At 37.6% G+C, this 72089-nt stretch overlaps 1 protein-coding gene across 2 annotated transcripts; it reads right to left on the reverse strand.

Annotated features, from left to right (window-relative positions):
- Positions 1 to 17976: 17976 nt before the first annotated feature.
- Positions 17977 to 49168, reverse strand: Serpinb7 (serpin family B member 7). 2 transcript variants are annotated; one of them, XM_041649308.1, is made up of 7 exons: positions 49001 to 49168; positions 42847 to 42897; positions 42167 to 42283; positions 24612 to 24729; positions 21702 to 21844; positions 19994 to 20140; positions 17977 to 18375 (listed from the first exon to the last, which is right to left on the reverse strand). In XM_041649308.1, the coding sequence occupies exons 1-7, from the start codon at positions 49166 to 49168 to the stop codon at positions 17977 to 17979; spliced, it is 1143 nt and encodes a 380-aa protein (XP_041505242.1). The 2 variants fall into 2 exon arrangements, with proteins under 2 accessions (XP_041505242.1, XP_041505243.1); XM_041649309.1 differs by lacking the exon at positions 42847 to 42897.
- Between the last annotated feature and the right edge of the window lie 22921 nt (positions 49169 to 72089).

Below are 72089 nucleotides of genomic sequence, written 5' to 3' on the forward strand. Positions count from 1 at the left end.
AACATGACTCGATCAACTGAGCAAAATTTATAAAAGGTACAGGCTGATGTTAAGGAGAAATTCATTACTATGGAAGAGGGAACAACTGATTTGGATCGTAAGCTTCAGTCCCTTTCTGTAGGAACTGAAACATTAGTGGCTGATATTAAGGAGAAATTCATTACTATGGAAGAGGGAACAGCTGATTTGGATCATAAGCTTCAGTCCCTTTCTGTAGGAACTAAAACATTAACTGAAAAATCAAAACTGCTGAATGTGACAATCGGATTTTGTCTAAAGCTTATTTGGTGAAAAGATTGTCAATACAAGAAGGCATGGTGCACATTTTTGACAACACTCTGGCCGGACCTTCTCAAAACGCTCAGAGACTAGTTACAATTTTTTTAGGTCAAAAGTTAATTTGTAAATTTTACCATCATTTTCTTTCACAGGGGCCCCTAAGAAGAACGTCGCCCCCATGTCAACTAGAAGCAATTTTAGAGGACGACATTCCCTCTCCCAACAAAGTTTGCCCTCAGGGTTAGGGACATCTTTCAGTGGTTGGTTTAGGGTTGAGGGGATGGGGAAATATTTTATGGAATTAGGGGTATTTTTCAAAAAAAAAATAAATGGGGATTAACTGGTTTGATGGGATGATTGGTATTTGTAAATTACTGATTTTAGAAAATTGTATTGGTACTGTTTCCTGTATATTGATATATTGAATATTGAATGTTAGTATTCCTACCTCTATTTTTGAATAAGAGTATGCTTATAACTTTGTCTATATTGTATTGATACATCTACCATATCACAATGTACATTTCTACCTCTGATACTATTTATGTAATAACATTGTTTACATTTGATATGTAATGACATTGTTTACAGGTGAAGATCATTGTCTTCATATATTGCACAGTTGTTTATTCTCTTAGTCTTCAAGTTAGATAGGTATTGAGAATTATATGTTTGTCATATTTATTTTTAGGTTAATCAGGTCTTTTAGATACATAGAGATTATATTTAGTATAGAAAGCATAATCTTCAGCCTCTTCGAAGAGCTGTAGAAAATGGCCTTTAATCTAACCTAGAATTCTGTGCCAACGAGACACAATTACTCCTGACAATGCCACTCTACTCCCAAGAGAATGTTGAACACCAAAGACACTCCACTGGGAGATTGTCTTCTTGGCAGAACTGACCTTTGGGTTAAGAAAAGCCCATACCTCAACTACTGACAAAGATATAAAACAGGATTGTCTTATCTTGCCAAGACAGGGTAGGATAATTCTAACAAAGTTCCTTACATTTAATAATGGTATGTCAGTTTTGTTAGGCCTCAGCCAAAGTTGGTTGACTCAATCTTACAAACGAGATTTTGGGTGATTGCCCAGGTAGTCAGTTGTCTCTGTCATTTGTTACATATTTTGGATATCTCTCGTTTGTTAAGTAATATTTATTCCCTTCTCAGATCTTTGACGGAGTTGAAGATTATATAATTGTAGTTACTCTCTACATTATTTAGACTCCTTGAGATAGAATGTTTAACAAAACTTTTGTTCTCAGTATTGTTTGTTATATTTATTATTTGTTATTATAGTATATAGTTGTATTTGGTTTAGTTCTGTCTTATTTAGGCAAAAGGGGGAGATGTAGGAATAAGCCCAGCCCCTTAGCGGGCGTGTTCGCCTTGGGCGAATGTTTACTTATAAATCGGGCGAGCGGGAGACCATGCGCCCCTTCTGCTTTCCTGGTCTCCACAGGAACGGTGATTCTGTAAGTCTATTTCCCCATTACTATAGACAGAATCACCCCTTACTATAGCCGAGTATACTTTTCAAAAGATGTGGAAGGTAAACAGTGGATTTCCAATGAATTAAGAACAGATGCTTTCCTCTCAAGGAGAAGCAGAAAGAACACCAGCAAAGAGAGTGGAATTGGAAAGTAGTGTATGACAGAGGCACCCAATAAGAGGAGGGACTTGTGTGTGATCACAAAGGGTAAGGAGGCATCTAGTTTGAAGTAACAAGACAGAGAAATAGAGGAATAAAATAGTCAGTGTTAAGACAAAATTAAAACTCTACATTGTCCAAACAACACTGAACTCCAAGTACAGAGTCAAAGACGGAATCTCTTGAATTTTAGAAAAGAAAATCTTAGTCAGAGAAGGAAATTGTCAAATCCTGAAAGATCATGATCCCTGTGATCACTCAGAGACAAATCCATTTATGAAAGGGCTTCAGAATCATTCTAACAGATTTTATTTTAGCAATATATGTGTGCTTTGGAATTCCAAAGGCACCCCATAAAACGTCTCAGCTAATTAGACTTCCTGATTCTACTTGCTGGTAAATGCCAGGGCCGGTGTCTCATGACCAACAGCCTTGCCATCAGCAGGCTCAGCAGACCGTGTCAACACACGCTCTCCACAGTTATGTACCTGGCACACTTAGGGACGGGGACTTGTTAGTAACACTCAGCTCTCAGGACTGCTCTTTTTGCATGATCCATTTGACTTGGGACAGAATTGTTTGGTGCATGGCCTCTCTGTATCCCAACCAACTTAAAGATTTCATTGCCCCCACAGATAGCAGGAAGTAAATTTAAGAATATGATGCTCACATTTCCAAGAGATGGGGTGGATGGGTTTTGGTCGTTCAATGGGTTATGGATATTTTTCATAATTTATAGGTAGTTGGTTATTGGTTACACCCAGGAGAAAGGTTGAACAAAAGAGGTTAGATTCAGAGTTCTTGTTTTGAACAGAAAAGAAGGGGGATATAGATATGATAGGATAAAAGAGTAGATTATTGAATCTACTCTGAAAAGAAAAAAAGGGAATATAGATATGATAAAAGAGTAGAATATTGAATCTATTCTGAAATGAAAAAGGGAGGCTATAGGTATAATAAGATAAAAAGATAGATTATTGAATCTACTTTTAAAAAGCCACTACTAGTTTTAAATGTTTTTCCTTGGATTGGATTTTTGTATATTGTATACAAATTTTGTATATTGATACAAATTTGAGGTTAATTTTTTTAGAACATACTCTACATACATTTCCTACTCTTGTTCAAGCTATTGTACCTATACATCTCATTTAACAATATAATGAAAATTTACAAAAAAAAATAAATAAAATGTTTTAAGGACTTAAACTTTTCTCAACAGTGAGACACATCTGCTTCTGGCAGCACTAGTTACTTCAGAGAGGTTGATGGGCATTGAAGAAATTCGTTATGGAATTTGTCTTCAATGTAACAAGGCTAGCCATTTGGGTAAGAAACTGCTTTTGCCTGCACTTCTTGATGGTATGCTGTATGAGCTGGACATTCAGGACCCACAGAAAAGTGACTACTGAACTTTCCAAAAAAGAAATGGTCCTTCAGGGTTCCTACTTCAAAGAAGAAACTGACAGACACTCTGTGGGACTCAAAAAGTGACTAACAAACTGCCAATATAGGTCAAACAGTCTTTCAAATTTCCTATTTCACTGAAATGTCTTCCACATACTATGGGCCTACAGGCTGAATATGGGTGCCCCGACGTTATATAAAAACTTTGGGTGACTGTCCTGGCAGCAAGATGTTTCTGTCAATTCTAGAGTTTGGGAAGTTGTTTACAATTCACTTCCTGTTTACTTAGGTAATATTATATCTTTATGGCGTCTTTGATGGATATTTATAGTTTTCTTTGTTATAATAAAAGATAAAATAGATATAAAGATAGGAGAGATGATAGAGTATTTCTTTTTTAATTTGTCAACTGTAAATGGACTAAATATTGTAACTATAATTCTTGCTTGGTAACTGTTTTGTATATGTAATTTTACTATGTTGAATTTAAATCCTTCCTTCTTATTTAGTCAGGAAAGGGGAGATGATGTAGGATTCCCCTCTGTATGCTGTGAATATGTTTTATTGCCATTGATTAATAAGGAAGCTGTTTTGGCCTATGGAAGGGTAGAATACAGGTAGGTAGAAAAACTAAACTGAATGCAGGGAGAAAGAATGCAGAGAGTCAGGAGATGCAAATGTAGCTGCTGAAGGAGAAAGATGCCAGAACCTTACCAGTAAACCATAGCTTTGTGGTGAGACACAGATGAATAGAAATGGGTTAATTTAAGATGTAAGTGCTAGCTAGAAATATGCCTGAGCCATCAGCTAATGTAATTAGTATAATTTTCAGGTGATTATTTGGGTCTGAGCAGCCCAGAAACTAAAGTACAGTCTCCAGTTACATATTTCTAATTAATTTTTTGATAATTCTGTACATGAATGCTATATTTTCATCATTTTTAACCTCTTTCCTCCCAACTCCTCCCATGTCCTTGAACAACCTTTCAAATTCATTAATAATTATTACACATGCATATACACATACAAATACATACATGCACAGATGTATATGTATATCCTGCTGGTCATTTGTTGTGGTTCATAGGCTTCACAGCTGAGTAGGATTATTGTTTTCTTCTCTCCCTTTGCACCTTGAATAGTAAGAGAGCCATTGCTCATAACAGAGGTTTCCAAGTCAGTTCTGGGTCAATTTATCCAAGTCTCTATGCTATCAGTGTGTAATATTTTTACCAATATAGTCTTACCTTCAATTTATGGGAGACAACCAAAAGCAACAGCAATATGTGATATTATTGGAATGCCCCTGACCAACAAGTTGGGGAAATTTTTAATGCCTGGCACTGGAACTTTTGTTAGATGTCTATAGCTCTTGTATGTGGTGACATTTAATTTAATTCAAAGTGTTTGTGAGAACTCACATGTATATGTATATTATGTGTACATCTTAAAATAAACATGTACTATGTTCCCATAGATTTTTAAAGCATTTATCTCCTTTCCTCGCTCTGTATTAGATTTTCTCCATCATTTTATATACTTTTTCTAAGATTATTAAATGTAAAAGACAAAAGAAATCCTAGAGATCTTAGACCTTTATATCTTGACTGTACACTGATGTTTGGAGATGTTGAATTACATGCTTTGAGCCTGTGGCAGGTAGCCAGATTCCAATTCTTCCTCATATCAATTCAGTGATTGTGAACTCAGAATGGGGAAGGAATTCTATAAGAAAAATAATAAATAAACATTAATAACTGCTGACAAACAATAATAACTCAAATTTACTTTATAACAGTCTCAAAAATTAAAAGTAATTTAACAGTTCAAAATGTAAAGGGCACTTTCTTGACTGTCCTGTGTAAAAATATATGTTTCCTAATACTATCCCTAACCATTGTTATTTTTTGGTTTTCTTCAAGCAGAAAGCAATCATACTATTTCTATATTTGCTATATGCTGAAAAAAGCATACTTTATCATATACATGAGTGGATGTTTTGAATTTTCAGCCATGATCTTAGTGAATAATGAGCAGATATTTGAACATAAAGACTGAAGCAGGTGGAGGAAACAGGGAGCAAGACTGAGGGTGTCATCAATACATATTTTCTGTAAAAATGTAAATCATCTAGCACCCTAATGTACAGTTTCTTTCTCTTTTAAAAGGACCATTCTGCCTTCTTAGGCAGATTCTGGGACAGCAGGATCCTTGGAAACAAACATGAAGAAAAGGAATGAGGAAGAAGAGACCAGAGCAGAAGACAAACAAGTACACACAGTGCAGAGCTAGAGAGAAATACAAGAAACAGAGTAAAGGCAGCCATGGTAGGAACGTCTGAGTCTAAATTTAGCTATGTTGGCAGTGAAGATCCCCATCATAGGCCTATAGTCACAGGTGCTGCTCACTAGACTATCTCCCTAGACAACTGCTGATGACAGAAGTTACAAAATAATTCCACACTAGTTCAGAATTGTGTATAATAAAGGGTTATTGATTTAGGGGTAGACTCACAGATCATAGTCCCAGATCACAGTCCTTTGCATGAACAGGGAACAGAAATGAAATCCAGCTGCCAGAAGCAAGAGCCGGAAGTGAGAGAGCGAGTGCACGCTTGACAGCTGCATTTAATATAAGAGACAATGTCCAAGTAGACTGGGATCTTAAAGGCTATTGGCTGAAGGAGCTCCCACAGCACCTCCCCCTTTTGTTTAAATAAGAGAGTTCCAAACCTAATACAAAAATGTATATACTAGGAACAGATATCAAGTATAAGATTAGAATTACAATGAGCATAAGTAATATTAAGCAAGGAACATATACTAAATGTTTTGATAAGCATTCTATCCTAAGTAGTCTAAGTCTTGTATTGAAAATGGCTTGGTTAGATAATAATAGGAGGGTAACTATGACTATCTAATCTTAAACCCCATAGAAGGCCTGAGAAGAGAGATAATATTACTTGAGTAGGCTGGAAGTACAATCAAGCAGCTTCCAAAATGTGCGGTAGATGACAGAGATAACTGGCTGCCTGAGAAATCGCCCAAAGTCTCATTTGCAATGTTGAGGCAACCAACTTTGGCTAAGACCATTTTCAGAGGCAGGAAATTTTTCAGAACTATATTATACTGTCTTGGCAAAGTTTGGCAGTCTTTTTTTTTTTTTTGTATCCTGCTTGTCCAGTCCAGACATCGTGTACTTTGTCAGTGGTCAAGGCATGGGCAATTTCTTGCCCAAAGGCCAGTTGTGCCAAGGAGAAAAAAAGCTTCAAGTGGAGTGTCTTTGGTGCTCAACACTCTCTCAGGAATAGATTGGTGCTGTCAGGAACAATTGCATCTCATGTCAAGAGAATGCCAAGTTATTTAAATACCATGTTCAACAGATCTTTGAAGTGGTTGAAGATTACCTATATATGCAGAATACAATCACTTTGTATCTAAAGAACCTAATTAGTCTGATTAAAAGTATAACAAACATGAAGACTATTCACCTATATACTTAATACCTATATAATTTAAAGATTTAAACTTCATATTAGAATATGATGGAGGAGGGTCATCTTTCTATCTGTTGTTTCATTGGTTAAGTAATAAAGAAACTGCTTGGCCTCTGATAGGGTAGAATTTAGATAGGCAGAGTAAACAGAACAGAATGCTGGGAGAAAGAAGCTGAGTCAGGGAGTCGCCATGATTCTCCCACTCCAGACAGACACAGGTTAAGATCTTCTCTGGTAAGCCACCTTGTGGGCTACACACATTATTAGAAATGGGCTAGTCCAGGTGAGAGAGTTAGCTGAGAAAAGGCTAGATATAATGGGCCAAGCGGTGTTTAAAAGAATACAGTTTCCGTGTAATTATTTCGGGGCATAAAATAGCCGTGCGGGCGGCTGGATGCTGGGGACACAGCCCTCCGCTCCTATCACAACAAGAATATTAAACTATCTTTAAACAACTGTAAAGAAAAGGAGAAAATGACCTCAAAATGTAAACAGGGTATAAGTATTTTGATCAGAGGTAGAAATATATAATGTGATATGATAAATATATTCTATCAATATACAAAATGTCTTAAACAGAGATAGAAACATGCATCCATATAATCTGATAAAATAACATTGCATAGGTGTACAAATATTATAAACAGAAATAGCATGTTTAATGTAACAAATATAATTTGAAATTGTATCAGTGTACAAAAATTTATACAAATGTAAACTGTCCATAAATAATAGCTCACAAGTATTCACTCTATTACTCACTAGAATGCCAGTGAATAGCTACATTAAAACAATGGAACTCTCTTCAACTGAAAAGCTCAGGACTGTGGCATAGTCAGAATATATTATATGAGAGAAGAATCTGTTTTCAATAAAAATAAAAATAAAATCTCAGTGTTTCTTTATATGTTTGTGTAATTCTCAAGAGTGAAAACTGGTTACAAAGATAAAAGATCTAGAGCAGTGTCTTAGTGGGGGCTTCTGTTGCTTTGCTTGACCACCAAGGAGGAAAAATTATTCCAGCTTACATTTCCAGCCGACAATTCATCACTGGGGAAATCAAAGCAGGAACTTAAACACAGCAGAATCCTGTGGGCAGGAGCTGAGATCAAGGAGGAGTGCTGCTTACCAGCTTGCTCATAGTCTGTTTTCTTTTAGAACCTAGCGCCACCAGCCCAGGGATGCACCACGCAAAATAGCCCATAAGTCATTAATTATGAAAATGTACACAAGCTTTCCTGCAGCTGAACTTATGAAGCATTTTCTTTTTCTTTTTATTTTCTTCTAAATGCAGTATTTATTTTTATTTATTTATTTATTGAGCTCCACATTTTTCTCTGCTCCCCTCCCTGCCTCTCTCCTTCCCTTCAACCCTCCCCCAAGGTCCCCATGTTCCCAATTTACTCAGGAGACCTTGTCTTTTTCTACTTCCCATATAGATTAGATCTACATAAGCTGCTCTTAGTGTCCTCATTCTTGTCTAAGATCTCTGGTATTGTGATTTGTATGGTGATTTTCTTTGCTTTATGTTTAAAAACCACTCATGGGTGAGTACATGTAGTAATTGTCTTTCCATGTTTGGGTTACCTCACTCAAAATGGTATTTTCTAGTTCTATCCATTTTTCCTGCAAAATTCAAGATGTCATTTTTTTCTGCTGTGTAGTACTTCATTGTGTAATGTACCACATTTACCTTATTTATTCTTCAGTCAAGAGGCATTTAGATTGTTTTTCTGTGGGTCTTATGTATCCAGTTCATACATAACATCAAGCAGTCCAGGCACGAGCAGTTTCTTGCCCAAATGACTAACAAACTTCATAAGGAGCCTCTCCAATGCCCATCTTCTTCTTTAAGTAATTGGTGCTTCCAGGAGCAGATTTTTCTCATTGTCGTGAAAAGTCCTAAGTTCTTAGAACATTTTAAATGCCATATTCTGACAGTCTCTGAAAGATTTGAAGAATACCTGTCTAACTGAAATATATCTCTACATATCTAGAAAACCTAACTAATATGGCTACAAGCTTGACTATTACAGATAATTATCTATTAACCTATATTTTAATTATACATTACTTTTTTAAATGAACCACACAAACACAATACAGATATATATGCTCTTGTTTTATGCACAAATATTTTATATATAATATATAATACATATATATATTAAAATTGATATTAAATTTGTATCAATAGACCAAGAACCTTATCAATGTAAATCTCTATAGTATACCCCCCTTTAAATGTAAAATAACATTTATAAACACTATTTAGGAATTTGGGTATAGTTCTTTCTAAACTGCTTCCTTCTTTTTGTTGAGTGAAGTAACTTTTGGGGGTGTTTATGGTAACCTTTAGTAGGGCTTTTGGTCCATTGAGCCACATTAATCTAGAAGTTCTCATCTTCTGTGGAAACAAAAGTAGAACCTGTTTTCTAAAGAAACATATCCTTAGACCCAAATTTTGAAGTCAAGATACCTTAAAACACATATGTAGGTTTAGCTTAGCAGCCAAAACAATGAAATGTCTCTCTGTACTTAGCTCCTTCACAGTCAAAAAGTTCAAAGAAAACATAATAATATACATAATCCAGTCTCTCTGCATATGTTCTATCTTTATATAGCTTATTTTTCTTGTTATTCTTTTAATCTATGACTGTTTGTGCTGTCACTTTAAAAACTTCATTTTGCCGGGCGGTGGTGGCGCACGCCTTTAATCCCAGCACTCGGGAGGCAGAGGCAGGCGGATCTCTGTGAGTTCGAGACCAGCCTGGTCTACAAGAGCTAGTTCCAGGACAGACTCCAAAACCACAGAGAAACCCTGTCTCGAAAAACCAAAAAAAAAAAAAAAAAAAACCACTTCATTTTACTTGTTAAAACCATTTACTTCTTTTTATAGCTGTCTATATCCTTTTTCTTCTCTCTCCTAAGCTTAAGTACATTTATCCAACATTGTGACCATTTTAGAGGTCTTTTTCATCTAAATTTCTCTTTATTGCATATCGGTCCTTTGCTTTACAGAAGCTTTTCAGTTTCAGAAGGTCCCCTTTATTAGTTGTTTATCTCAGTGTCTGTGCTGTTGGAGTTATATGTAGGAGGAAGACCCAATTGTTCATCCCAGTTGCCCAGAACCAAAATAATCACACAGAAACTGTATTAATTAAAATATCACTGCTTAGTCCATTATCTCTACCTTCTTTTTGGCTAACTCTTATACCTTAATTTAACCCATTTCTACTAAACTGTGTATTGCCACATAGTTGTGGCTAACCAGCAATGTTCTCCATCTGTCTCTGGTAACTCCATGGTGTCTCTCTGCCCTTCTGCCTCCCCACATTCAGTTCCACCTTCCCTTCCTTACTAAGTTCTGCCCTATCAACAGGCCAAAGCAGTATCTTTATTCATTAATCAATGAAGGCAACACATAAGCAAAAGGGCTCCCATACAAGTTATATTTAGGAAGTGGTCTCCTGTGCCAATGCATTCAAGTGTACTTCCCACTTTCTCTTCTATGAGGTTCAGTGTGACTGGCTTTATGTTGAGGTCTTTGATCCATTTGGGCTTGAGTTTTATGCATCGTGATAGACATGGGTTTATTTTCATTCTTCCTGCCATCTAGTTCTCTCAGGTGAGTTTGCTTCTTTTTTTTCTAAAGTTTTCAAATGTTCTATTAACTCACTAGTGTGAGATTTTTTCAGCTTCTTTATGTAGGTATTTAGTTCTATGAACTTTCTTCTTAATACTGCTTTCAATGTGTCCCATAATCTTAGTATGTTGTTTGGTCATTTTTACTGAATCTTAGAAAGTCTCTAATTTCTCCCTTATTTCTTCTTTGACCCATTGATGATTCTGGTGAGCATTGTTTAATTTACATGTGTTTCTGGGATTTCTAAAATTGGTATTGATGTTGACTTCTAGTTTTAAACATTGGGTTATTCCAAATTTTTTTGTGAGGTTTGTTTTATTACCATGTATGTGGTCAACTTTTGAGTAGCTTCCATGTGGTGCTGAGAAGAAAATATATTCCTTTATGTTTGGATGGAATATTCTATAGATATCTGTTAAGTCCATTTGAGTCATAATATCTGTTAGTTCCCTTATTTTTCTGTTCAATTTTATTTGACTGACCTGTCCAGTGGTGAGAGGGGAGTGTTGAAGTCTCTCACTATTAATGTGTGGGGTTTAATGTATGGTTTAAGCTTTGGAAGTGTTTCTTTTACATATGAGGGTGTCCTTGTATTTGGGGCATAGATGGTTAGTATTGAGATTTCCTATTGATTGGATTTTTCCTGTGAATAATATGAAATGACCTTCTTTGTCTCTTTTGATTGATTTTTCTCTTGGAGTCTATTTTGTTAGATATTAGGATAGCAACACCCACTTGTTTCTTAGGTCCATTTGATAGGAATATTTTTCCCAACCCTTTACTCTGAGAAGATGTCTGTCTTTGAGGTTGAAATGTGTTTCTGTCATGCAAGATAGAAGAAGAATGGATTATGTTTTTATATCCAATCTGTTAGCCTGTGCCTTTTAATAAGTAAGTTTAGTACATGTATATTAAGGTATATTAATGACCAGTGATTGCTATCTCCTGTTAATTTAGTTTTTGTTGTTGGTGATGTTATTGTGTGTGTTTTCCCTTCTTTGGGACTTGCTGCTATGAGATCAGATCATCCATTGTCTGTGTTTTTGTTGGTGCAGCCAACTTCATTGGGTTGGAGTTTTTCTTCTTGTATTTTGTGTAGGGCTGGGTTTGTGACTAGGTATTGGTTAAATCTAGTTTTGTCATGGAATATCTTGTTTTGTCCTTCTATCTATGGTGATTGAAAGTTGTGCTGTGTATAGTGGTCTGGGCTGGCATCCGTGGTCTCTTAATGTCTGTATAACACTTGACCAGGACCTTCTGGCTTTCTTTGTATCCAATGAAAAGTCAGGTGTAATTCTGATAGGTCTACCTTTATATTTTACTTAGACTTTTTCCTTTGCAGTCCTCAATATTCTTTCTTTACTTTGTATGTTTAGTGTTTTGATTATTATTTGGCATAGGGACTTTTTTTCAGATCCAGTCTATTTGGTGTTCTGTAAGGTTCTTGTATCTTCACAGACATATCTTTCTTTCGGATGGGAAAGTTTTCTTCTATGATTGTGTTAAATATATTTTCTGTGCTTTTGAGTTGAACTTCTCTTTCTTCTGTAACTATTATTCTTAGGTTTGGTTTTTTTCTTGGTATCCCATATCTCCTGGATATTTTGGGTTAGCTTTTGTTAGTTTTAATGTTTTCTTTAACGGATGAGTCTATTTCCTCTATTGTATCTTCAGCACTTGAGATTCTCTCTTCCATGTCTTGTATTCTGCTGTTCATGCTTGTGTTTGTGGTTGCTGATCGTTTTCTCATGATTTCTGTTTTTATAATTCCCTCAGCTTGTGTTTTCTTTATTGTCTCTATTTCAGTTTTCAAGTCTTGAATAGTTTCTTTCATATATTTGATTGCTTTTTTCTGGTTTTCTTTAAGGGGTTTGCTGATGTCTTCCAAATTTTTGTTTGTCTTTTCCTCCATTTCTTTGAGGAAATTTCTCATTTCCTCTTTTAGAGTTTCAAACATTCTCTTGAAGTTATTTTTTTAGGTATTTTCTTCTGCTTCATCTATATTTGGTTGTTTTAGGGTCTTTAGTTTTTACTGGTGCATTGATCTTTATGGTGTTGTATGTGTTCTTACCTTTTCTGCTCATCCTTTCCCTTAAGAGGTGTGGTTGGGGCTCTCTGAGATTCTGTTGATTAATCTTCTAGGTGCCAGTGAATCCAAAGCTCAGATGGTAGTTCCACATGGTACAGTCAGTGCCACAGTTCTAGTTACCCCATTGGTTATTCCTTTTTCCTGGAGATTACTCAGTGCTCCTGGGCTTTGCACTGCTCCCTTGGAGTTTGCTGTCTGAGGTCTACTTTGGCTTAGGTTACTGGCCTTGACCCATTTCTGTAAATCCTGGTCTAAATTTTCTCCTGCAGATTTCCCTGACTTGAATTTGGTCTTGCAAATGTCTCTGGCTCCAGTCAACTCCCTCAGAGTTCCCAGGCTTGGGCATACCCAAACCCACAGAGGACCTGGCTCAGGGTTACTCACTCAGAGGTCCCAGACTCATGCTAGGACCCACAGAGGTTCCATGTTCCTGATGATTCCCCTTGATGTCCCAGACCTATGCCTCAATCCACAGAGGTCCTGGCTCAGGCCTACTCCCTCTGAGATCCCAGATTCATGCCTGGACCTGCAGAGATCTCTGGTTCCTGCCTACTCTTTCAGAGTCCCAGATTCATGCCCAGACAGAGGTCCTGGCTCAGGTCTAGTTTTTTGAAGGTCCTAGACTCAAGCCCAGACCACAGGGGTTTTGGCTTAGGTCTAGTCCCTTGAAGGTCCCAGATTCACATCTGAACCCTCAGTGGTCTCTGGCTCTGGCTCACTGGCTCAGCAGTTACTCCCCTGTACCTGTTTTGGTGGAGTTCACTGTCGCAGGTCTGTTCAGGACCAGGTCACTGTCTCAGTCCTGATCCGCCAGTGTACCAGGACAGGATCTGCTCTCGGCTCCCACTCCCATGGAGCTTGCCTCACCTTTTCTTTTTCTATTTTTCTTAATTTTAAAATTAATACTAGGCTGGCAAAATAATCAGCACCTAAATGTATCTGCCCCAATATTGACGACTTGAATTCTATTTCCTAGAGTCATATACAGAAAAGGAGAACTGACTACATCCTATGTTGTCCTCTAACCTCCACATGCACACCTTTGCATGTGTGTCCCCCAAACACACACACACACACACACACACACACACACACACACACATATATATATGTATATAAATTTGTACTAAATAAATACAAAATGTAACTAACTACATTGAAAGTAACTAATTAATATTTTTGGGGGGTTTTTTTGAGACAGGGTTTCTATCTAACTAAATTATTTTTAGAACATACTAAAGGTCCCACCCAATGACTCTTTCCCCTGTATTTAAAGAAGAGTCTAAGCACTGGGCACACAGTCTTATGTAGTATATAAACTGGAAAGAGTTGTTTTCTTAAGCAATTTAGTATATAGATGCACAATACTCTGGAGAGGGGTCATTCTGTTGTTTTGGTTTGGTTATTTTAATCTACCTGAGAAGAAATCAACATGGCAAGCTAGAACAGAAGCAGTCTATCTTTCAATAAGATGGGGAGAGTGTGTCAGTCCGATGGGACACAGCAACATGAGACTAGTGATCTAGTGATTAGAGCACACATACACTACACCCTTTGTAAGTGTAAGGCAAGAAGGAAGAGAGGTAGAGTAAGCTGTATATATCATTTAGTGTCATGGCAAAGAGTTCTGCCTCTGTTTTTAGGGGTTCATGGCCCTACTTATTTCAGAAAGACAATCGTATTGACAGATAAGCATGGAATCTTACAATGTATTAATGACTAAGTTTAAAGCAGAGAAGATATAGGCTACATGAGGCAAACTGGTTCAGAGATGATGAGAAGATAGGAGAGCTGGGACATTCAAGAGGCATTTTAGTGATAATTGCCAAGAATCAATCCCAATGTGAAGAAGGTACATGACTATTTATTATCAGGCTTTTAGATTATATCTATCTTAACTAAATCAGGTTACACAAGAAAGTGTAGCACAAACAAGGAAGGATGCTGACATGTTCCATACTAAAAAGGTATACTTTTCATTCTAGGATATGCAGATGGACTCATCAGGGAGAGAGTTGTGAACCTGGGTGAAGATGCTGAGTAGATAGGTACAATCTGCATTTATTAAGGCCACCTCACTATATACTATCATATATAGAGACAGAATTTCGAATAATCTCTGGATATATATATATATATATATATATATATATATATATACACATACATATATATGAAGCAGACTGGATAAATAGGAACTTAAAAGTTAAAACTTTACGTTTGTATGCAGGGAACTCCATTACAGGAGCAGCTACTTTATTTGGTACTACAATGGTGCTAGGGCCACACTTCTTTCCTCAAATCACATCCTCCAGACTGATTACCTACTTTCATTGTAATGCAAATGTTTTCTATGCAGTGTAATATAATTAAATACATTATAATGTAAATGTTTTCTAGTGCCACATCATTGAGCCAGATTCAGATGCTCCCAGTGCAGGTCATTCTAGAGATGAGGAATATAGCAGTGACTTTGATACTGCTCCGAAAACCAACAGAAAGAGAAGAACTCAGAATCTCCGTTAACACTGAGCCCAAGATTTGTTCATAGCATTCAGCAACAAACACTGATGATCCCATGAGGGCCATAGTTTTTTGAACTGTGTTTTGAGACATTTCTTAGCTACTCTTATTTCTTTTCATAACTCTTCAGATTCATAACCCACTTTTACTTGGGTCATTTGTTTTCTTAAATTTTTTTCTTGATCTCTTTAGATACTCTAGATGCCAGACCTCTGTGAGATGTATAGTTGAAAAAGATTCTTTCCCACTCAAAGGGCTTCCTTTTTACTCAGTTGGTTGTTCCCATCTCTGTTCAGTGGCTTTTTAGTTTATGAGGTATCACTTTTCAACTGAACTTAGTTCCTGAGGTCTTTTCCCACACCTACGTCATCTTGTATGGTATGGCCTATATTTTCTTCCAGCAACTTTGGTGTTTTAAGTTTCACATTGAGGTCTTTGATCCATTTGGAATTAATTTTTGAGATATTGGCCTAATTACATTCTTCCGTGCATGACATCCAGTTTTCCTAGCACCATAATGAGTGCTGTTTTTCCAATGTATGTATTTAGTATTTTTGTCAAATGTTAGATGACTAAGGCCATGTGCACTGATGTTCGAGTCTTCTGTTCTGTTCTGCTGGTCTACATGTCTGTTTTTATGCAAACATAATGTTGCTTTTATTGCTATAGCTCTGTAATATATTTTGAAATCTGGAATGGTAATCCCTTCAAAATTGTTCTTTTTGCTTACAGATGGCTTTGGCTGTACTTGGTCTTTTGTGGCTTCATATGAATTTATGAGTTTTTCTACTTATGTGAAGAATATTGTGGATATTTGATTTTAAAATTTGAATACATTTAAACTTTTGGTAAGATTTTCAATTTGGCACAGTTGATTCTACTAATACATGAAGAGCATGAGGATTTTGTCCGTTCTTCAATGTCTACCTTTTCTTCAAAGATTTAACATTTTTATTGCAGATGTCTTTCACCTTTTTGGTTAGGGATATTTTTGTGAGTGTGTGTGTGTGTGTGTGTACATACATGTGTGCATGCATGCATATATATTATTGTGAATGTGAGTGTTCCCATTATCTCTTTCTCAATAGGTTTATTTTTGATATATAGAAAGTCTACTGATTTTTGTAAGTTAATTTAGTGCTCTTCCAATTTGCTGATTTCTTGTCGGTTTTTATATATCTTACTTGAAAGTCATAGAGTCTGTACAGCTAAGACAAGGCTTGAGAGTGGGACATGGCGCAGGATGTTGAGTTTCCAGGGACTCACCAGGCTGAGTCTGTGCACAGGTGTATAACCTGGCTATGCCTGGTGGCTGGATATCTTACAGGTAGGTTTAGGTCTGATGGATTCATCTGAAGAGGCTGGCCTACAGAGTATTTGATGAGGGAAACCCTGAGTGTTGTGAATGATTTGAGTAAGTTTGTTCATACTGGGATTGTACACAGAGTGTTCAATTCAGGTTAGATATAGGGATTAGAGGGGTTTCAAGTGGTCTAAGTCTCAGTAAACTTACCAGACTGGACATGGGCATGGGTTGTGAGACCTGGGCAAGGGCTGGAGGTTTGATTTCGCTCAGACAATTGAAATGGAGAATAAGGGGAGCAAAGTGAAAGTAGTCTATTTGAGTCTGTTCCTTGTGTGGTGGCTACAAAGTCCCTGGTAGTATGTGGGATTGGAATCAAGCAATATCCTAAGGAAGAGAGAGAGTCTCAGGGCAGGGGCCTATCCCTGGCAACCAGCTGTGGTAATAGGGCAACAAAGATGAAGGAGGAAAGGAAGGACAATATAGGTAGCCTACTAGGATCCACTTGATGTGGCTACAAAGTTCTTAGCAACAGGGAGGATTGGGACAGGCAAGTCTCAAGAGAAGGGAGCCAACTGATCAGGGTGACTAGAATGTGATGGAGGAAGAGAGGAGTGAAAACATAGGTAACCTACTTGAATCTACCTGTGTCTCTTACTTATACCTTTAAATCCCAGTACTCACAATTGTCTCATTAGTATATGTGTAAGTGTGATATTTTGTGTCATAAATAAGCAATATTGAGCCAACTTAGTCTTGCGTTACAAAAGTATGTGTTACAAAGGCATTCTTCTCCTTCACTACTTCCTTCCATGGTCTACAAAATAATGAGCTGACAGACTCAAAATTTGCTGGAATAGAACAGTCACACTGCGCAGGTGTTATACATCTTTATTATGATAAATATGGAAAAAACTCATCAACTTGAAAGCATATGAAATAATACGCTGTACATAACAACTGCCAACATAAAAATTATTTAATATTTGAAAACTATGTACATATTAAGTCATGTCAAGAAAGCCAAAGACTACGAATTTATGGTTATCAATGAAACATTTTAGTTGCTTATGAATCTCAACTCTGCATTTTTGAACCTCTGGATTATACAGTGACGAGAAGTTGAGTATGCTAAAACAAATTCTGGTGTCTTCTAAATCAAGAAGGATGAGTTATCCTATACTGAGCTTACTTCTCAGGTCATTTTATCATGAAGCAGAGATACTCCTGACAATTGAAGAGTTTAAACAGAAGACGTTCCAGGCAGCTTCAGCATTCTCCGTGCTAATGGAGGAGGACCTATGTTTCCAGATGGGCCTTTGGAAATAATGGCAGTGGAGATTGTGGGTAGAAAGCCAATAAAATTAAACAGAGGGAAGTAAATATGAGTAGAAATGATGAAGGCAGAGGTTGAGACTATCAGCCAGGTATTTGAAAAGGGTCAAATCACCAATAATATTTGCTGGGCATCAGTAAAAGTAAAACAAAACAAGACAAACCCATGAACTTCCAATTAAAATTCTCTCCACTTAGGACACTTCTTTATGCCTATTACTGTTTGGGAAACCAATTGGATTTTCAAGGACAGGCGACTTTACCAGTAAATAAAATGATACCATTTTTCCTGATGACAAACAGAAAGGGGTGATCAGCTCTGAACACTGTGGATTCAGGGAGCTGCTTTTCAACAATGTCATTTTCTGTGGCAGCAGTGGCCTCGCTGCCCTCCTCTGTGACCTCTATGAATGATTTGTGCATTAGCTTTGAGATATAGAGACGACCTCCAGAAGCAATTCCAGAGAGGTCTGCTCTGGACTCATCAAAGATGTCCTGCAACCCTAGGGGCTTCAAGTGGCCTCTCATCTCATAATTCTTCTCTATCTTGAACTGAGGAAGAAACACCTCCACATACTGAGATTTCATTTTCCTCCTATTGGTCCACTCCATTAGATTCCGAAAGCTCAGTTTGCTTTCAACCTGTAGAGAGTTTTAAAAATTTGGAAACACATTGTTAGGAAAAGGATGAAATGGGAACTAGAGAAATGCACGTTTTTTGGTAATTATACCCTTCTGGGATTTTGCATTTAAGTACATGAATGAGATGTGGAAGGAATCCCAAAGAGAAAATGATTGAAAAGATTTGCTCAAGTATTCATAAACAAGTTGCATGTTTAACTCACTATACAATGACAAGCCATAATTTATGTATGATGTGTGATTTATGAATTTATATTATGACATGCCTGATATCTGCCCACATTGGAAAAAACAGAAACCATGTGGAATAATAAGTAGGCAAAACAGAACCGGCAGGGGTATGGGGATGCTTTGGAGGAAGAGGAAGGGGGAAATGATGTGATTATGTTACACACAAAAATTAAAAGAAATAATTAAAATTTATAAAAAGATGTTTTTTTTGTTTTTTGGGATTTTTTTTTTAAGACAGGGTTTCTCTGTGTAAAAGTACTGGCTGTCCTGTAATTAACTCTTATCAACCAGGTTGGCCTGGAACTCACAGAGATCTGCCTGTCTCTACCTCTTGAGTGCTGCAATTAAAGTCATGAATGAACTATCACTGCCCGACAAAAAAGAAAAAAACATTTAAAAATATAATCGGAGTTACTATTTCTGTGAAGTATTTTAAAGTTAATATAATAAAATAGGAGTCAATATAAAAGGGAATGGTTTATCAAAGAAAAACAGAACTTAGTGATCATTCAGATCAGTGTTTTCTAATCATTTTCCCACCATGAAAGACACATAAGGTTTGAATAGCTTAAAAGCTAAACCAATGGAGAGCTGGCTCAGCAGTTTAATTCTCAGCATCCACATGTTATAACCATCTATAACTCCAGTTCAAAGAATCTGATGCCTTCTTACTCCAAGGACACCAGGCATGTGTTTCGTGCATAGACATGCATGCAGGCAAAATACCCATGAACATAAAATAAAGTTCAAAAATAAAATAGTAAATAAACTCAGGTGGTCTGAAGCAAAAGCCCCGGGACCCCAGCTCTAGGAAATGGAAAAATGGATCTCTTCTTTCCTCAGTAGGAAGCCTGAACTCACAGCTCTACCCAACACATGAGAAACAGAAGCTCGGAGGGTGAAGGATACACCTGGGGTACAAAGCAGGAAGCAATCTTGGCTCCTCACCTAGAGTAAACACCTCTCTCCATCAACATGATTGCTTCAAGCAATTCACAAGTAAATCTTGCCTTGTTTATAATGGGAAGGTTTACTTAAAATAAATAGTAGAAATAATATATACAGATACCTCTTAAATTCAGATGCCCTAGAATTCTAAAATACTTTTCAAATGCATCAAACTTATAATTTTATAAAGAACATGAATTTATACAGTCCAATTTAGTTCATTGGAAATTTCCATGTTTAAATAATCTAGTTTATAAATAGTCTATAGTAACTTATTATTCTGAATTTATTTTTTTCTACTTGATTCTAGCCTTCTATAGTGTCAACTTTCTCTCATGCATGTAACACACATGCACATACACACAAAATAGAAAATTAAATAACCAAAAGTACTCTACATACAATATTCCCCTGTAGGAAAAGGACAATGGTCACTTACTTGGGATAGGTCATTCCTTGGCAGCATGATGTACATGCTTATGTCACCATGATATTGGAGTTCGAGAACCTGCATGGGTGGGTCCTGAATTGTAGACATATTGAACCTCCGTTCTTGATGCATCATAGCAACTGCCTTTTCAGGACACTAGATATCAGATCACAAAGAGGTGTTTACAATCCCATATCATTGCACTCATTCATCAAGTACACAGGAAAATATGGATTTGGTCAGTAGACCTTGGAGATTTTCTGATATGTTTCAAGTGTCGGCTGTAAGATGTAGAGGTTCAGACTTTGAGGTAGTCCTTTATTTGAAACGTTTCTGTAGGTAACTTTGCATAAGGTGCCTCCTATTTCTGCCTGCAGATCCTCATCTATATAGCAGGAATGGCAGCAACCCCAGCTGTACTGGGCAGTGGGTACTCTGTGGGTTAATAGGTGGAAGACTGTCTTACACTCAGTGTCTCAGCTGAAATGTCGCTATTAAGCAGTGGGTAATGATGAAAGGTCAATGTATGAGTGAATTGTGTAGCTTTTTAATACAGATAATTATGTTATCAAAATCACATAATTTAAGAATGATATCTTAGAAAAATTAAAAATTGTTGCAAAGTGGTAGTTTACATCTCAATAACTTAAGGAGCATTCGAATTCTTATCTTGAAGCTATCACTCATAGATTTAGAAATACCACATAGGTGTAACAAGTTTTTTTTTTCCTGTTCATATTAAAACAGACAAAATTGTCAACCTCTCTGTATGTCTATTTTTAGGGCAAAATTTCTCCAGGGAGGATAGTTAATTCTGTGTCCTCAAACCAAAGGCCTCTCCTGCAAGTAAAATTGGCCTTTTGTGCTTCAGAGAGAGAGAGAACACATGGAGCAACAAATACCACATGCACCCATGGAGAGAAGTCGGAGTGGTCTTGTTCCAAGTACGGTCTACGATGGCTCAGCCACAGAATGCATGTCTACACCGACACAGAAAAGGTCACATTCTTACAGGTTATTTTGCTGACTTTTGACTGGTGCTTTACTTTTATTATCCTTGTTCCTCTTCAGTCACCAACTTTTAAACTATCAGCACCAACTGTGACCTTAGCAACCAAGACTGCATGGCCTACCCTATTAGGAAGCTGTCACACAAAGGGATGTGGACCAGCAGGAAGGGATTTAAAGAAGAGGCCATTGTATGGTGATATATTTCTTAAAGCTCCAATAGAATCCAAAAACAATCAGTAGACTGGATACTGTTTGCTGTGTCTATATTGTTAAAAGGGGGATGACCTATATAATCTATGAGGTGAAAAGCAGATGGAAGAAGCATGAAACAAAAATTCACTCCCAAATCCTGACCCTCTCAGCACTGGAGTGCTAACAAGATATAAGTATAAGCATGATTTCAATCTCTTTTTTGCTATATGTAACAAATAAAGCTAACACTTAAATTTAAATCTACTTGCCACTATTTATCTGCATTTTACATAAAATACTGAGTGATTAAAATAAATTTTTATATATCATCTCACTTAATCATTTCAATCTGTGGGGAGTCCAACAGCATTTAGTCTTGCCGAAGACAATAATGCCACTTTTAGAATGCAGGAGAGGGATCTTACCACATTGGGCAATGCAGAAGAAATTGGTGCAAATAGCACAATTTTCCCAAAGGAATAACTGGGGGGAATGGTTAATGGTAAGTACTTACCGTGGGAGACCTGAAACGGCACTTGAGGGTCTCGCTCTTGGTGAAGGCAGACTTCCATCTGCCTTTGAAGTAAACAGCATTCACCAGCACCATCACAGCTGAGGAACTGAGGCTGCTGCCACCTAACACCTTCTTGATTTTTCCTTTTGAAAATAAGTTGAAGGAAACAATGCTCATCTATATTAAAACAATTTTGAAATGTGCTCACAGACTATTAACAGGCATCACTTTCTTCTTAGATCATTACTATATAACATACTAGTAATAAATATGCCTGGTATTTTCTAAACCCTTTAAGGACAATATTTGATTTAACCCTCATATAGTCTTTATGAAGTCCGTGCTGCTGTTCTTTCCGTTTCCTGTTGAGGGAAATGAAGCACAAGGACATTAGATGATCAATATCGTCACTCAATAGGTAGTCAGCTGCAACCATTGATGTGACTGTGGAGTCTGCAGAGCCATGGACTCAGCCTCATACATCTGTGAAATGGCAAATCCTGCAATGAAGAAATTAAGCCTTACAGTAGACACTCAAATAAAGCCCGGGGAATCACATTTCCAGAATAAAACAGAAACTCATGTCCTGAAAGGGCGACAGATAACTGTACTGAAAGAGTATGGCCACACAAACATCAGATGAGATGAAACAGTTTGAGAAGTTCCTTGTAACGTATAATAAACTCACACAAATCTGATTTGTGAGGTGGTAAAGACCTCACAGGACAAGTGAAGCCTGAGGAGATCTCCTGTCTGAACACTGCTACAGACAAACTTTCAAGTGACCCCAAATGTAACAACGAGACTTCAGAAATATAATTCTCAGCAGAATGAAGCCCTAGCAACCGATGTGGAACTCACTGGCCTGCAACAGCGAAGTCCTGAGGGGGAGCTTGTACTGCAAGTGGTGATTCATCAGTTCAAACCCGACAACACCAGATATTGCCACCACATGATGAGTGGAAACAGCTCAGTGCTTCCCAGAAATAATCAGTTATTATTATTAATCAATCAACTGTTGTTTAGTGAGAGTGATAAGATCAATATTTGTGGAGAGCTTAAGATTAAGGTACTGGTCACTTTACTTAGACCAATAAACCAATTTATCTATTAGACTTAGTTTTAAATACAAAATTAGACCCAGCCTTGTGTGAGAGACAAATATATTACTAAAATAAAAATAAATGTAAATATTACTGAAGAAACAAAAAATAATGGCAACATGACTCCTACCTGGGAAGACAGTTCCCAAAATCCTTTCATGGCACTGACCAGACTCCTTTGAAATTGTGTCACCTCAAGTAGAATTTAATTCCATTCCATTAAAAATGTTGATTCCTCCCAATTCACATTAATGAGATTGTTGTTAGTTATATCCTTTGTTCATGATGCTTAAATTGTAGCAATGAAAGTTGTAGTGCATGTCATTTTGGACATATCCCATAAAAATAATTCTTTGTCTATAAAGTCATAATACTAACTATAATATCTGTTGACTTTCTAGGATTCATTGCCTGAAATTATCATATATTCACTATGGCTTTAGATGTAGATACCCAAGCCAACTTTACATCAACCACAATAATTATTGTTATTTCAACAGACGTTAAACCACTTAACTGGCTAGCCAACTTACATGGAGGTAATATTAAATGATCCTCCATAACTATAGCACAATCGAGTAAACAACCAAGAAAGCCACTCTTATACACAGTGCTACAGCAATGTATAAGTATGGTGTGCTAAAAGAACACAGATTAAGAAAAACTGCCACTGAATAAGGCTGTCTCCTTGAGCTGAGAGAATTTAGGTGGCCGAAAGATGGCTCACACAGCAGAAACAGTTCAAAAATATAGAAATGTGGAAAAGAAAAAATACATGAAAAGAAATGTGCCCTGTTAGAGAATGTTAACTAGATTGAGATAGGAAAGGTGTGAGGCAAAACCGGGCTATGAGAAAGTGTGATCCTCTGTAAGACTTTTGGATTATCCTGAATATGATAGAAAAATCTTTAGTTGGCTTTTAATGCACAAGGAAGCACACAGTGATAAATCATCCAACTTGTCATTATAAAGTGTGATGATTGCATTCTGCAAAGGAATAGAAAATAATACCTAGAATAATGGAGACAATTTGAAGTACTGTGGATGCTCTTTTTAAATCACGGGTATAGTTTATGTGCTGAATGCATATATTTGCTTATAAGAAGAAGGATGAGAAATATGTAAGTGTTGCAGATGGGAGGGAATAATCAAATGACTTGACTATTGTTGTAAAGAACATGACTCAGCTATCCCAAAATCACGCTGTGCCATTTCTTTAAATTCATAACTGCTATAATATTATATTTGAGACTTTTAATAAGTAGTGAACAAAGACACAGTAATAATATAATGGTGAGTGAACAAAGGAAATGGAGAGATCATGTTCTTCCTCCAAGGAGTACCCATATGCTGCTAAACAGAGTGTGCACCACGTGGCTCATTGTTCTGAGGCAAAGCAAAACTCAATACATGAATAATATTCACAGTACAAAATGGAACCCACCACTAAGTAAATGAGTAATACCAGCTTTCAAGTCAGTTGATTAGCAACACAAAGACTAACAGATTTCCATTTGTTTTGTGTTAGTGGAGAACTTTGTCTAGAATTCAGATTTTCATTGTGAAAAGTACCATAAAGAGTTGGCATTCTCTGAAGGTACAACCTTTGTCAAATGTTACCTTAATAAAGACTTTTTAAAAAATATGAAAATCAATCAGGCAAATAGTCTTAAATAACAGCAATCATTACTTTGGATTAGGAGGGACTATATCTTACATGCCTAAAAATTCTCTTCTTTCAAGTAGAGATATCTTAATATTTGCATACAACTGACAAATAGTGAAGAAAACAAAGTATTTTACTTGCCATGTGTCTCATTTTCAATCCATTTATTAATTTTATATCTGGTTTCTTCTATATCATTTGTAAAGTCAACTCTTTCCACTTTGGCATTGTATAACTTTTCAGCACAAGCAATGTAATTCTGCAAATAAGAATATAGATTTCATATTTGTAAATACCACCACAAGTATAAAAGAAAAGAATTTTTTAATTAACTCTTCATTTTCACTGCCTCCAAAATGAGAAAGTATGACCAGAGTTATAGAAATAGGCTAGTAATGAACTTGATGGTCTGGATTGGGTTGGGAGATGATAATGTTCACTGCCTTGGCTTTAGCATTACCTTCTCATCATAAGTATTCTAGTGTCCCCGTTATCTGCATTCCAGCTAAAAGTCTTTAAAGGCTACTTACCACACATAAGATAAAGCCCCAAACTTGGAACACAGTCGACAAGGTTTTACAGCTCATTTCCCTAATTTCTAGTTATTTTCCTCTTCACAGTGTGTGCTCTTGTCACCCCAAAGTCTTTATAATTCCTTTAGAGTATCATCTGCATAGCCTGCCTTATTTCAGACCTTTGGACAATGCTTCTTCCACTCTAATGTTCCTTAGTGCCAGCAATCATCCCGCTTGTTTTCTAAGCATTACTTACTGTCTCTCCATAAGAGACAGCTTTCCTAGGTCCCTCCTATAACTTATAACAATGTCTTCACTTTCATTTTTCTATTTAAAGAAAAAAAATAGTATCTGAACACTTGTAGAGAGGACATTAGAATACTTTGATAAATATATTTAATATATAATTACAAATCATGGTTGTAAGTAACACCATCTCTTCAAACATAATCACAGATGTCATAATCTTTCCATTTGAGATATTCCAATTCCTCCATAATACACTAAACTCTGTGAAGCTGAGACCATGCATGCTTTGTTTGTTACCATTCCTAGTGCAAAACACGCTGACTTCTACCTAATGTTTCTTCAAAAGTACTTATTTTTAATAAAGAGAAAATAGTTATCAAATTTACCAGTATTCTAAAAATATAACAAATACAGAAGTTTTTTGGAACAAAGTTTTTGTATTTGTAAGAAAATATTTATTATAACTTATATTGATATATATTTGCTAGTAATTATCTTAGTAAATGCTAAAAATTTTTCTGTACTAATGGTAAGGATTGATGAGGAATCTCTTGTCTCTCTACAGGATGAGATTATTGTAATCTTTAATTACTGCTTATTTCCCTCTGCTCATCTGTCCATTCATCTATCCATCTACCTACTCACTCACAGATACTAATTACAAAGATTAGTTTTAAAACTCCATCCACATCCCGAGACTTTAATATAGTAAGCATAAGCTATCAGGAGGAAAAAAGACCAAGAAAGGCAGGAGTTGGAAAACTACACAGACACTAATGTAGTCTACCACTTCCAGGCAGCCCTGTAAGATTTACAGGCTGTTAGGCATTTATGGATTGTTCTTTAAGTTCAATTAACATGTTATACAAATCTTTTTTCAAGAGTATTGCATTTGAAAAAAGGAAATATTAATGATCCAAATAAATTTATCTTTTTTTTTGTCCAAGTCCTAAACTCCTCTACAGCTGTTCCTGTGAGCTAATGGTGCTATAGTCATCTGTGAACAAAACATTCCAGATTAGTTCCTTTGTCTTGGAAACAGAAGCATCCCTTCCCTTTCCCAGGAGAAACTTCCTATCATTAACCCTTTCTGTGAAAGCTGATTTTATAGAGCAACATGACAAATTTTACTTAGAATATGTCTGGGAGGGTATATGAAGTTGAAGCATCAGACTGATGACAGATTTCTACCTCAACATATGAGGGCGTCCTGCAGCTTGCCTGCTGGAGCTGGGATGATGACCATTTGACCTTGAACTACAACTGATACATGGCTTTTTCTTTGGTCTAGACAGTCATAACTTTTTACCTAGGACGTCTAGGCCATCTGCCTTGCCAATTGTAGATTTTCGGGCTTCTCTTTTTCCACAGTCAAGTGAGTTAAGTCCTCACCACAAATTTCTCTGCAGCCTGTTGTTTCTGTCCTCAAGAGAACCCTGACTGAAGAACTCATTAGAAAGACATCCACCTATTTTCTCCTTGTCTTCCCCATTAGAAAGACATCCACCTATTTTCTCCTTGTCTTTCCCAACTCCTCTGTCACATTCTTTCCTGAGACAACAGGATTCCTACATTTTCTGACATCCAAAAATGTTTTTAAAACTCTGGTCATAAGTGTCCTTTTATTTTCAATCTATTTCTTGGATTAATGTTTTAATGTTTTTCATAATAGACTGTGGTAGTTTGAATAAGAATGACACCCAGAGGATCACATATTTGAAAGCTGAGTCTTTAGGGGGTGACATTACTTGGGAGGGTTAGAGGTATGGCCTTGTTAAGGAAGTGTGATTACTAGGGTGGGCTTTGAGGTTTCAGAATTCCAAGGTAGGCAGAGTAGCTTTATTCCTTCCAGATTCCTTTGGATCTGGATATAGAAATTTCACTTTTTTCTACAGCATCAAGTCTTCCTGCATACCACCTGCTCCATGCCTTGATGGCAATGGATTGAAACTCTGAAACTGCAATCAATCACCCAATTAAATTACTTTTGTGATAAGTTAACTTTCTAAACTATAATTTTACTAAATGTGTTTAGGAGTTGTAAGAGATTTTTTTATCAGACCTTTAGAGATAGACAGTTAGATAACAAATAGATAAATAGATATTATATATACATATAGTAGATAGGCAATTGATAGACAGTACATAGATTATACATAGATTGATTGATGATAGATGATATAGATGATAGGTAGGTAGGTAAGTAGATAGATAGATAGATAGATAGATAGATAGATAGATAGATAGATAGATAGATAGAAAGTAGATAATAGGTAGATAAGTGATTGACATATAGACATATGTTAGATGATAAATCACTATCCTTTTGGACAGTTCAGCTTCCTTCTTGATTTGAATATCTTTTATTTCTTTTATTACTGTATTTAATATGTCAAATTTAAGTGATGAGAGTGGTCATCATTGTCTTAATACTGATGTCAGACAAAGCTCTTTCAGTTTTCCTTGAGTATATTTACTTTTGACAGTAATGTACATTCTATCTCTACATAATTTACTATACACATTTAGCTTTTAATACTTTTTTCTGTACCTAGTGAGGTGGTTATATGGTTTTAATCCTTCATTTCTCCCATGTGGCATATTCTACTTATTGATTTCTATGTACTGAATTATCTTTGTATCCCAGATATAAATTCTGCTTAGCCATGGTGAATGTTTCTTTTAATATGCTGTTAAATTTTATTTGCTAATATTTTATGAAAGACATCTAAAGTTCATATTCCAAAGGGATCTTGGGCTTTTCTTTTTTATCAGGGTTCTTATGAAGTATGGCAGTGTTCTTGAATAGTATGTCAGTGCTTTTGTGTAATGTAGCAGTGCTCTTGTGTAATGTAGCAGTGCTCTTGTGTAATGTGGCCGTGTTCTTGTGTAACGTGGCCATGTTCTTGTGTAATGTGGCCGTGTTCTTGTGTAACATAGCAGTGCTCTTGTGTAACATGGCCGTGTTCTTGTGTAATGTGGCAGTGTTCTTGTGTAACATAGCAGTGCTCTTGTGTAACGTGGCCGTGTTCTTGTGTAACGTGGCAGTGTTCGTGTGTAACGTGGCAGTATTCTTGTGTAACATAGCAGTGCTCTTGTGTAACGTGGCCGTGTTCTTGTGTAACCTGGCAGTATTCTTGTGTAACGTGGCAGTATTCTTGTGTAACGTGGCAGTATTCTTGTGTAACATAGCAGTGCTCTTGTGTAACGTGGCCGTGCTCTTGTGTAACGTGGTCATGTTCTTGTGTAATGTGGCAGTGTTCTTGTATAACATAGCAGTACTCTTGTGTAACATGACAGTGTTCTTGTACAAAAAATCCCTAATCTTCAGTTCACGATTGTTTACATTTGTTCTTTTTTATCTCTTTAATTTCTATAGACTATATTATTCTTGCTTACTTCCTTCTATAAATGCTTAGTATGCACATCTTTTTCTAATTTATTTTGATGTAATATCTGATTCCCATTTATTTTTGTTTTTTTTTAAAGTATGTATTAACTGTTAGGAATCTATTTCTTAAATTTTCTTTTTTGTAGCCCTTAAGCTTTGGTGTATTATTTTTTCAATATATTTTCGATTTTTCATTTTAATTTTTTTCTTTATTCTTGGTCTACTATCTAGAACTATTTTGAATTTGAATTTTCTTTTTACAATTTCACCCATATACACAATGTATTGTAATACTGTTTAACTCATATTACCCTCTCTGGTCTTCCTTCATCTCCCTCTGAGACCTACATTCTTCCCAACCTGTTCCATCTTAGTTTCATTGTTTTGTCCTAATGTTTTTTTAATTTAGAATTATAAGTAGGAAGAAGACTAAATAGATCACATTTAGTGATGAAATATGAATGTTGGGGAAAAAGCAGCATCAAAAAATGACCTAATGCCTACTGGTATTGCTCATTATAAGAGAACAAAGAAGAAAATATTTAGAAGCATAAAGCATTGTGCTCATTTGAGGGCTTACACTGTATAATGCTGAGCTTGGCACTGAAGGGAAGAATGACCTATCTCACATCTATAGAAAATCACAAAGGTAAGAGGGACTACGTTGGGAACAAATAAACTACATGAGTACATCACTTCTTTCTATATAAAGATAGTAGATTGCAAATAAATACAATACAATTAGAATCCTCAAACAACTTCAATTTCAAGGATCACTGAAAACAATAATATACAAGAAGACAAATATAAAGCAACCAGAAAAGATGAAAAATTAGGAGAAAGCACCTATTTCTATAAAAGCATAGAAGGAGAAAGTTCTAGGAAGTATATTAACTATTCAGAATAGGTCACAAGAGAAGGTCTAGCTGAGACAGAAGACTGTGTGATGCAGTGGCCATTGGTGTGTTAACAACTGTACATTTAAAGCTATCTGTAGCTATCATTTAGTAGTCTTGGCACAATCACTGAGGAAATATGCCGCAGTGATCTGGTTTGCATGGCTGCTTGGAGAAGAATGACATTGCTTAAAAATGGTTAAGGAATGGATCCTAGAGGAGTGAATTATGACAATAAATACACTTGAGAAAGGGGAAAAGTAAAATGATTGAATGATTCAGGAGTTGAAGAATTGATGAAGCTGTTAAAAGAATAAGAAACTTAGGATTCTGTAGTCAGAAAACAGCAACCTACTATTGAAATTTCAGAAGGGAAATGGGTTTTCATGTTCTTGAGTTTCAAATATGTTTGGAGATTAAATTACTAACATAGCATGGGGAAAAGGCTGAGAAACCGTACAGAAAATTACGGGAAGAGCATACACTAGGAAAGAAAGTCCCAGTCCACAGTAATACTGACAATATCTAAATCATAGCAGAATTTGGGGGATGTGGAATGTCATTTACAGAAATCTGACCCAAGACATAGGAAAAATAAGAAAAGCAAAGAATTTTAGTAATGATTTTATTTTTTAATGTAATATTCTTCACATGTATAATTTATTATTTATTATCAGATAAATATTTTATCTATATCAAAATAATAAAAAGAATATTAATAAAACATAAAGTTAGGAGTTGCTGAGGAATCCCATCTGGACGGGTGAGTGTGTGTTATCCAGGGGCAGATTGTCCCGGAAGAAAGCACAAACCCCCCTCCCCCAGCTCCTTCTGCAGGGCTATCTTTCTTACAGACGACCCCCCCCCCCCCCAAGTCTTCATTTTCTGCAAGGTCCTTTGCTCAGGAACAGTTTTCTGCTCCTACACTAAGGCTACCCACCCAGAGCGATGAGAGCCTACCTAAGGGGCAGGCCTCAAGGACCCCCAGTAAGGGAGCACATGCACCTTCAGCCTGTGCGGCAGGGTGTCCTGTGTTCTACTCGTCCCCACCCTGCCCCCCAAGTTCCCCCTTTTGTCCTCGGGTCATTGGACTACCAGGCGTCCATGTTTTAGTGCTGAGGAGTTCATCTGGATGGGAACGGTTCCTGCTTCTACACTGAAGAGATACACCCAGAGAGTCAATCACAGCAAAGACTGGACCAAGACACCAGGCCTCTCCTGGCTCCATTTGAAGGAAGAGATGGGAAGGCACCAATGCAAGAATTCCTCCAACAACCTGAAAGGCAACATGACACCACCAGAATCCAGGGATCCCGAAATAAGAAGAATTGTACACCCTACTCCAGAAGAATTAGAAGAAATCGACTCAAAAGTGAACTATATGAAAATAATAGAGGACCTTAAACAGGAGGTGAAAAACTGCCATAAACAATTAGAGATTACAAACAGAAAGGTAGGGGAAATGAATAAGTCACTCAAAGACATGCAAGAAAACCAAAAGAAACAAGAAAAAGCAATCAAACAGATTAGGGAAGCGGTTCAAGACTTGAAGAATGAAATGGAAGCAATGAAGAAAACACAAACCGAGGGAAGGATGGAGATGGAAAATCTGGGTAAACAAACAGGAACTACAGAGACAAGTACTACCAACAGATTACAAGAGATAGAAGAAAGAATGTCAGACACTGAAGATACCATAGAGAAAATAAACACACTGATCAAAGAAAACAGCAAAACCAACAAATTCTCATCACAAAACATTCAGGAAATCTGGGTCACAATAAAAAGACCAAACCTAAGAATAATTGGGATAGAAGAAGGAGAAGAAGTACAGCTCAATGGTCCAGAAAATATATTTAATAAAATTATAGAAGAAAACTTTCCCAGCCTAAAGAAAGATATTCCTTTGAAGGTTCAAGAAGCATACAGAACACCGAATAGACTGGACCAAAAAAAAAAAATCTCCTCGCCATATAATAATCAAAACACAAAACATACAGAATAAAGAAAAAATATTAAGAGCTGCAAAGGAAAAGGGTCAAGTTACTTATAAGGGTAAACCTATCAGACTTACACCTGACTTCTCTATGGAAACCATGAAAGCCAGAAGGTCCTGGATAGATGTACATCAGAAACTAAGAGACCATGGATGCAAGCCCAGACTACTATACCCAGCCATGCTTTCATTCACTATAAATGGAGAAAACAAAATCTTCCAGGATAAAAACAAATTTAAACAATACGTAGCCACAAATCCTGATGTGGGAGTGATTTCTTATTAATAAAGAAACTGCCTAGACCCATTTGATAGGCCAACCCTTAGGTAGGCGGAGTAAACAGAATGGAATGCTGGGAGAAAGAAGCTGAGTCAGGGAGTCGCCATGATTCTCCCACTCCAGACAGACACAGGTTAAGATCATTCCTGGTAAGCCAGCTCGTGGGCTACACAGATTAATAGAAATGGGTTAGATCAATATGTAAAAGCTAGCCAATAAGAAACTGAAACTAATGGGTCAGGCAGTGTTTAAAAGAATACAGTTTCGGTGTAATTATTTCGGGTAAAGCTAGCCGGGTGGCGGGACACAGCCCGCCGCTCCTTATTTCAACAGAGTGGCACCCAACGTGCTAATGAACTCCACGTAAAACCTGAGAGGGCTTAAAAAGGAGAGAGAGAGAATTTAAGACAGCTTTTTGCTGTTTGTGGGTTGCGTGCCGCAAAGAAATTGTCCTGACTCAGCAGCAGGAAAAAACTGGCTGTTTTAAAATGCCGGCTTTCTGGGCTGTGCCACCATTGCAATCTCTGTCTGGCTCCTGTGGGAGACAGAGCTTTTGAATGGAGCATTTGGAGTAAAGCTCTATGGCTTGCTTGATGGCAATGTGGACTGCTGTGTGCCTGGAACTGTGTGTGGCTCAGGGGCACCAAATGGCTCTGAGGCAGGAGCGGCTTGGCTCAGCTCTGCCATGCTGAACTGTGCTGGTCTCAGGCAGTAACTACCATAATTATAAAAACAGCGCATTTAAGGTTTCAACTGGTCAGGACACGGGCGGTACCGTATTACCTGTACATGGTGCAACTTAAGTTTTTAAGAACTGCTTAACATTTTAAGAAATGTTCCTGGATAGTAAAAAAATGTTACAGATTCACAATAAAACAGATTCAGACATAAAAGACCACACTGTTGGATGAATGCACATAGACTTGAGAGAGAGAAGAAAAAGAATATAAAAAATAAAGTTAATGGTTTTAAAAAAAAAGGTAAAGTCTTTAAAAAGACAGAGTACAGATAGTTAAGAGATTAAAAGAAATAAAGAAAAATAAGCCACGTAAAAATGGAAAATTCACAGAGAGTCTGGATTATGTACATTGTGCTTTCTTTAAAATTTTTGACTATGAAGGAGCTAAGTACAGAGAGACATTTCATTCTATGGGCTGCCAAGTGGAACCAAAACGGATATCATGAGGGTATGACTTCAGAATTTGGGTCTAAGGATATGATGCTTTGGAAAGGGTCTTCTTTTGTTTTCACAGAGGACCAGACCCTGTGGATTGCATCTATCCCGATATGGTATGATAGACCACGACCTCCTGAAAAGTTCCTGTGAACACCCTCAAAAAATTACTTCACTCAACTGGCAACTGAGATAAACCTGGCACACAGGTTACACCCTAAATGATCTGATTAACAGCGCCCCTATTCAGCAGGAAGCAGTTTGGAGAGAAAAAACTGCGCCCATGTTCCCAAAATATTGTTTGTAAATGTTCTTTTACATTTAAAGGGGGAAATGATATAGGTATGAATAATTTGCATTGGTATGTATTTTACAGTCAATTTTGTTATATGTATATGTATTTCTGATCTTGAATAAGGTGTTGTGATTGTGTAGTTCATTTTTAAAATGTAATGTATAATAGGAAATATAGGTTGCTAATGGATAATCATCGATGATAATAAAGTTTGTAGTCATGTTACTTAAATTTTCTAGATATATAGAGATATATTTCAGATAGGCATTCTTCATATCTTTCAAAGACTGCAGAATATGGCATTTAATGTTTTAATAACTTAGGACTTTTCATGACAATGAGACACTCTGCTCCTGGCAGCACCAATCTACTTCAAGAGGAAGATGGGCATTGAAGAGGCTCGTTATGGAGTTTGATAGCCATTTGGGCAAGAAACTGCTCTTGCCTGGACTGATGCATGAACTGGACACAGAGAACCTGCAGAGAGAGGACTGCTGAACTTGCCTAAAGGTGAGATGGTCTTTTGGGGTTCATGACTCATGAAAGAGTGCGAGACATTCTGCAGGACACAGCAGATAGTGACTGAACTGTCTTTAAAATTTCCTGCTTCATGGAAATGTCTGCTGGATACTATGGGCCTGAAGGCTGAAGATGGGTGCCCCAACCATACAAAAGAACTTTGGGTGACTGTCCAGGCAGCAAGATGTCTCTGTCATTTCTAGAGTTTTCTTATTTCTTGTTTACTTAGGTAGTATTATATCCTTCTGGAGTCTTTGATGGAGTTGAAGAATGAATAGATAGTTATAGTTTTCCTTAGTTATGATAAAAGATAAAATAGATATAAATATTGTAACTGTAATTCTTGTTTGATAACTGTTTTGCTATATGTAATTTTACTATGTTAAAGTTAAATCCTTTCTTTTTTGTTTAAACAGAAAAAGGGGAAATGATGTGGGAGTGATTTCTTATTAATAAAGAAACTGCCTACACCCATTTGATAGGCCAACCCTTAGATAGGCGGAGTAAACAGAACGGAATGCTGGGAGAAAGAAGCTGAGTCAGGGAGTCGCCATGATTCTCCCACTCCAGACAGACGCAGGTTAAGATCATTGCTGGTAAGCCAGCTCGTGGGCTACACAGATTAATAGAAATGGGTTAGATCAATATGTAAAAGCTAGCCAATAAGAAACTCAAACTAATGGGTCAGGCAGTGTTTAAAAGAATACAGTTTCCGTGTAATTATTTCGGGTAAAGCTAGCTGGGTGGTGGGACACAGCCCGCCGCTCCGTATTTCAACAGAGTGGCGTCCAAGAAAATCCAGCCTTACAGAAAGTAATTGAAGGAAAATCACAAACCAAGGAGTCCAACAATGACCACAATAACTCAAACATCTAGAGACCCTTCACCAGCACAACTCAAAGAAAGGAAACACACAAACTCTACTCTACTAAAAAAGTGAGCGGAGTTAACAACCACTGGTCATTAATATCACTTAATGTCAATGGACTCAACTCACCTATTAAAAGGCACAGGCTAAAAGATTGGATACAAAAACAGGACCCAACATTCCGCTGTTTACAAGAAACACACCTTAACCACAAAGACAGGCACCTACTCAGAGTAAAGGGCTGGGAAAAGGCTTATCGAGCAAATGGACCCAAGAAACAAGCAGGTGTGGCCACACTAATTTCTAACAAAGTTGACTTAAATCATTCAGAAAAGATAGAGAGGGACATTTTATACTCATAACAGGAACAATTCATCAGGATGAAGTCTCATTCCTGAATATTTATGCCCCTAATATAAAAGCACCCACGTACATAAAAGAAACATTACGAAAACTCAAGGCTGCAATCAAACGGCACGCACTAATAGTAGGAGACTTCAACACTCCTCTCTCACCAATGGACAGGTCAATCAGACAGAAACCTAACAGAGAAATAAGAGAATTAATGGACTTAACAGACATCTATAGAACATTCCACCCAAATAGGAAAGAATATACCTTCTTCTCTGCAGCTCATGGAACCTTCTCGAAAATTGACCACATACTTGGTAACAAAGCAAACTTCCACAGTTACAAAAAAATATTCGTAACCTCCTGCATCTTATCAGACCACCATGGATTAAAGTTAGAATTCAACAACAATGCTACCCCCAGAAAGCCTACAAACTCATGGAAACTGAACAGTCAACTTCTGAACCACACCTGGATCAAGGAAGAAATAAAGAAAGAAATCAAAGTCTTCCTTGAATTCAATGAAAATAAAGAAACAACCTATTCAAACTTATGGGACACTATGAAAGCAGTCATGAGAGGAAAGTTCATAGCACTAAGTGCCCACTTAAAGAAAACAGAGAAAGCACACATTGGAGACTTAACAGCCCACCTGAAAGCTCTAGAAAAAAAAGAAGCAGACTCACCTAGGAGGAGTAGAAGACTGGAAATACTCAAACTGAGGGTGGAAATCAACAAATAGAAACACAGAAAACAATCCAAAGAATCAATGAAACAAAAAGCTGGTTCCTGGAGAAAATCAACAAAATTGATGAACTCCTATCCAAACTAATCAAATGGCAGAGAGAATATGCAAATTAATAAGATCAGAAATGAAAAGGGGGACACAACCACAGACACAGAGGAAATTCAAAGAATCATTAGATCTTACTACAAAAGCCTGTATGCCACAAAACTGGAAAATGTAAAAAAAAAATGGACACATTTTTAGATAAATACCATATACCAAAGTTAATCCAGGACCAGGTGAACAATCTAAATAGACCTGTTAGTCGCGAAGAATTAGAAGCTGTCATCAAAACCTCCCTACCAAAAAAAGCCCAGGACCAGATGGTTTCAATGCGGAATTCTACCAGAACTTGCAAGAAGAGCTTATACCTATACTCCTTAATGTATTTCACAATATAGAAACAGAAGAGTCATTGCCAAATTCCTTTTATGAAGCTACAGTCACTCTGATACCAAAACCACACAAAGACTCAACCAAGAAAGAGAATTACAGACCAATCTCATTCATGAACATGGACGCAAAAATACTCAACTATATACTGGCAAACCGTATCCAAGAACACATTAGAAAAATTATCCATTATGATCAAGTAGGCTTCATCCCAGAGATGCAGGGCTGGTTCAACATATGAAAATCTATCAATGTAATCCATCATATAAATAAACTGAAAGAAAAAAATCATATGATCATTTCATTAGATGCTGAAAAAGCATTTGACAAAATTCAACATCCCTTTATGATAAAAGTCTTAGAGAGATTAGGGATACAAGGGTCATACCTAAATATAATAAAAGCTATTTACAGCAAACCGACAGCTAACATCAAACTAAACGGAGAGAAACTCAAAGCCATCCCACTAAAATCAGGAACATGGCAAGGCTGTCCACTCTCTCCATACCTCTTCAATATAGTGCTTGAAGTTCTAGCAATAGCAATAAGACAACATAAGGGGATCAAGGGGAATCGAATTTGGAAGGAAGAGGTTAAACTTTCATTATTTGCAGATGATATGATAGTGTACATAAGCGACCCCCAAAACTCCACCAAAGAACTCCTAAAGCTGATAAACACCTTTAGTAATGTGGCAGGATATAAGATCAACTCCAAAAAATCAGTCGCCTTCCTATACACAAAGGATATGGAAGCAGAGAGGGAAATCAGAGAAGCATCACCTTTCACGATAGCCACAAATAGCATAAAATATCTTGGGGTAACTCTAACCAAGTAAATGAAAGATCTATTTGACAAGAACTTTAAGGCATTGAAGAAAGAAATTGAAGAGGATACCAGAAAATGGAAGGACCTCCCCTCTTCTTGGATTCGGAGGATCAACATAGTAAAAATGGCAATTCTACCAAAGGCAATTTATAGATTCAATGCAATCCCCATCAAGGTCCCATCAAAATTCTTCACAGATCTTGAGAGGACAATAATCAACTTTATATGGAAAAACAAAAAAACCCAGGACAGCCAAAACAGTCTTATATAATAAAGGAACTTCTGGAGGCATTACCATCCCTGACTTCAAACTCTAATACAGAGCTACAGTATTGAAAACAGCTTGGTATTGGCATAAAAACAGAGAATTCGACCAATGGAATCGTATAGAAGACCCGAATTTTAACCCACAAACCTATGAACACCTCATTTTCGATAAAGGAGCTAAAAGTATACAATGGAAGAATGAAAGCATCTTCAACAAATGGTGCTGGCACAACTGGATGTCAACCTGTAGAAGAATGAAAATTGACCCATATCTATCACCATGCACAAAACTCAAGTCCAAATGGATCAAAGACCTCAATATCAGTCCGAGCTCACTGAACCTGATAGAAGAGAAATTGGGAGGTACCCTACAACAGATGGGCACAGGAGATCGCTTCCTAGGTATAACCCCAGCAACACAGACATTAAGGGCAACATTGAATAAATGGGACCTACTAAAACTGAGAAGCTTCTGTAAAGCAAAGGACACTGTCACTAAGACAAAAAGGCAACCCACTGACTGGGAGAAGATCTTCACCAACCCCGCAACAGACAAAGGTCTGATCTCCAAAATATATAAAGAACTCAAGAAACTAGACTTTAAAATGCTAATTAACCCAATTAAAAAATGGGGCACTGATCTGAACAGAGAATTCTCAACAGAAGAACTTCAAATGGCCAAAAGACACTTAAGTTCATGCTCAACCTCCTTAGCGATCAGGGAAATGCAAATCAAAACAACTTTGAGATATCATCTTACACCTGTCAGATTGGCTAAAATCAAAAACACCAATGATAGCCTCTGCTGGAGAGGTTGTGGAGGAAGGGGTTCCCTCATCCATTGCTGGTGGGAATGCAAACTTGTGCAACCACTTTGGAAATCAGTGTTTCGGTTTCTCAGGAAATTCGGGATCAACCTACTCCTGGACCCAGCAATACCACTCTTGGGAATATACCCAAGAGATGCCTGATCATATGACAAGGGCATTTGTTCAACTATGTTCATAGCAGCATTATTTGTAATAGCCAGAACCTGGAAACAACCTAGATGTCCTTCAATGGAAGAATGGATGAAGAAAGTGTGGAGTATATACACATTAGAGTACTACTCAGCGGTAAAATACAATGACTTCTCAAATTTTGCATGCAAATGGATGGAAATAGAAAATACTATCCTGAGTGAGGTAACCCAGACCCAAAAAGATGAACATGGGATGTACTCACTCATTATTGGTTTCTAGCCATAAATAAAGAACTTTCATCTGGTGATGGATAGAGATAGAGACAGAAACTAACACTGGAGCACTGGACTGAGCTCCCAAAATCCCAATGAGGAACAGAAGGAGGGAGAAGAAGAGCAAGGAAGTCATGACCAAGAGGGGTGCACCCACCCACGGAGACAGTGGGGCTGATATTGGGAGCTCACCAAGGCCAGCTGGGCTGTGACTGAAAAAGCAGGGGATAAAATCGGACTCTCTGAACATGGCGGACAATGAGGGCTGCTGAGAAGTCAAGGACAATGGCACTCGGTTTTGATCCTACTTCATGTTCTGGCTTTGTGGGAGCCTAGCCAGTTTGGATGTTCACCTTCCTAGACCAGGATGGGGGGGGAGGACTTTGGACTTTCCACAGGGCAGGGAACCCTGACTGCTCTTCCGACTTGAGAGGGAGGGGGAGAGGAGTGGGGGTAGAGGGAGAAAAGTGTGGGGGGGGAGGAGTGGGAGGCTGGTAGGAGGCGGAAATTTTTTTTTCTCAATAAATAAATAAATAAACATAAAGTTAGAAATAAACTAGCTTTGAGCTGATGATTAAATTCATTATTTTTAGGTTCAAAAATATATTTTCAGATTCACCAGCTGGGGGACTGAACCAATAGCTCAGAATTTAAGAGTACTTCCAGGTGCTCTTCCAGAGAACCCAAGTTCAGTTCCTAGCATCCATGTTGAATGTACCATAAGCCTGTAACTATAGCTCTAGTGGATTCCATGATCTCTTCTGACCTCTTTGGGCAATTGTACTTATGTGTGCATATCCCCAGGAAAACTCATATATATAGACATTATTAAAAAGAAAAGGAAAAGTAAGAATAATTAACTCTACTTTGCATGTTTGAGAGGACATATAATACCAAAGATGCTTGATAAAGCCTCAAGGAATTATATTATTTTATATTTACCTAGAATTACACATAATGTGTATAATATATACATATATACTTATATATCAAGTTAAGTCCCTTGATCTGGCAGTGCTTTCTACAAAAACTGGACTAACAAAAATCCCAGTTCCAGGCATGACAACCATCTTTTGAATCACAGTCACACTGTGTCACACTGGTCACGGTGAATCTGGTCACAGTAGTCCACCTGATTTCTAAAATAAGATAAACTATTGGTGTAATCCTTGCTTGTCTCTCAGGGGTTGTGGGTGGGTTGCTATTCCTGAAGACACACACACACTTAGGACTCAGATGATTTGATTTGAGCTAGATCTGAGTGGAAAGCCTCTTCTCTACAGTCTAACTTTCATTAATCTAGAAAATACTATGCAAGTCACCAAGGGGAGGAAAAAAATTAAACAGTCTGCAACAACCAAGAGCCAAGCTAATGGCCAGCTAGGCAGTATATACATAAAGGTGCAATAAGTGGCACTCACATGTTGATGGTAAACAAGAGCTTTCCAACTAAACTTAAGAACCCCTCGACAGGAGAGAAATCATGTCCAGTAGTGAAAACCTAGCCAGTTTCCCAGGGCTAGTGATTTCAGAGACATTAGAACAGAATCTATTACCACCACTTTACTAGATCAGCATAATTCAAGACTACATTATAAATCTCATCCTTATACTCTAGATAAGTGTAAACACCAACCCTCATCAAAAGAAGCTTTCCTTTACAGCAAATGAAGACCATTACAGAAAACAGCTGGGTGTAATACAGAGACCAAGAGATCATGGGAAGCCCAGACCCAACAGAAACATCTCCTGTATCTATGACTTAGGGAACATCTACAAAGAGAAGGTAGAAAGACTGGAAGAGTCAAAATACCAAGAAGTCTTTTGTGAAATAGTCTCTTTTAGAAATGACTGCATAAAAAGATTGGGACAAAAGAAATATTAATGGAAATATGAACCTGAAAGGGGGAAATTTTGTAGGAGCTCACCCCTTGACAAAGAACTATAGGTAATTAATGACTTCTGAGAGAAGGAAAATGAGCCTCTCCCGTGGATTATCCTGTTTATTGGTAGTTCAATGCAAAGAGGTCACTCTTGAAGCAATATACACACAAGCAACATACATGCATATTTGTATGTACATAACTATAATAATCAAATGCTATCAATTTGAGAATGGGGAAGGTAAAAGAATAGCTGGAGGTAGGGGACTTGGGAGGGACCAAAGGAAATAAATTGAGGGAGGAAAGTGACATAATTCTATTTTGATTAAAAACAATGATTGATGGAAAACCTTGTTAGCCAACCATCTTTAAGAGGTGGGTCTTAGTTAAGGAGTGGCTTCGCTGGGACCCAGGATAAAAGGTATGCACCTCCACGTGTGCCTTCTCTATGCTTTTTTCCATAGGACATTGCTGAGTTTGGATTTCTCATTTCCTGTTTTGTGAGTTTTTCCCTTATAATGAATAAAATGTAGTTGTTGTATCCTTAGCTATCCTGGTTATTTCTACAAAGGATCTCTCCATTTCCCATATTCTTGACCAAATCTTGCCTTCACTGTGCTTCTTAGTATGGTGTGTTTTCATCCCATGAGTGTCAGGAAAAAGAATAACATGAGGATTGTTGTATGCAATAGCACAGGAGACAAATCACCTCTCTGTTTAAATGATTTAGCATTCCCTTAAGAATGTGTTAGCAATCTGTGTAAGAATAAGAAAATCAAATATGATAGACACACAGATGGTTCTCTTAAAATGTCATAAAAAACTTTTGGGATGATGGAAAAACAAAAAGTGGCCTAATACTTCCTAATTGGCAGGAGACCAAAAGATTTGGGAGTGGTTCTGGGGAGGGGCAAAGAATTTGAGTGGGTGACAGCTGAAGGAATAATGATTGGGTGGGACACAGAGAGTTGGCAAAGATGCAGGTCATTAGCCTGGTGATGTCACTGAGACAGAGTTTTATGGATGGTTGTGTGAAGAGTGGAGAAGTGTAAGTCCCAGAGAAATACAGGCACGTGGCTGCTTAATAGTCCTAACCGAGTGAACAGCTTCTGGTAGTCACTGCACAAAGGTTCCAGAGCAGGATGAGTGTGGTATCTTAGAGACTATAATCTGGACCTCGTGGCCTTCAAGTAGGCAGGGTGCAGTGATGATGCATTGAGTACCAATGCCATTCAAAAATATTAGTCAATTGACCTATTTCTAATGCTTAGTGAGTCTGAGCTTCTCCTCTACCCATATCTGTAAAGGCTGGCCTTATCTACACCTCCTTGGGAAGAACTCATGTACAGGCAATCTCACTGAGAACAAACAACTAAAAAGAAAAATGAGTAGCATTGCTGAGAAAGAAAATGGTGGCAAGGGGAGATAACTCACTGGGAATGATGCATAGCCCTGAAGTTCAAAGGAAGCAGTGGTTTGTCTCTGAGCCATGGACTCCCCTGCATATCCCTCCTTAGAATTTTCAGTTATAGCTGACATCACTCCTATGCCACTAGCCTCTATGTCTTAAGTGCATCAGTTGGACCACACTGAATATGTGGGTTCACTAGATCACAAGGTAATATTTTGAAGACCACAGTGGAAGCAAGAATAATAAAATAATTTTTTTCATGACTTATAAGAAGGTAGAATACATTATTCATGTAGTAGATGGAACAAGATTTACATCTAGAGTAGATGCAACCTTCTGAGATAAACAGTTTTACCCACCTTATGAAAGTCAAACACTTTTTCTGCAAAAAGTCCATTGACAATGCTGAGTTCATAATCCTTATGGGATGAGTTTATGTCAGTGAGAACTCTTTTCAATTGATGCTGCAGTCCTGACTATCAAACAGAGGGACACAAATTCAATCTCATACTGAAAAGATGAATAACATCACTTACACATGAAATAAATCATGTCTATTATTCTATATAAGCACTGGAAAATATTGCTACAAAGCAGCAAGCAAAGATCAGTGTCTTTACCCTTCCTCATCTTATTGTTTGCAATCAAACTGAACAACTTAGTGAAATAAAGTTATCAATAGGAAGCTATCAATTAGTTCGAGATCCATATTAGTTCATTAATTAACTAGTGATTGAATTTATTAAATATTTAACTAAATTAATTAATTTAATAATTTCACTTAACTGTAAAGGACAGAAGAGAAAGGCTGATTATCAATATTTTGCTACAACCCGGCAAGCAAACAAATTAGTAAATTAGTAATTAAATTATCAAAATTATGTTTGTTTTTTATATAATTAAACATGAAATTTGGGGGTTTGAAATGGATCTCTTTGTTTTATCTGGATAGAAAACCCTAAAACATGTTCAAAAGATAGAATTTTTCTTAAACTGAATTTCTAATTGACTTTTTCTTTGAGGAACATGTCGTCTTTACCTGGTTGTTAGAGCAGTCTCCTTGCCTTGATGGGGCGTTAAAGTAAAGTGCCTGCAAACATGATACACAATATTATCAGAATCAGGATACTGCAATGATCAGTTAGCAAGAAGTTTTGAAAATAAAAAAAAAAACTTATTTCTAACAATGCTCATGAAGTGTCACTTCAATATCGCCAGCATCTGAGAGCTCACTCTTCTCATACCTCCAAATAAATGCCAATGGCTCAGGCAGAAATCACTTCTAGTTTCCATATTCCTTTCCTTTTCTTCCTGTTTCACATACTAACTTATCTCAGATTAGACATAATTGTGGGATTTCAATAAATTTAGTAAATATCACAGTGATACTTGCTTCCTCTAAATGTTCAGTGCATATGGACATTGCCATATTTTATCTTAAAAGTCCCCAGAGTTCATGCGTTATAGTCTTAGTTTCCAATGCTTTGGTTTGAAGTGACAATTTTGAAAGGGGTCGAAGCATTAGAACTCTAACTTCCCTCAGTGGTTTAACCTAGTTCTGAATTTCTGGTTTTGTGGGTTCTTGGGAAAGGAATTTGTTACAAGAGAGAGCTTTCTCAATTTGGTCCCTTGCTGCAGTGAGATGAGGGTCAGCAAAGCAACTGTGGGTGGAAACCTCTGAAACTGTAAGCCTTAGTACCTTAAATTTTATTTTCTCTGGTATTTTGACACAGCAGCAGGAGGTTTGTACTGCAGATGCACATAGTTAAACTCAAGAGTTTTCACTATGTTCTACTGAAACACTAGCACAGGAGTCACTACAAGAATTGCAGGATAAGACAATAGTATTTTGGGAGCCGTGGAACACCCAAGCCTTACTTTGGAATAACCTGGTGGTTCGTTGGAGCATTTGGGTCAGTACTCATTACGTCACCAATTCGTGCGTTTGTTTAATGTTTCTTTAAGTCTTGCCTACCAGTTTCTGTCTTCGTTCTCATTATTTAAATGAATTCTGGAACATGAAATTCATTAACATTTTCTATCAACTATAATTTCTACATGTCTTCAAACTCCACCTTACAAAGTAGTACTGTTTTAATTTGTCATGTCCTCAGACAAAGTATCATCATCAGCTGAACATTGAACTATTCCTTCCCTCATCATCGTCCGCTCCCAATCTTCTGAGATTCTCCACATATAAACTTTCTCCAATATTCAAGTTATTAGTAACAGCAACTTTAAAATTATTTGAATACATGCCTTGTTTTACCTAATAAATGCCGTCTCAGTGCAGAAACCTAGGCTTTGGCTCACATTCTGTCTTATTCTTCATAGCTACATGTTCTCTTAAACCATGCATATATTAAAAAAATTATTTTGGGTATTCATTTGTGTTGACAAATTAAATAATATATTCTTGAATCAAATGTGATTTTAATTTGATAAGGGGCAGTTTTGACTGATAGAAGATAATCTTGTGGTAGTATACGTGTGGTTATGGCTGCTTCATCTCTGAAGCTTCTATCAAAGTCCATCTTCCAGCCTGCTCCCATTCTCCCCACAACTTGCCTTCTGCATTATTATGGAATCTTGACTAGGGCTAATTTTGGTAGCTTCTGGTAGGAGGTTCTCAGACTTTTTCTGTGTAATTCAAGATTGTGTCTACAAAGTTTAAGAAATTCTTACATGCCTCAAGTTTGGAAATTTTAATATTAAAGGATATAGTTAGAATAGAAATATGTTGTATTTATAATTGAATAAAAATGAAAAATTAATATTGTATGCCCAATTCAAAACTTCCTTGTGATGTCAAGTTTTAAAAACCATTGTAGAGTTAAAATGCACTTTTGATAATCTTTAATTCCTCACAAAGAGAAATTTGTTTCAACGGTGAGTAATATATGACATGCTCAGTTATAAAGTTCTCTCCATGTTTACTAAAAACCTATGGGACCTGTGAGCTACAGATCCTAGGAAACTTCTGATTCAGTAGTTAGTTCTTAGGATTTTCTTGTCTTAAATCTGTAAGCTTGATAAACTGCTATGGTGAGGGCTTGACACTCAAGGGTTCATACCATAGAAATCCATCAGAGAAGGCTTGTCCACACACGCTAAGTAGAAAGGGTTTAGTAAACAACAACACATGACATTGAAGTAATGAATGTGTTAGTCTTAGTTAATCATTCTATAATATATGCAAAGATCAATACATCACATTGTACTTCATGGATATACTTACATATATAACTATTGTTTTTTAGTTAAATTTTTATTTTAAAGTTGAATTATTATTATTATTACTATGATTATTATTATTATTTTACAAAGAGCAATCTTGATGAGATAAAATATGAAAGTGAGACCTGGTGATTTGTGTGTGTGTGTGTGTATGTGTGTGTGTGTGTGTGTGTGTGTGTGTTAGCTCACAGAAAAGTTAGAGTTGCATGTAGTGTTGGCTTGGGTAAATTACAGACCGTGCATTGGGATAAGTACCATAAACTGGAAATTAGAGTAAATTCAATAAATATAAAATGAAAGAATTTTTATCTATTTTATATATTCTAGAGAAACAGCTTAATAATGAATTATTTAATTTACATAAATACTAAAAATAAAAAAAAATATTTTAAAATGTATTTAATCAGCTAGGAAGCAGATATAGCATTAATTATCTAGGCATTATTATGTAAAAGTGAAAGACAGCCAATGATATCTAAGAAATATTAGATCTGAAAGTCAATCATAATTTCAGCAATAGTTTATGATCTTACAACTGTGTGAACTTAATCAGGATTAGACTTCTATTCTTTTCCATTGTGGCTCTCACAGCCCTTTCCAACAACTGTTTCTGTGCCCAAGTCTTTATAGATTTTGATCTAGACATCTGAAATGCACAACCTTCCCTCCCCTCAGAAGTGGGAAAATGTCCTGCTCATATGATGACTGGTTATGGTACTGTGGAGGGACAGCCCAAAGGCTGCTGGAACAACTTACTTGTTTCTCCAACAGCTAATAAGAAAAGTTAGATAACTGCTAGCTGGTGTGGATCGGTCCTACAGCTCAGCTCGTGACTCCTGGACTCTTGATTGTGTTTCCCATAAGAAACAACAGCTAATGTCCTCTTTTCTCAGACTGTGGAGCTATTCTGAAGCTCAATATGGAAGTTGTATATGGAAATTTAAAGAAAATGGGCAGTGTTAGTATCTCTGTGAAGGCTTTCCTCATTGGACTCTTAATTACCCTATTGACTAGGTGAAGACGGAACAACTCAGAAATAAGTATGAAGCCTTACAAAGACTCTATCAACCTTAACTTCAATAGGCTATAGACAATTGGAAACTGTTCTTAATCTGGTATGGTAATGTGAGATACATTGAAGATAGAAAAAAAATCAACAAATCAAGTTTGATATACAGATCAACAATTATTTCAAGTTTACAAGTTGGATCTCTGCAGACATCAGGGGACAGTTTCAGTTTTACATATTAACTCTTGTATTGTTTTCTCCCTAGCACTGAGCCCCGACGATGAACAACATCAAATTCCCTTTCTCATTCAGAATTGGCCAAACTCATGACTTTCCAGGGAGAAAGATCAAATGTGAGAGAGAAGCAATCTACATCAGGCAAAGGAGATGAGAAACATTCACTCTTCTGTGCTGGGATGAATAGGAAAGTCAGAGCTAAGTGAACAACATGAGGCATATATACAACTTTCTAAACAGTTCTACTTTCTGTCTTTCTCAGGGAATGGAAGTTGTCTTCAGAGCATTTACACAGCAAAACCTCAAGTGTGCTGATTTTTGACATAAGTCCTGTAAAAGCCCAAACTCTGAGTAGTAGAGGCCTCAAATGAGCCAGAAATGCCAACCTCAATACAGCACTGTAACATGAAGGCCATCTTGTTGGGGTTTCTGTCCTGCCCAGTTCCCACAGCCAGTAAGCCCCAAAGAAATTACAGAGGTCTATATTAATAGTAAACTGATTGGCCCATTAGCTCAGGCTTCTTATTAACGCTTATAACTTATATTAACCCATTATTCTTATCTATGTTAGCCACATGGCTCAGTACCTTTTTCAGCAGGGCAGGTCGCATCCTGCTTCTTCAGTGTCTGGACAGGACTGTAGGAAGAGCTTCCTTCTTCCCAGAATACTCCTGTTCTCATTGCCCCACCTCTACTTCCTGTCTGGTTGTTCCACCTATACTTCCTGTCTGGCTACTGGCCAATCAGCATTTATTTAAAACATAATTGACAGAATACAGAATTGTCCTGCACCATAGTGTGTCAAAAAGCAAAGAAGTTATAGAGTTTGGAGAAAGGATTGATTAAACCTACAAGTTTGACTAAAGACATTTCTACTATAAAGAGACAGCAATGCCAGGCTAGGGAAATGGCTCCCTGGGTAAAATACTTGCTTCTCAAACATGAAAACTTGAATGTAAATCCCCAGAACCCACATAAAACTGGGGTGCAGGAACTTCCTAGTCTATAGTTCCAGCACTTCCCAGTTGGGAAGTGAAGAAAGGACAGTCTGAGTAAGCTTGCCCCCTGCTGTCCTGGCATTATGTGGTGGAAATAAGCAAGAGATATCTCAAAGAAGTGGAAAGTAAGGACCAGTACTTCAAGTTATCTTCTCACCTCCACATGTATGCCATGGTTCATGTGTGCCAGCATTATACATACATGAAATACACAAGACAATATTTCAAAAAAAATTTTAAAATAAAATAATGAAAGTGAACAAAACCAAGCTGTGATTCTTTGAGCATCAAGAGAATAATGACCATTGGTTGTTTGACAGTGCTTTTCATAGACATGTACAAGGAAGCTATGAATTGCAACTTCATTGGTTGAACCTGAGCTTCCCTGAAATGTAAACACCGAGTCTATAGTGCCAATGAGAATATGCTGTACAGAGACGTTAACTGGGGCAGGACTAAGGCCTGATGCAATAGACTAAAAGTTGGCAGGAACGAACCATAAATGGCTCTATAGATGTAGTTCGTGTTTTCATCTCGTGTTTCTTGTGGGATGGTGTGATAGCAGCAGCTATAGAAAGTCGTGCATGAGACAGAATGATGAGGCTATAGATATCAGCAAGGAGACTCCAGCAGACAGTGGCTGTTCCCCAGTATGCAGCTGAGAAACCATTCTTGAAAGGCCATGGAGTTTGACTCACAGGTTTGACATCTAACGCCACACAGCTGGCATGGTAATCTCACCATAAAAACAAAATAGTAACAACACTTTGGTGTGTTATTGAGAATACCAAATAAAACCATATTTGTGTGGGTTCTTCCAGAGGTTACAGCTGATGATGTCATCAACAGGTAGTTGTCACTACTGGCACCTTATGTGGTCTTCTGTGGACTCCGCTGTAAATTCCTCTGTCTCCTAATGAACTGCCAGTACCCCACTCAGCTGCCCACTAACATCAGACTCATTGAGTTAGGCAGAGAAAGAGAAGAATCGTTGCAGTGTAAATGACAGACACAAAACACCCTCAACAACACTGAACTAAAACAATAAGTACAAATGGCGTCAGAAATGGGTGGCTTCTAAACCTGCAAGGCAGCTGCTATTGAATGGCTGAATTTCTCTGATGATTTCCTAGGAGATGGGAAGGAAACATTAACCATCACAGTTCAGAGCTGTACAAGGGTATGTTAATAAGCACTTGCTGGCGGTGGTAAAGAAGGTGGTGATTGTAAATACTGTTTAGGTAGCCTCCTATTATCTGGTGTATATGACTGTCATTTGTGTACAAGTGATCAGTGTCTAAACTAGGGCATCAGACTGTGGTTGAACACTTGTCTAGCAAGTATAAAGGTTCCATACCCAATACCACAAACAAAACAAAACTAAAATGGGATGCTCTGCCAAGTTCTATCATACCTAAACCTACTCATCCAGTGGTGTTTAAGCATTAGTGTGTGCTTAGAAAATGTCCTAAAACCCAGAGAGCTGGCCCACACCTAATAATTTACTCCATAAGCTGTCTCATTGATGCAGCTGCTACTATCAAAGGAAAGGACTTTTAGAAGCAATGTGCTCAGTAAAGGCATATGAGATTCATTTCTGCTTCTTCCCAACTAAAACCAAGACCTGCAAGTCAAGCCTAAGGCTTAGCATGATATATTCTCTTGAAGAAAACAGTTTACCCCTATGAGTGATTGGGAAATCCAACACTGACCTTGTCAATCTGATGTGCACAGTCACCTCGAGCACCCAGACGGATTAGGGTCAGGGCAGTGAAGAGGCTCAGGGAAGAGAAGAATACATTTCCATTTCCTTGACAGTTATCCATTTCTCTGAATAAGTCGAAGCCAAATTCTGCATTTGCTGCAGCAAGGGAGGCCATTGTGAAACCCAGTGTTGCCTAGAGGTCAATGGAGAGTTAAATTATCTCAGAGCACATTTGTTTGTATGTTTGCTTATTATTATTAATTCAAAGCTTCATTTCTTCACCCTTGTGAGCAATTACCAAATAGATGGAAACAGGAAGAGATGATTCCTTTGGTCCTGCATTCTTGGTTCTAATACTCTAAAATTTGCTTGGCAACAATACAGAATACGTTCCTTTTCCTCACCCTGACACAGCAGAAAAACCAAGCTCTCCTATTTGCATTGTGAGTATAATCCTAATTTTTCCTTGATGGGTGCTCTATCCTCAGTGGTTCTTGCTGACCTGTTTTCAAGATGCACATTCATGCACTTAGTAATTTCAGATAGCCTGTAAACTAAACATATGACTGACTGCAAGAAATCCTCTATCCTCACAGTCTGCTCAACATAAACGTTGTTTTCTAAGCCACCCTTTTATCATATCATTTCCTCATACTGGCCCCCTCATGGTCTCTATACATATTCGTAGGGTCATTGTTCACCATGATTTTTTGAACCATCTTAATTTTAAACACAGTTCATCTTTGGTCTTGTAAATATATTCGTCTTTTGAAAGATAATTTTCTGATTTTTTAATTTTTTATTTATTTAAATTTTTTAAAGAAAACAAAACTATCTTTTTTCATTATACATACCAATCCAAGTTCCCACTTCCTCCCCTCCTCCCATTCCCTCCACATACCCCCACCACTATCTACTTCTCTGAGAGGGCAAGGCATATTGCTTTGAGGAAAGACTATGGCCCTCCCTACTATAACTAGGTTGAGCCTGTCTGATTTTTTTAATAGAAAAATAATTATTGATATAAAAATAAATAATAAAAATAGTTATTGTACAGTTGTTGTTACAAGTATCAAGACTTTCCAACCCAGAGGTCTAGATTTTGCTAGAAAATTTATTTAGGCTACAATAGCAAATATAGGATCATGGAGTAAAACTATCTTCTAATTCCAATAGCATTGTGCCTGGATACAGAACCGTGCCGCCACCCTAGAGTTCCCCAGGGACACACTCAGTGCGTTTTTGAAGACTTTCTCCACAGCTTAGTAATCCAATGTCACAGGGGACCTGGCTTAGACTAAATGAATTTGAATGGCTGCTCCATACCACTCTCCTTGAGTACTAGTTCACCTGGTACCAGGGCAGCTACTCAGGAGCCCAGCACTGTGTCAAGTCTACTGTAACAGTTGCATGAACTGGAACAATTTTTTCACTCTTCTAAACTAACTTCTAGTTTATTCCGTGAAATGATCTTAGAATTATAGCAATAATGTGCAGCAGAAAAGCATGCATGTTGCTACCTGTTACTCTCGAACTGGAGAAGAACTTTATATCAGTCACCAAGTGGGAGAAGCAAAAGTATGGAAAATAGAGACTGTCTCCACGAAGAAGACATAGCAAAAGTATGGGAGATAAAGACCATCTCCAGGAAGAAGACATAGCAAAAGTATGGGAGATAAAGACCATCTCCAGGAAGAAGACATAGGTAGCACAAAGTAATATTCTAAAATGCCAATTTTATAAGTTACATTCCAGGAACATAGAATAAGAAAAAAATCAATCACATTACACACACATTTTATTCCAAGAAAAAAATCTATTTTTTTAATATAAATTATTTAGGAGGCTGAATTAGTGGCCCATGCCTTTAACCCCAGTACTCCAGAGGTAAAGACAGGCAGATCTGTTTGAATTCAAGGCCAACCTGGTCTATATAGTGAACTCCAGACCAGCCAGGAATACACAGTGAGTACCTATCTCAAAACAAACAAATAAAAAATCAGCAAAAAAGATATAACAAAGTATAACTTAGCGAAGGAGAAGGAAAGTGTTATTAAGAACTAAGAGTGAAGTTCAGTGGCCTAGAACAGACAAAGCCCTAGGTAATCTAGCAATTTTAAAATCAACCAGATAAAAAATTACCCAGAAAATTACTAAATTTATTTCATATTTTATCCAACTAATACAGGAAAAAGAGACTGTCATTGGCACCACAAGTAAAAGATTCTAGCAAAAGAAAAGAAGACAAATTCAAACTAGGCTCTGTTTGGGTTTAGTAGTGACAAACCACCAAGTGACACCGACATTGTCCATTGTCTCAGAAACTCTTAGGGACTTAATTGTATTTTGGTCTTGGGAAAGAGCATCACAACTATAGCTTGAAAAATTATGAACCAAATAAATAAAAGCATGAAGTATAAAAATGAGACATGCAGCAATGTCTTTTACTAAGTTAGACGCATAAGAATGTCATTACTTCCCCAAGGATGATGTGTTTAGAACCTCTCTTTTCGGAAAGATCTGTGTTGGCGGCAGAGCCTTGCTGCAAATGTAAGGCAGCGCTCTGGAAAAGCCCGAGACAGCAGAAGCACAGCAATCCTTCCGATTACACGGGAGATTGTGTCCATGGGTTTGTTCAAAAACCCTGGACCCGGTGCAGGCTAGAATGATTAAAAAGAAACTAAAGGGATTTTTAGGCCCATGGAGGCTATCAGGTAAAATTATATCACAAGTAAAATGCCAGTTCCTCCGATTCTTTACAAATTATGTCTTACTGATTTACAGTTTTGGGTAAAAGAATCATTTCTGACTTTTCAACATTATTCTTCTTTACAATCCAAACAATAAAACATTTAGTCAACATGGTAACATCTCACAAAATTGTCATTTTATCAAAAAGGAAAGAAGAGAAACACAGGAATCTGCTCATTGAAAAAAAAAGTTATGTAACTAATTTCATCAGATAAAGTAGACTTCATGGCATAGAAATCATACTGATAAAAAGTTATTACGGAAAAAGATGAGTCAAGACATTCCTAGACAATATGAAATCCTGAAGCCCTAACTTTAAAATGACGGATAGCAGTGAATACTTTCCATCACTCTTATTCAAACAGGTTCACACATGCTGAAGATAAATTCAGAAAAATTCGACTTTGCATAACTGATTTTTTTAACTTTCTCTATGTAAAGGGGACTCCATGTTCATGAAATGAAAGCAAGACTCCTCCTCATTGAAGGTGAAGACTGCATTCCATTGACAAACAGACATCTTAAGACTGACTCCGTGACTTTAGGCCCCAAAGTTCCAAATGCTGAGAAATGTGTAAAATTAGCATCAGAAGAGCTTTTCTTTCTCCTATGATAATTTTTCAGCAACTTAAAAATAAATATGTAAAATGCCAACAAAAAATACTGTTTAAAAAATACCAGTGAGTAGCAAATGTTTGGTGCTTAGGTATATAACTAAGCAACTGTCACGGAAATTAACTTGGATTCAGGCTACAGAAGATGTCCCTGCCGTATCACCCAGTACACTAAGTACAGAAGGTGTCCCTGCAGTCAGTACACTGTTGTTGAGATGGTATAATGACAAAAAAAAATATTTTCAATCATAAAAGAATTTGACTAGAGAGAGGAAGTTTTCATTTAATCCCCAAACACCACATTCTTGTGTTACTTGCACAGACACGTCTGCTTAGTATAAAATTACAAAATAATTTAAAAGTTCATAATTTAAAGTCAATGCAAAATAGAAACTTCTTACGTAATGTCTTAAATTCCAAATTTCAGACAAACATTACAGCCCCGTGAAGGCTACTTGATTGCCTATAGAAAGTTTCACTCTGGCAGTGGGTTTTCTCTCCTCTGACAACTATATGTTGTGAGAAAACCCAAGCCAAAATCCCCAAAATATAAATATCACCAAAGCTTTGTTTTAATAATCTAATTAAACTATTAAGAAAATGGTTTTAAAATGAAGCATAACAAACCTATACATAAAATAACCTCAAAAAAACATGGAATTAAAATGATTCTGTCTCATGGTACTAAAATTGTATCTAATTGATAAGATACATGGTTTAACTGAACGGTAAAATCATATGTAATCTTAGAGTAATTTTAAATTATAAAAGAAAAATTAATTGGTCATTATTATTGAAATTAAATTATATATAAGGACAGAATAACTACTAAACAAATTTTATTTTTATTTCTTACCAGTACTCTAAATATTGTATTGCAAAAAATTGCTACTCACTACAAATATTCTCAAATATTTCCATGGTTTTAAAAGTTTAAACTTTGATAAACCTCTAAGCCTGTGATTATTAATTCTATTAATTCTATTTTAAAGAATTGGCAAATTCCAACATATAGTGATGTAAATAAGAACACTGGAAATCAAAATTAGATGTGTATGTAATTCTCAATTTATCTATTTAAGGACTGAACACAAAACTTTGACTGATAACTGATTTTCCACACCGTGGCAAGCACCATTTTCCATGATAATAGCAAGTCAAAACCAGTCTGGAGAAGTCATAAACCAGAGAGAACTGGAGAGCATTTTGAAACCTTGATGCATGTAATGTCTCAAATACAGAGAAGTAGGAAGATTCACTCATTCTCTCTCTCTCTCTCTCTCTCTCTCTCTCTCTCTCTCTCTCTCTCACACACACACACACACACACACACACACACACACACTCTTTTACACTGTGGACACTGGGAGCATTTACCTGACTGTCTTCATAGAGGAAGTTGCAGCTGGTTGGGTGAGTCTGGAGAGTTCCCTGCATTACTCTGAAATATAAAGCCTCTGACTCAGACACTCCCTTTTTCCTACTGTGATGACCACAATACTTTAAAAATAATTCCACTGAGTGAAATTGTGCTCAGGTCTTTCATAAAGCAAAGTGAAGAAAATCTGTAATTAACTATGACTTCAATTCAAAGTTGTCAGAATAGATATTTTTCATTAAACTGAATGAATCTGAAATTATTATAACAGTATTTTTAACATGTGTATATAGCATTTTACTGATGAAATTCAGTGGCTTATCTGTGATATTGCTGTCTTCTCTGCCTCCCTCTTCTTTCAGTTTTAGCAGACAACAAGAAATGCAGTAGAGTGCCTCCCCAAAGACTCATTTTCTAGCAACTTGGGAACTAGAGAATACTGCATTTGAGAAAGACAATAAGCTGACTCTTTCTCGAGAAGCAAGCTTATATTTTAGTTAGTGATTCTGAGTTGACTTCATATGTTAGTCCTGCAATTCCAGCACTGTCTTCATTTTAATTGTATGGCTTACTATTAACATGGAATAAGCTTGATAATTTAAGATTTTCTGAAACGAATGTTCTCTCAGACCACTGGACATATGGAGAGAGACAGCTATGTTCCTCAGAAGAGAAATAAAGTGGCGAAGGGAAAACAGAAATCAAACACATAGGAAAGATAATGTGGTCACCATTGCCATCACAAGGCAAGGATTCTGCTCTGAAACACAGATCATAACGTTCAGAGCTCCTCTGGATAAACTTCTCTCGCTTGTGATAAATACTGAATACAAATAGAAAGTGTGATATATTTCTCTGGAGGGAAGACAGTGAGGTTTTAGAGAGTGCTGTGAAGAGTAGAATTCTAAACACACACACCATGCTTTCACATGTGGTGATGTACAGAGATGGTCATTAGCAAAAGGCAAAACTGAGTGATGCTAGCGTGCTGGTTAGACGTCTGAAGAACAAGACACAGTTCAAAGCAGCTGAGTGCTGTTACTTGCAGTATGAGTGAGGAAAAGTGGGGAAAGTGGGGCAAGTATGAATGGCTATTTCACAAGACAAACTTGGTGGTCTTGCATTTGGACTCTTCATTATTTAGACCATATGTAACCTGGAAACAAAATAAAGAATAAATTACTAGCTCTAGCATTATTGTTCCAGCTAGGCAACTCCACCAGCTGTGACCATGAACAAGTTATTTAATTTTTTAGTGGCTCAATTTTTAATCTACCAAATAATAATTCAAATTAATTTGGTGACATATATATATATATAATCTTACTTATAGAATAAGGCCCTGATAATTTCAATCCCACCCCCTTTATTTTCATTCTATCAACAACTTTGTCCTTTTTTATGTGTCATATATTATTACAGTGAAAGTCTTGGTCACTTCACCCATTTTTATATAGCAATTTACTGCACAAACCTTAGAGTTTTGCAACTAATATCCCTCTGCTGGGTAATTTTGCACCTCTTGGGAAAATAATACAACAGTTACTACACAGAATTTTAATCACTGGGGAACTTTAGGAAGATGAGACTGAACATTCAGCACAAACGGCAGGGAGAAGAGGTAGCTGAGGTGTACAGAAGATGCTATTGAAGAAAAGAAAAACACTCACCAATCTAGCTCAGTGTTCCTTAGATTCCTAGTATCAGTATCCTGAACTCCCTTGGTCCAAGATGGACATTTATAAAGACTCATCCACTTCCTTCAGGTACAAGTCTCCTCACAAGACCTCTGCTTATCTAGGACATCTCCGAACTATGCTCCACACAGAACAGATCCAATTCTCATCAGATGATATTCTAGGTCCCTCAGGAGACTTCTGCTTATCTAGGACATCTCCAAACCATGCTCCACACAGAACAGATCCAATTCTCACCAGAAGATGTTCTAGTTCTCTCAATTATGCTATCATTTAATGTCTAAAATATCTTCATCAGGACATAGAACTAAATAATCACCACAAAAATATGCATGCAGTGTGATAACCTACCAAAGACCAATCCAGGAAGGGTATGTGTATGAGGATGTTCCTGTGGGTGAACCCACCATTCAGAGTAAATAGTTGCCTTAGTCCCCATGAGAAGGAGAGAGGTTTCCTTGAATTCAGAATTTGGATAAAGGTATTGGTTATTCTGGAAATGTTCTTTCTGTGAAGTTATGTGAATACATCAAAAGCAACTTTGTGTTTCTGGGTTATAATTCAAAATTTTTAAAAATCTCTCCAAGCAAAGAAGGAACTAAATAAAAGTTAGGCTCATGGCTCAATGTATATAGCTGATTAAAATTCTAGTTCTGCTATAAAGTTTTGATAGGGAGTAAACTGGAATCCTGAGTTAAGGATGACCAGGTCCTGAGAAGTGTGCACAATGCAGCTGAGAGGGCTAACAGCTACAGCCTATGGCAGAGGCTCACTGAACTCCTTCTGCAATCCCAAATCTAAGCAGAACTGCCAGTACACAAGCAGAAAGGGATTCTTCCCAGAAAACAACCTAGAGATACTTTAGAACTGTGCACATGGCTTCTGTCATGTACAACTGGCTTGAGATTCAGTAGTGAACTCGGCAGTCACCCACAATAGTGGATAAGAGAGGCATATTTGAAAAAAAAAAAGAGGCATATTTGAATATGAAAAACAGCAAGGTATTTACAACAGCATCCATACACATGGAAGCAGTGATGATAACCACAATTACAAGCAAAACTTCTCCACCCTGCTATGGACTTTCTAGCACCAAATGTCTACACCATCCACTGAGCAAAGAAGCAAGAGGCTAAAATAAGAACCTCATTTGCCACTATTTGAGAAACCAAAGTAGTCATTTCTAATCAAACTTGTTAAATAGACCCATTAGAATTGGGTCTTAAGACTGTCCCTAGGTGCTGTCTCCCATGCAGTTGCTCACTGATGCTTACATGTCACTTCTGGGGTGGATCCTTCATGACTCAGAGCACAGCACGGTCCCACAGAAGTTTACAAGCATTTAGGTTTCCATAATATTTCAAAATAGTATCTGACTAAGGTGATCATTATGTGGTTTGTTCAGTTTGGATGTGAGAGAGATTTAAGAAGACAATTTCCCATCTCTACTCTTTATAGTAAAATAGTTTAAAGATAATCTTGCAAATAAATAAAGAAAGCAGTGTTCATGAGCCCATCTCATAACATTCCAGTCTACAAGACTGTCTAGAAACTAAAAACAGCTAATTCAAAGTTTAATATTCAATTTTATTATAATTTGGCATTGATCTCTTATGGCCCAATCTTTTCTCCCTTGGTAAAATTGGCCTGAAGTAATCATCTAAAGCAGAATTTGAGACACCATTTTTATTATTCATTATACTCAAATGCTCTTCTGTGGCCCTAACTTTGACTTCCTTTTGTACCATTTGTTGTCCATGCTTACTCCTTCTTCTTCTGAGGGGCTAGTAATTTTCCAGAGAAGTATCTCTGGAGTTGATTATTGCACTCGACCTCTCCAGACTCTTCCCTGAACTGAGAAAGTGTCAGGCAGCCTGAAACTGGGCGAGTTATCTCATTCTTGTCTCTGCCAGCCTGTCCTCCACCCTACTGACTGGCAGTGGAAAGTCACACCACACCGGTGGCCCAGATTTGCCGTCACCCCAAAGGCTGGAGTTCAACGAGGGGAACTTGTACCCTGAAAAGTGACCAGTTGTACCAAAGATGTCCAATCAACTGCTCACACTTCGACCTGCAGAACATGCCACACAAAGAAGATGTAGTTCTAGAATGGATAAAGAAGGTGTGGCACATATACACATTAGAGTTCTACTCAGTGGTAAAAAAATAAAAATATAAAAAAATGACATCTTGAATTTTCATGCAAATGGATGGAAATAGAAAACACTTTACTGAGGGAGATAACCCAGACCCAAAAAGATGAATATGGTATGTACTCACTCATTAGTGGATTCTAGCCATAAATAAAGGACATTGAGCCTATAGTTCATGATCCTAGAGAAGCTAAATAAGAAGATGAACCCAAAGAAAAACATATATTTATCCTCCTGGATACTGGAAGTGGACAAGATCGCCAGGCAAAAGTTGGGAGCAAGGGTGTAGGGTGCGGTGGGGGGAAAAGGAGATGAGGAGAGAGAAGGGAGAAGGGAAGGATTGAAGAGAGCTCAGGGAAATGGGATGGTTGAGATGGAGGAAGGGTGGATATGGAAGCAGGGAAGAAGATATTACAATTAAGGGAACCATTTTAGGATTGGCAAGAGACTTGGCTCTAGAGGGGTTCCCAGGTGTCCAAGGAGATGTCCCCAGCTAGGTCCTTGTGCAGCAGAGGAGAGGGTGCATGAACTGGCCTTATCCCATAGCCACAGTGATGAATATCTTGCATATCACCATAGACCCTTCATCCAGCGATGAATGGAGATAGAGACAGAGACCCACATTGGAGCACTGGACTGAGCCCCCAAGGTCCAAATGAGGAGCAGAAGGAGGGAGAACATGAATAAGGAAGTCAGGACCGCGAGGGGTGTGTCCACCCACGAAGACAGTGGGACTGATTTAATGGGAACTCACCAATGCCAGCTGGACTGGGACTGAACGAGCAAGCATGTGATCAGACCGGATTCTCTGAATGTGGCTGAAATGGAGGGCTGACTGAGGAGCCAATGATAGATAATGGCACTGGGTTTTGATTCTACTGCATATACTGGCTTTGTGGGATCCTAGTCTGTTTGTATGCTCACCTTCCTAGACCTGGATGTAGGGGGGAGGGCCTTGAACTTCCCACAGGGCAGGGCACCTTGACTTCTCTTAGGACTGAAGAGGGAAGGGGAAGGAGAGTGGGGGGAGTAGGAGGAAAATGGGAGGAGGTGGAAATTTTTAATAAACAAATAAATTTTAAAAATAAATAAACAAATGTAAGACTGTAAAAAAAGAAAAGCATTGTGAAACTGATTATTATTCAAAATGTATTCAATCTCTCAAAGGATATTAGCCAGCCTTCTAAAAACTTTGTTCAAGTATAAATAAAAGTTCATGATCACAGACTGAACAATAAACTCGATGTCTTCTCAAAAAAAGGAAAAGATGTTTTCCTATTCCAGGATCTCCCACTACAACACTGAGTTTGGTGTTACAACCACCACAGCCTACCACACACAGAAGGAATGGAATCCAAATTCACTCAGCTGAGTCCCTTCTAAAGAACAGCTAATGTCAGCAAGGTGACTGCTTCCTCTATTGTAAAAGGCTGCCAGAATTAAACACTACCATAGAGATGTTTGCTCATTTTCTTCACTTCTGCCTCTTTCCAATTAAGAAAGAAAGCTTGTCTGCTAAAAAAAAAAAAAAATCAATTAGCTATTGATTGCCCCCATGATGCCTTATAACCATTGTAACTGTAGAAAAAACTAAAATAATGAATATTCAAATTAGCTATTGCAGTAAACTTTCTGAAGGAGGTTTCTGTTAAGATGAAAAAAATTAAAGCTTATGAATGGATTTCCTGTTTTTTCTTCTAATTATGGTGATAACTTACTACAGTGTTTCAGAATCCACTGAAGTCTATATCCTCTATCTCCATTGTAGAGATAAAGTTACACATGACTGGAAGATTAAATAAAGGCAAGGGACTGAAATGACATACCAACTGGAAAATCCTTCCGGGATTACCAAGTCAGCCTTAATTAAAGGCCTGCTTGCTAGTGTTTTCTTCTCCACTCTACTCAGAAGTCACTCCCACTCCAGTGCCTGAAACAGTTTGTTTGCTACCAACCAATCCCCAAACGACAGAAGTCCAAGAAAGAAATCCCGTCACGGGGACAGAACTGAAGTGTCATGTCAATTATTCTCTCTTGCCAGACAATTGTAACCCAAATTTTCCTCGACCTTGCCACTCTCTAAGTACATCTGAGGTCACACAAGTGACAACGACTTAAGCTTTACAGTGGGTTGCTTCCACTGACTTACCAGAGGGCTCACTATGGTGTGGATGACACCCCTCCCCTCAAGGAAACTTCCCTTCCAGCTGAAACCACCTTGAGGGGGCTCCAGTGTTTTTCACCACGCTGCTTGGTCCTTCATTGGCACTTCGTCCTGGAAAGCACCATTATCTCTATGAAGAATGCTATTTTCAGGCACCGTCTCAGATGCCCACTGAATGGGGCTGTACCTGCACCTTCTGTCTGATACACCTTCTCATGCTTTCTACAAATGAATCACTGCATATGTGTTCTTTTTTTAAATATTTATTTATTTATTATGTATACAATATTCTGTCTATATGCCTGCAGGCCAGAAGAGGGCGCCAGACCTCTTTACAGATGGTTGTGAGCCACCATGTGGTTGCTGGGAATTGAACTCAGGACTTTTGGAAGAGCAGGCAATGCTCTTAACCACTGAGCCATCTCTCCAGCCCCATATGTGTTCTTTTTTAAATACCTTATATAAATGTGTCATTCTCACCTTTTTAAACAAAGAGACACAGAAATAAAATAGCATGGTCTATCTAAACCCACAGTATTCTCTTCTTCAGTGTTAGGGAACTTTTTAAACAACTAAGAACATATAGTATATGTACTTGAAAATTTAAGTCTATAGGTAAAAGAAATGCTTGATGGGAAAGAGATGCTAATTTTGAAATCTTTGACATGTATATGGAGTAGTTAAACCATAGAAAGGACATAGAATCAAAAGGAGAAAAGCTGATTTTTTTTTTTGCTTTACGTTTAAAAGCCACCTATGAGTGAGTACATGTGATAATTGTCTTTCTGTATCCCAGAGAACTTATAACAATGAGGGCACTAAGAGAGACTTTCATAGATCTAATCTACATGGGAAGTGAAAAAAGGCAAGATCTCCTGAGTAAATTGGGAGCATGGGGACCTTGGGGTTGAAGAGGAGAGGGGAGAGGCAAGGAGGGGAGCAGAGAAAAATATAGAGCTCAATAAAAATCAATTTCAGAAAAAGGAGAAAAGCATGTTGAGCATGCTGTCAAGAGACCTTGAAACGTCTCATATTGGAAAGATGGCAATAATGAGGATTAACTAAGGATTAACGAATTATGGTTGGAAAATAATTATTCCTAGGAGATAAATTGTAGGGTTGCATGCTTTTTTCCCCTGTAGCAACAGTTGAATCCAAAGAATAAAACAAAACAAAAAATGTTAGGTTAGGCACTATGAGTATGAAGTTACGTATTATGGTTTAGTGCTAACAAGCATGCATTTAAAATGATGAACCATAAAATTCTGATTAAAAACAGGACAATAAAGAGAAGAAACAAGTCTCTTCACTGTTTCTCAAATTCGAATTTGCTTCAGGACCATAGATATCAGTACATTTGCTTCCCTCCTGCAAATTCCTGCAGCTGCTTAAGATGTGTGCACCTTAAATCCCGGCACTCAGAAAAGACAGATGGATCTCTGTAAATTTGAGGCCAGCTTGGTCTACAAAGTGAGATCCAGGAGAGGCTCCAAAGCTACAGAGAAACCCTGTCTCAGGAAAATAAATAAACAAGTTGACAAACTCTGTAGGCTAACAAAAGAGATGCTAAAAAAAACTTGACAGACTATAAGATTTTGGAAATGACTGTAATGGAAGCTGCAAATTAAATATGTTCAATGGAAACAGATTATATGAGAGCTACTAGCACATTTGAGAAAAAACCCTAAGATATAAAACACAGTTGTAGCTATATAGTTATGCCGAGGAACAGGGTGTTGGGAGCAGAATGCTTGCTTGCACAAATGAGGCCCTGAGTTCAGTTCCATGTGTTTCAAAAGAAAAAGATGTAGCTAGACTGAGAGTGTAAAATTTCTCTGGCAAACGGAGAGTAATAGCACAATAATGAAGAGGAAATTGCTTGATTAAAATAATTCTTTCAAACTAAGGGAAATACTCTGCACATCATAAAATCAGCCAACACATTGCCTGAAAGCTGAAGCTGTGTGTGTGTGTGTGTGTGTGTATGTGTGTGTGTGTGTGTGTGTGTGTATGTAGTGTTGACTATATCCTTTCGACTGATCTGAACTATTTATTTGAATAAAATCTTGAAGGAGCAAGTTCCAGGACTTAATTACACATTGTACTGGGATGCATTCATTTTAAGTGATTGCATGTTTTGTCTGTTTTTACTCCTTAGTACATTTTTGTGAGTGTTTGGAGGGCTGAGCACAAATGAATTCGACTAATCTACTTATCTTGTTTTTGTGTAAATATTTACCTTGTCTTCTTGCTCTACTTCTTCCACACTCTTCTGATTATCTTTAACTTATGAAACAAATAGTCTTTAGCTTTCACTCAGCAATAAATCACATGACAAAGTATCCTTCTCAGACATTTAAATGAATGCAATCGTCAAGACTGCTAATCTCCTTCTCTCAGAAACCCAAATACTGAAGGCTATGTTGATCTTCATTTATTTGTACCATGTTATTTCATCATGTTGCCATAGTGACAATCATAATGAATAGTAATGAACAGCAAATGCAAATGCCAAAACAAGTGAGTCATTATTATTGCCTTTAATTAACCATCCTATTTGGATTTAGTTCTGCTGACATTTATGAACACATTGATGATGAGAGCTTCATAAATAAAATTCAACTCTAGTTTCTTAGAAAGGAAAGGTTTACTTTCCAGTTTAGAATTTCAACTTCCCAAATGAATGTACTATTTTATGAACGTATCAAGATTATTATCTATCTCGAGAAATCAGTCCAAGTGACTAAGTTAAATACAAACAATATACTTAGTTTGGTTTATCTATTTACTTCTATTTTTCATATTTAGTAAGAGTTTCATTCCAAGTTTCAGTGATAACCATAGTTTGTATTCAGAGTCTGCCATCTGAAGTGTGACTTTAAAATCTTTCTTGTCTGAGTAAAAAGTTTGAGAAAGATGACAAATACATCAGAGATGAGGAAGGGGATGTTTTACATTAACATATATAATTATATTTATAATCACAAAAAAGTTAATTGCTGCAAAAATCATTTAGATAGTGCCCCTCCCCTTACCCTGGAGTTTGACTAAGAGAATTAATAATTAGTGAAATAATTTGACTAAATGTACACAAATTATTATTAAGAAAGTACAACAAAATTCTGTTTATTGAAAGAACCAATAATAACTGAAAAACAATATTTTAAAACCAATTTAAAATATTCCTATAATAACTGAAAACAACCAAATTGAACATTTACAATCAAAAACAACAAAACTTAAAACCAAATTGAGGACTTGTGAGAGATGGCTTAAAACAGTCAGAGACCTAACGTCCATGTGAAAGGCCTAAATACAGGGAGGTAGATACAGGGGACTCTCCTGAAGATCTGCAGCCTTCCAGTCTATCTGCATCAGTGGTCTCTAGTTAAATGAGAGACTCTGTCTCAAAAAATAATATGAGGAGCAATAAGAGGCCATTCCCCACCCCACATACACACAAATACCACAAATCAAATAAATAAAATGTCACTGAAGAATAGTACAATAGAAAGAACTAGAAGAAAAGTTAGTAAACTTAAAGAAAAAATCAACAGATACTTTCTGAATTAAGCAAATGAGAAAAAATCCCCCCCCCCTTTTTTTTTTTTTTTGGTTTTGGTTTTTCGAGACAGGGTTTCTCTGTAGCTTTGGTGCCCGTCCCGGAACTAGCTCTTGTAGACCAGGCTGGCCTCGAACTCACAGAGATCCGCCTGTCTCTGCCTCCCGAGTGCTGGGATTAAAGGCGTGCGCCACCCCCGCCCGGCCCCTTGATTTTTTTTTAAATGACCAGGGTTTCAAGAACTTGTGAGACAAAAATGAGAGACCTAATGTTGATATCATTGGACAATGAGGGAAAAGGTAAAATGCCAGAAGAATGCATTAGTCCTGTCTGAGTTATGATTTCTATCGCTATGATAAATAAACACCATGACCAAAAACAATTTATTGGACAAAGGGTTTATTTCACCTCACAGGTCATCATCTATCAATGAGGGAAGTCACAACAGGAACCTGGAGGCAGGAACTGAAGTAGAGGCCATAGAGGAATGCCACTTCCTGGCTTTGTCCTCCCAGCTTGTTCAGTCTACTTTCTTTTTTTTTCTTTTTTTTTTTTTACTTTTTCTTCTACTTCTTCTTATTATTATTACAAATTTTCACCTCCTCCCCTCCTCCCATTTCCCTCCCCCTCCCCCATACTCCCTCCCTATCCAATCCAAAGAGCAGTCAGGGTTCCCTGCCCTGTGAGAAGTCCAAGGTCTTCCCCCCTACATCCAGGTCTAGGAAGGTGAGCATCTACAGACTAGGTTCCCACTAAGCCAGTACATGGAGTAGAAACAAAACCCAGTGCCATTGTCCTTGGCTTCTCAGTCAGCCCTCATTGTCAGCCACATTCAGAGAGTCGTTTGATCAACATGCTCCATCAGTCCCAGTCCAGCTGGCCTTGGTGAGCTCCCATTAGATTGGCCCCATCGTCACAGTGGGTGGGCGCACCCCTCGCGGCCCTTACTTCCTTGCTCATGTCCTCTCTTCTTCTGCTCCTCATTTGGACCTTGGGAGCTCAGTCCAGTGCTCCCCATGACTACCAGCCCAAGAGTGACACCACTGACAGTGAGCTGGACCCTCCCATACCAACTGTCAATCAAGGATTGACACAGTCTTCCCCATAGTCTAGTCTGCTGCCAACATTTTCTCAATTGAGGTTGTCTCTTTCCAATGGTTCCAGCTTGTGTTAATTTGACAGAAAACTGGCCAACACAATTGACCATTTATCAACTTGACACTTAAACAAATCACTGTTCAACTAGAACCTTACCTTTTTCTTTTGTCCCTAAGATGGCAATCAATATTAATATCACAATATAAATCATCCAAACTTCTAAAGTCCCACAATCTTTGAAATTTCAAATGCTTAAAAACCTATTCCAGATCCCCAGTTCTCTCTCAGGTAAATTTTCTATTGCTGTGATAAAGAATCACCCAAAAGAAACTTGGGAATGAAAGAGTTTATTTCACATCACAGATCATTGTCTGTCCCTGAGGAAAGTCAGGGCAGGAACTCATGCATGGCAGGAATCCTTCAGCAGACACTGAAGCAGAGGTCATGGAATAATTTTACTTTACTTAATTATTCCTCACAGCTTGTTCAGCCATCTTTCTTAAAGCACCCAAGACCACCATTCCAAGGGTGGAGCCACCCACTATGACCTGGACCCTCCCACATGAATTATCAATCAAGAAAATTCCTCACATGCTTGCCTGTAGGCAACCTGGCATGGATATTTTCTCGACTGAAGTTCTTTCTTCTCAAATGATTCTAGTGTGTGTCAAGATGAAATAGAGCCACTCAGTACAATTCAATGTCTATAAAATCCCTATGTTTCAAAACTGGTGACGGAAATATGAAAGTTAGCAAAATACAAGAGAGAAGAAAAGAAACATAGGTAGCAATTAAGTGGGATGGGGGATGGTGGTTAATGCAGGAACTCCCTGGTGAAAACACAGAACAAGTCTCTGTGGGATGCTCAACTGTACGAGGCACACTTCCTCCACTCAGACTCAGGAGCCATAGAAGAAATAGAAGAAGGGCAGGAAGCTGGCAGGAGCCTTAGGTCATGGAGGATCAGAGGAAACGGGTGTCTTACGTGCATTACAGAGCTGCCATACTCATGAACTCACAGCAACTGCACAAGTCCAAGCTCGTCAGCATTTCAGCACAGAGACTGAAGAGAATCTGAGTATCCATGGCCCACACATGGCTTCTAGAGAAGGGAAAGTCGGTGTATTTTAAGGATACAACCTCTGATAGGTCTATCATGGTCCATTGAATGCCCCACAGCTATGAGTACACAGGAGCACAAATCTGAATACGGGGGTTATTAAACAAACAAAAGCAGAAAACAGAAAGTTGGGAAAGTAGGAGGCAGGAAGTAATCTGGGAGTAAGAAGTAGATCTGGGAGTGGTTAGGGGGTATGGGGAGATATGATATCTAGTGATTTGAATGAGAATATTCCCTACAAACTCATACATTTGAAAACATGGTCTCCAGTCAGTTGAACTACTTGGGAAGGATTAGAAAGTATGGGCTATCTAGAGAAGGTGTGTCATAGAGGGTGTGTTTTGAGATCTCTCTCTCTCCCTCTCTCCCTCCCTCTCTGTCTCTCTTCTCACCCTCCCTTCCTCTCTCTCTCTTTCTCTCTCTCTCTCTCTCTCTCTCTCTCTCTCTCTCTCTCTCCCTCCCTTCCTTCCTCTATCCCCTCCTCTCTCTGTCTCCCCCCTGAAACTATAAGGAAGCTCTGAATTGAATGTTTCCCTTAATGTGTTGCTTTGATCATAGTTTCTCATTGCATCAACAGAAGACTAACTAAGATATGATCAAATTACATTTTATGAATATATGAAATTCTCAAAGAATTAATATGTTTTAAATGGCTGGAGAGAAAAGTTACTGCTATTACAAAGGTCCTGAGTTCTGTTACCAGCACTCAACATGGCAGGTCACAGCTGCATTATTCTGATTGCAAGGGTTCTAATGTCTCTGGCCTCTGCAGTCAGGCACACACATGGTGCACATGTATCCATACAAGCAAATCTCTCATACATTAAAAAAAAAGCAAAGTCCCTCTACATTTCTCTGAATTTTCATAAGTACTGAGAAAAACCTAAGCAGATTTTTATAGAATAAAATAATTCTAAAATTTAAATGAAATAGGAAGGCAAGCAAAATGACTAAAATGATTTTAATAATAGATCTAGAGAATTAGTGTTCAATTTCAAGGGTTACTGATTGAGAAAGACACATAAATCAATGAAAATCATGCAAGACTAGAAGAAAGTTCATGCCTGATCTGTTCTGAAATACGTGCAAAGGCAACTTTGTGTAGAAAGTCTGTTTGTTCAACAAATAGTCATGAAACAATTAAATATGACCTCCCTTATAGTTTGTACAAATTGGGTACAAATAAAGACCATAAATCTATACCTGAAGCATAAAACATAAGTCATAAAAAGTTTGGAATACTACACAGCAGATATTTTTCATAATTTTAGACCAGTAGAAGATTTTAAAGCATGCACCAAACACATAAACAGAAACAGATAAATTGATCCATTAAACTTTATTAAAATTTAAAAGATTCCTTCTGTTAAAGACATTGATAAGAGAATGAAAACAGCATACTTTGGCAATATCTTTTAAATAACTGCAAATATAATTATCTGGACCTACCAATTAAAACTCTAGGACTGTCAAGATATACTTCTGACAATATAAAAATGTAGATATATGTTGTTTCCAGGTTCTGGCTATGACAAACAATGCTGCTATGAACATAGTAGAGCATATACTTTTGTTGTATGATAAGGCCTCTCTTGGGTATATTCCCAAGAGTGGTATTGCTGGGTCCAGGGGTAAGTTGATCCCAAATTTCCTGAGAAACCGCCACACTGCTTTCCAAAGTGGTTGCACAAGTTTGCATTCCCACCAGCAATGGATGAGTGTACCCCTTTCTCCACAACCTCTCCAACAAAGGCTATCATTGGTGTTTTTGATTTTCGCCATTCTGACAGGTGTAAGATGGTATCTTAAAGTTGAAAGTATGGAATATATACATATTAGAGTATTATTCAGCAGTAAGAAACAAGGACTTCTTGAATTTTGCATACAAATGGATGGAAATAGAAAACACTATCCTGAGTGAGGTAAGCCAGACCCAAAAAGAGGAACATGGGATGTACTCACTCATATTTGGTTTCTAGCCATAAACCAAGGACATTGAGCCTATAATTAGTGATCCTAGAGAAGCTAAATAAGGAGAACCCAAAGAAAAACATATAGGCATCCTCCTGAATATTAACCTTCAGCAAGCGATGAAAGGAGACAGAGACAGAGACCCACATTGGAGCACAGGACTGAATTCTCAAGGTCCAAATCAGGAGCAGAAGGAGAGAGAGCACGAGCAAGGAACTCAGGACCATGAGGGGTGCACCCACACACTGAGACAATGGGGATGTTCTACTGGGAACTCACCAAGACCAGCTGGCCTGGGTCTGGAAAAGCCTGGGATAAAACCGGACTCTCTGAACATAGCGGACAATGAGGACTACTGAGAACTCAAGAACAATGGCACTGGGTTTCTGATCCTACTGCACGTACTGGCTTTGTGGGAGCCTAGGCAGTTTGGATGCTCAACTTACTAGACCTGGATGGAGGTGGGGGGTTCCTTGGACTTCCCACAGGACAGGGAACCCTGATTGCTTTTCGGGCTGAGGGGGGGGGACTTAATTAGGGGAGGGGGAGGGAAATGGGAGGCGGTGGCTGGGAAGAGACAGAAATCTTTAATAAATAAATAAATTAAAAAAGTGTAGATATATGAAATTATTCACCTTAGTATTGTTTATGTGTCATAAATAAGAAGTGGAGAGGTGATTCGGAAGTTAGGAGAGGACTTTCTGATCTTTCAGAGGACCTGAGTTTGATTCCTAGCACACACGTGGAAGCTCATAACTGTCTGTAACTCCAATCCCAGGGAATCCAATGCCCTCTTCTGGCCTTTGTGGTACTAGGTCTGAGCACACACATGGCGCATTGACATACATGCAGACAGAACATCCATACACATAAAATAAAATTAAATATTTTAAAAATCCCAAGTGCCATAAATAACCTCAGTATATAGGAAACAGTCAAATAAATTGTGATATGTCTACATAATTGCAGTGTATGAGGCTTTAAAGAATGAAGTAAGAAATTTTGAGCTAATAGTGAGATATTTTCAGAATATAATAGTGAAAATAAGACAGTAATTATCTCTTACACACTGCCTTTCAGATAAGTAAAAAGGGATTATAGGAAAATACAATGCATCGTTCTACTCAGTGGTTCAAAGGAGCATCCTAAAGTGAGAAACACTGGTGCTAAGTCATTCTTCATATATAGCACACCATATCAAGTGTATGCTTGCATAACTGTGTCTATATCCTCCCATATAAACACGAGCACTGGGTTTCTTACCATTGTCCAATAAGGTTAAAGAGAAACTGACACTAACTGTGGTATTTGCTTAACTTAAATCAGAAATAGTTTTATACTAAAATGAAATGACATTATTAAAATGATTCTTACTATAAATCCAAATATCAAAGTCAGATGTAAGATTGTGCAAGGCAGCCAGGCAGTGGTGGTGCACACCATTAATCCCAGCACTCGGGAAGTATATAGGAAGGCCGATCTCTGTGAGTCTGAGGCCAGTCTAGTCTACAAGAGCTAGTTGTAGAACAGGCTCCAAAGCTACAAAGAAACCCTGTCTTGGAAAGCCAGATAGATAGATAGATAGATAGATAGATAGATAGATAGATAGATAGATAGATAGACAGACAGTGCATGGCTAGTGTATGTACAAGGATTTTATGAAAATATAATACCCATGAAAGCAACAACCTAGCGTTGTGGCATTTGTTTAGTGTTGTCAAGAGAATCCAGAATCACTGGGAAGACAGACTTCTAGGCGTGCTTGTGGGAGATAATTTATCTTTCTCTTTCTGTTTAAATTTCTCACTCCCAACCTTCCCATATACCCCCTCCCTGCTTTTCTTTAAATGCATGGCCCTTTCTTTCACTTATTGTAATTGTATGTATATGTATATACATACATAGTCCTAGATATAACCTGCTCAGTCTGTATAATGTTACTTATGTGTCTGTTTTTGTGGATGATGGCCATTCAGGACTGAACAATCAATTGCTTATGCACTCAGTCTTCTCTGCTTCCTGACTGCAGATGTGACAAGCAGCTGTTACAAGCTCCTTCACCTTGACTTCCTCATCATGATGACCTAAAGCAGGACCTGTGAGCCACAGTGAACCATCTCACCTTTAAGCTGCTTTCAGAAGTAAGTTTTATCACAACAACAAGAAAAGAAAGTAAGACAGAAGAAGGCTGTCATTTGCTCTAGCAGAATCAGTGCCTCTGGGTTCTGAGGACCAAAGTTCTGCAGAGTGGCTGTCACAGAGAAGGAGAGCTGAGGACATAGACAGACAGAAGGAGAAGGTCAATATGAAAAATAATACATGGAGAGGTCAGAAAAAGTACAGGAGAGAGGTGATGATTTCAAAGAACCTACAAATGTGATATAAAAATGATAGAAGTCACTGCAGCATGGAAAGTTTAGACTTCTGGGGAACCTGGACACCTTGATGGAGCATGCCCAGCTGGAGTGCTGAGAAAATGTTACCCTATGGTTTCCAGAAAGGTTCACTGACTCCATAATTTATTGACTATTTTCATTTCTAGAGGGATAGCACATCGTTCTTTCTTAGGGAACTTAGGCCATGTCAAAGAAAACAGGCATCAAACATACCAAGTTTTCTGATAATCTGATCAATAGTCATTGTCTGTTTTTATTCAAAATAAAATTAATTTGTAGAGGAACCATTGTTCTTCAATTAAAACCTATTTCCCACCTCCTGTGCAGAGATGAAGGAACATGTATCAAGTGACTGGCCAAGAGTTGTTCAAACAGAGGCTCCTAGACCAGGTTGACAAGAAACTTTTGAAAAACAATCTGGTGACCTTTGTTGTATGTCCATTTTACATTTTATTTGTGAATTTTTAGAGATGGTGATGGCGTGCATGCATATGGTAGGTATAGAGAAACTTCCTTATCTTCTGAGGACAATTCCAACAGAAAGAACAAAAGAATCAGAGACATTCATAACATGAACGGGGGGGGCCTACTTGTTGGGGTTTCTGTTCCGCCCAGTACCCCACAGCCAGCAAGCCCCAAAGAAAATCACACAGAGATCTCTATAAGTTATAAATCTGATTGGCCCATTAGGTCAGGTTACTTATTAGCTCTTGTAGCTTATATTAACCCATTGTTCTCTTTGGAGAAGAGATTTTGCTTTTGTTTCCACAGAAAATGAGAGGCTGTGGATTTATTCAGAGTTAAGAAAAATCAGCTTTGATCAAGGAAGACCACCTGAGAAATCTCCGGCAGGAAGTGATGGCCCAGATGTCTGAGTTCTTCATCCAGAAAAGGTTCAAGACTGCTGCCTGAGATGATCAGACTCACAGGATACTTCAGTCAGGACTTGATCATAACTCTAAATTTTCTTTAGGTACCCATAAGATTATCAGTGTCCCCAACCAACTGGATGTAGCCTGGAATACTATGCCCACATTCCCAAAAAATGGACTATGGATATTTTCCTTTGTTTTTTTTTTTATTTTTTTAAAGAGGGGGAAGTGGTGTGGGAGAATTGTCTGTATTCTGTAAATCATGTTTTAAATAAACGCTGATTAGTCAGGAAGTATAGGTGGGAAAACCAGACAGGAGGTAGAAATGATGCAATGAGAACAAGAGAATTCTGGGAAGGAGGAAGTTGATTCCCCCCACTCTTGCCCAGATCACCAAACCAGCAGGATGTGATCTGCAACCACTGAAAAAGGTACTGAGCCACATGGCTAACATAGATCAGAATAATGGATTAATATAAGCTACAAGAGCTAATAAGTAGCCTGACCTAATGGGCCAATCAGTTTTATAACTTATGGAGACCTCTGTGTGATTTTCTTTGGGGCTTGCCGGCTGTGGGGTCTGGGTGCGACAGAAACCCCAACAAGCGAGCCACCCCCTCATGTTACACATCTGTCCTGATAACTTTAAGCCACCCTATGAAAGGCCAGTAGTCACTTGTTCACTGAACCTACCTGAACCTCTACACAAAAGATCAAAGGTTATTTCTCAGTTGTGTGAAAGTTTTCAAACTCTAAAATGTAAGGTAAATCTCTAATGACTGTAAGTGGGGATCAGAAGGAGAATGGGGCTTTCTAGAAAGAAGAAAAAAAGGAATACACCCGTTGATATTGGTATGTCTAATGAGGCTCCAGCTACGAGTTTATTCAAGGAAGTTGGGCTTTATCCAAAATGGTCAGAGAAGTCAATGAAAAAATAATGTAGCTACTTTGTAGATTAGATTACACAGTGACAAGAGGAGAAACCAAACAAAAAGGGTTATTTCTACAGTCCAGCCAAGAGTGACAGAGGTAAGGAGCATGGAGCAGTGGGGACATGCAGAAAAGTGAGACCAAACGTCAGAAGGAGAATCCTTTAAACATTATTTCTTTAACTTTTGAAATTATAATTTAGCTATCTTATTTTTCCTTAACAGCATTCTTCCCTAAAATCCTCCTTAGCTCTCTTTCAAAGTCATGACCTCTTTATCATTAATTGTTGTTACATGCATGTGTGTATGTGTGTTCTTAAATATAGCTTGCTAAATATTACCTTCAGGGTAACTGGATGGATTCACTTTGGGAGGGGAAGGGAAGAAAATG

The sequence above is a fragment of the Microtus oregoni genome, unplaced genomic scaffold (genome assembly GCF_018167655.1).
Source record: "Microtus oregoni isolate MIOR12 unplaced genomic scaffold, Mior012 000003F_ref0000135, whole genome shotgun sequence".
Lineage (NCBI taxonomy): Eukaryota > Metazoa > Chordata > Mammalia > Rodentia > Cricetidae > Microtus > Microtus oregoni.

Excerpts from the sequence above, each read along its gene's own strand:
- Serpinb7 (XM_041649308.1), bottom strand. The coding sequence starts at position 49,168 with ATGGCCTCCCTTGCTGCAGCAAATGCAGAATTTGGCTTCGACTTATTC. Across the intron at positions 42,284-42,846 it reads GAGACTGCTCTAACAACCAG|TCAGGACTGCAGCATCAATT; the intron begins GTAAAGACGACA and ends TCTGTTTGATAG. Across the intron at positions 24,730-42,166 it reads AAGTGTTTGACTTTCATAAG|AATTACATTGCTTGTGCTGA; the intron begins GTGGGTAAAACT and ends TCTTATTTGCAG.